Genomic DNA, 72,089 nt, shown 5'->3' with positions numbered 1-72,089 from the left:
AATATTTGGAATCTTTGATAGATATGTTGAGTTCATACTAGTGGTATTCATGAAAAAAGAATTGGAACGAAATATTACAAATTACGTTTTTTATTACCTTGAACGTGATGGAATCTTTTCATGCACTAACGTGACAACTCTGTCAGTTACTTAACAAGGCACAAGGGTTAACATGGGGATACGTGGCTGTGTTTGCAGGCCTAAAGCTATATTATATATTATAGCTATGGATCTAATAATATAGTCGATTGTCATTGAGTTTCTTCCGGTCAAGATGCAAAAAATAGATAATTTTTCCATCCATACATTTCCGTTTTATACCGTCGTGAATATGAGTGTAGTTTCAGGGTGGTCTGGTGTCATTTCCAAAATGCTTCGTAATGGCCGGCAACGTGTATTCTAGTAAACGCGTTATCGTTTCTTCCCTGGACTAGCTACTGTTTTCAAATAAAATTTAGATGATCAGTATTATGTTTCATCATGGATGCATGAAGGGGGGGGGGCCCTCCGTGCTTTGATCGCAACCAACGGAACACGCCACAGACACACACACGCCCCGATCAGCATGAAGGAATTTTTGGATCAACGCAATATTGATACCATATAGTCCTTACCTTGACCAGGATCTGTCCCGAAAAGAATATTCCAATTATCTGATCGCCATTCCAAGTACTGATGTCGATCAAGGTGCCAACGTAATCCAGCATTGAACATGAACTCGACCCTCGTCGATGCATGCGTTATAAGTGTTTGGCTTGACAGAGTAGTTAGACCCCGCCCGCAGGCCGCAGCTCGGCCCAGACACCAAGCCACATCGTTTCAAATGGAGTGCAATAGCGGCCGCAAGGCGTTAGGTGGCGGTATTGGACTTTTGAGATCTCAGACCCATCCCCAGTGATAACACAGGCTGCCGGCATGTCTTTATGATTGGACATATCGAATAAAAGAAACAACGATGAAAACCCGACTATACTCCGGTTTTCGGGGGTCCCATGGCGTTCAACGTTCGGCGAGTTAACCCTAGATCTTAGATCCTAATATGAAAAACGATGTGATTTAATGTTCTATGTCTTACCTTGACTTTGTCTATTTTGCTGCTATCTATTTTATGCTTTATGTCTGCACTTTATGCATTGCTCTTGATCTGCCAATGTTGTGCTCATTTTATCGTCTTTTTTTACTGCTGTGAAGCACTTTGAGCTGCAATTCTTGTATGAAAGGTGCTATACAAATACAGTGTATTATTATTATTATTATTATTATTATTATTATTATTATTATTATTATTATTATTATTATTATTATTATTATTATTATTATTATTATTAATATTAATTATTATTATTATTGTTTGCTTCATTAATTAAAGGGTGTGAATGTAAGTGTTCTCTAGTGCCTTTTGTCCGCTTTAAGGTGGTGGTATAAGTTAAAGGTTGTGGTGTCGAAGTAAAAAAATTCCGGGAACCTATCTGGGCTAAGCCCCGGATCTCCTACAATCCTAAATCCGCCCCTGCCACCAGCCCTGATTCCAAACTCTAACCTTAACCAACTTCGAAAGAGGGCCTAAGCATAACCAGTTCGAAACAAGGCGGACATTAATAATTAAATAATAAAAATGTATAAAATGTTCAATCAATCAATCAATCAATCGGGGAACATAGGACCCGGGGAACATAGGACCCGGGGAACATAGGGATGACCCCGTGAGGAGCAGCCGAGCAGAAGGCCCGGTCGCCCATGGTGCGGAGCTTGGTCCTGCGGGACGGAGGTGATTGGTGTTGGCAGAGCGAAGGTTACGAGTGGAGGGTTCTGGGGTGAGGAGATCTTTGAGGTAGGGGGGAATGCACTGATGGACTGACATTTTACCTTGGGCTATATATATACTATGAGTAAGAGTAAAAGTAAAAGTCCATGCAGGTTTGGTGGTTAAGAGTCAGACACTCTTAGTGGTCAGACATTCCTAATAACTTTCTTGACCCCAGGCCACAGAGAAAATGTACTCATAACAAAGCATAGCACTGCCAACTGTCCCTACAGAACAGATGGCCTGGGGGAAGAAGCTGAGCCGAAGTCTCTCTGTCCTAGTTGCTGGTGTTCGCAGGCGTTTGCCTGACCGCATGCAGCTTGAACAGGCTGTTGTTTGGGTGGTGAGGGTCTTTCATTATTCTGCAAGCTCTGGATTTGCACCTCTTGTTATATAAGACCTGCAGGGGTGGTAGTGCAATACCCGTAGTACGCTCAGCTGAGCGCACCACTCTCTGTAGGGCCTCTGCCATGCTCCATAGAGAGGCAGCAGACTCACCAATGGGCATTGAGAGCTGTCTGTCTATAAAAGTGTCTCTGTCTGGTTAACCTTCTCTCTGGGGTGGGGGCCGTCACAATATATATATATATATGTAACGGATGGTACCGGCGAAGCGCAGTCATGATGGACTCCCGATGTTGTCTGAAGTGACTGGGGTGAGTAGCGGTGCTATAGGGGTCCCCACACGGCGAGCGATTTTAGCGATTTTTTTAGCGAGCCGACCGGCAGAATTGTATCGCCTCCATTGTTATGAATGAGAGAACCCACACGGCAGGAGATTTTGAAGCGACAGTCGCGCAGATATTTCTGTCGCCTCGCTAAATATCGCCTCGATCCTATTTTTGGAGGCGACGGCACAAGGACAATGAGGAAATAACATGACTTCTACAGTAGAAGTACTGCAGAAGTTCTACTGGTGTATCATTTGTACACCTTTAATGTATCAATACATTCATTGATCAATCTACGTATTATTACCATGCTACATAAGGTTATGTTCATTATTATTAACGGGAACAATTTAAATAAATAACGTTAGTTTGAGAAGCTATAGTGGCCGGCGGCCGCTTGTCATTACTAATAAATGAACAATGCCCCACGATGCACCTACTAGTGTTTTAATACTCGGGTAAAAAAATAAGTTGTGGATGTTGACAGAGTTTAATGTCCAGGCTGCAGCTGATGTAGTTTGTAAGGTTTATTGTCCAAAGAAAATTATGGTTGAGAATAAAACAGTTTGCGTCTTCTGTGAAAAAAAAACACTTTCAGCAGCTGCATAACAATACTTGTCCAATCGGTGGTAGTGAACGTATCGTAGCGATCAGGCATGCAGTAATGTCAGGAAGAAGGAGGAGAGGTTGTAATCGTATATGGTGGTTTAATTCCAGCTCAATATGGGTTTTACAGGTTAATACTCTCTCGTAACGCACAACACAGCTACCTGCTAATTATATATACGCTCGCTTCACGACAAACTAACGTCCGGTCCCGGCCGGCGGTCCGTCCTCCTATATCTCCCTCCCGGGGGGAAACACCCCCAGCTAAACAGAGCGACACATAGCTTATGCATCTCATTATACCTGAGAACGGTCGCCTCTGGTGTGGGGGGCTAAGCGATTGTCATTGAGCGTCGCCCGCCGTGTGCAGACCACTTATGAGTTAAACTCACTCTCATCCTCAAAACACATAGACACGTTACAAAGAAGTGAATTCACCTCTTGGTATAGCGGCCTGTGCTGTTGTCCGCGGCGTGGGAGACCCGGGTTCGAAACTCCCTCGGGCATAGAAATTTAAGGTGACGATGTTACAACCGTTACCGTTATATATGTGTGTGTATATGTCTGAATATACCTGCATATAACCCCATCTATAGACTTCTATATACACTTGCATATAACCCACAGCTCTGTGTGATAGCCTGTACGATAATGCTGTGTATATATATATATATATATATATATATATATATATATATATATATATATATATATATATATATATATATATATATATATATATATATATATATATATATATATATATATATATATATATATATTAGAGGTGGGCATAGATTAATTTTTTTTTATCTAGATTAATCTATCTGCAATCCTGGATTTAATCTAGATTAATCTAGATTAAAATGGCTAAAAAAAAATAAAAAAAACCTGCCGAAGGCATTCAAAATATGTGTGTTCTACCCAAATAATGACCAGAAGTAAGTCCTTACTTTTTCTTTCCTCCTTATGTTTCTCAGGCCAGGTGGCCCATTACACCATGAGCCCATCTCCCGTTTCCAAAATGCATTACAGACTGTTTGAAAAAGCTGTTTTGCTATGATAATTGATAATGAAATATCAAAATAATGTTCAATAAGATGTACTTGTGTTTAATAAGTTGTTTTATTCAGAAGTTAACACAAATACATAATATTACCAGTACAGTACAGTATCTAGCACACTCTCAGGAGCAAAACAGAAAGAATAATTTCAAACTTGAACTATGTGACATGGCTTGAATCAACTGCTCCAGTGGAGTTGCTCAGTGGCCAATGGTGTCAACTGTGGTTGTACTGGGCAGCTCCCAGGTGTGAATGGAAAAGAACATCTGTGCTCAGCGAACCTACCCTGGGTAAATAAAGGTAGAAAAAAAAATGTAAAAAAAAAAAAAAAAAAAAAATTAGATTAATGCGTTAATTATATTATCGCGCGATACTAGTATAGCGTTAACGCAGCACGTTAACGCCGTTAACGGCCCAGCTCTAATATATATATATATATATATATATATTTATTTAATCCCCTGTATGTTGTATATTGCTGTTGCACTTTACTGCTACATTTGCACTCTGGTTGGATGCCAAACTTATTTTCGTTGTACTGTACTTGTGCTATATGATGACAATACATTTGTATCTAATCTAAATAGCCCAATGTCTGGCATGCATATGGACATGTATTTAAAATGGATGGAAGACGTGGATTAGGGATTATGGGCCCATCCTTACCAGACACTGGCTCAGCTGTGTGTGGGAGAGGGAGAGAGAGAGAGAGAGAGAGTGTGTTTTCAAGTATTTGTTGAATTTCCCCCCTTTCCTTACGCCACATAGCATCAAAGCAGTCCAGTAAGGGTGCATCATACATGTGTGAATGTTGCCTACTGCTGAGGGAAGTGTAGTATGTGACGATGCTGGCCACTTGTAGTCCAACACAGACATCGTGTTCCAATTGTTCCAAAAAAGAGTAATTCTCACCGCATTCAGTATCAAATGGTTAGGAATATTCTTGCTAATTTGTTTTCACAGATATAATAATTGCCACATTGAGCAGCCTGGGGATAGAAGCTCCTTTTGAGTCTCTCTGTGAGGCTCCCGTAGCGCTTCCCTGACCGCAGCATAAGAGGCAGTTGTTTGGGTGGCTAGAGTCGTTGCAGATGCAGAGCCAAGGCTAAGAGAATAGAGACTCACTGTAACATTAGCTCATCCATTCCACATTCACTGCACACAACACCCTCATGCACACACTCACTTTAAACATTCACCTTAGGGTGGCCGGGTAGCGCAGCGGACTAAGCGTCTGTCTACCACCACAGAGACAGTGGGATCGAATCCAGCTGTGGTGCTTCCGAGTTGGCCGACCGTCCATACTAACACAATTGGCAGTGTTAGCGGGTGAGAAACCCGGCGAGGGTGGGTCCTGGTCGTTGTAAACAGTGACTCCTACAGTTCGGTCGGGGCGCCTGCACAGCAAGGGAAGGATCTAGGAGAGGTAGTGTGACCTTCCACACGTTACACTCTCCCAGTGAGAGTCCGCGCTGCCAGGTGAAAAGAAGCGGTGGGCTGGTACACATGTGTCGGAGCAGGAGGAAGCATTGTGATAGTCTCACTCTCCGCCCTCCCGGACCGACGGTAGGGGGTAGAGTGCGCAACGACCAGGAAGGGGATTGAGAATTGCCATAATGACTAACATTGGGATGGGAGAAAAATGGAAAAAAGGAGGAAAAAGATAAGAAAAAAAAGAAGGGAAAAAAACATTCACCTTAAACACCACACTTTTTAAACATTACAACATATTTGTATCTATTTATTCCTACTAAGGCTGTCAATCGATAAAAATATTTAATCTGATTAATCGCATGATTGTCCATAGTTAACTCCTGATTAAGCGCAAATTAATCGCATATTTGTATCTGTTTTAAATTTAAATTTTGCTTTTTTGGTCTTTGCTCTTTTACTTTTTAACTTTACTGTATGAAGCACAAGGAGGCTCATACAGAACCAAGCAGTTCATTATAGTGTATGTGTACCTTATATATGTGACAAATAAAACTTGAAACTTGAAACTTTAGTTCATGTTACTCGTAGCCCACTGGTGGTGATGAACATCACAGCTTGGTGTTACTCCCACCTAGTGGTCACTATGTGTCAAAACAACCATAGCTGGGCTATGTTTGTTAGGTCTCCATTACACCTCAAGGAATCACTCAAATAGACACCATAAAATCAGCATCATAAAATCATAAAACAGCTTGTAATCACATATGTGATGAATTCATATCAAGACAACATTGCTTTTTCGAATTAGCCATCTATTCTGTATGTTATATAAGCACAATAAAGATAATAAACATCTTGCAGTGAGATTACATTTGTGTCTGGACGGAAATATATCTGTGTTCATAGTGTACATCTTTTGACATTAGACATCATTTAGCAACTGACTTACTTGACTTAAAGGTCCTGTGTCTTATAAATTGCCTTTTCCAGTGTTTAGCATTGTTTTCTAGCAATGTGGGGTTGTATCAATGGGGTCTGTGTCTATGGTTGTAGAACTAACGCCCCCTCTAAGGTTGTAGCGCACACTCAACCATTATTTATTGCAGTACACAAGCAAATGCGTGGAATTGAAGTTTAACAGTTAGTTAGCATTGGGTTAGCATTTAAAAACGTTATGAGCGTAAGAGGCAAGATATGTTGTGCTGTTCCTGACTGCCAAGCAGCGAATACGTCCTTGCATTCATTTCCTGATGATGTCGTGATACGCCAGCAATGGGCCAAGTCCCAAGTTTGTTTTGTTTTTGGAGACCTGCCGAAAGAGTACCGCACATCTTTGCAAGGATATATAAATAATGAGAGGGGTTAGTTGGACAATTGATTGATTTAATTGATTGAAAAGTTTATTAACAGATTGCAGAATGGGTACAGTACAATACAGCTCAATACATACAATTGTTAAGGGGATGCAGACCAGAGAAAGACTTTCGTCTTGTTTACATCAGGGTCCCCCATTTTCAATTCATCATATGACACACACGACATACAGATAGACAGTACTGCTACATCTATACATTTATGACATACCAGATTTGCAAATACAGTACTGTTTGTGATACTAAAAAAATCCAGAAAAAGAGTGTATATACATTTGACATAGAAACTGTACATTGGAGGAGGTTGGGTAGGTGGAGTGGGGTTGGGTGGCGCTGTACATTGGAGGTGGGGGGGGGGGGGTTGGGTAGGGGGGGACACTGTACATTGGAATACTGACATACATTTGACATAGAAACTGTACATTGGAGGAGGTTGGGTAGGTGGGGTGGGGTTGGGTGGGGCTGTACATTGGAGGTGTGGGGGGGGGGTTGGGTAGGGGGGGGGCACTGTACATTGGAATACTGACAAGGCCATACTTGGTCTTTACTGTACAACTGGGTTAGGACATTTGTAGGGGCCAGTTTCGAATTGCAGTCTCCCGTAGGTGTTCTTTGAGAGTGTTTTTTAAAGTGGGTAGTGATTCACATTCCTTTACAGCTTTGGGTAGGGCGTTCCACATTGATGTGGCATAATTGCGAAACGTGTTTAGTCCCTTGTTTGAGCCGAATCTGGGTTTTACATGATTTGTGGAGCTCCCTCTGGTGTTGTGATCGTGGTATTCACTGACCTTTGGGAAGTATTTTGACATGTACATGGGTACCTTGGTCGTGTAGTGTATCTTGTAGACCAGGCCCATTGCAAGTTGCTGTACTCTGTCGTCTACTCTAAGCCATCCTAGGTTGGCAAAGTGGGCAGGGGTGAGGTGGGTTCTAGGAGTCAGGTCAAGCAGTAGTCTGACTAGTTTGTTTTGAGATGTTTGTAATTTGGTTTTTAGTGCCTTTGAGGTGCTTTGGTACTGTAATGGGAAATATTAAAGGACTAAACGATGAGCCGTTTACAAATCATTCTGAGTCATTATTAATAATAATAGGAACGTTTATTTCACCGTGGCCACAATGAAAGGACAGTTTATAGTCAGAGACAACATGTTAACACATTAGCGTCTGGCCATAGACTGACCAAGAGTTCTGTTCAGACATATGTTAAATACACAGTTGTCAGACGTAACATAATATCAGATATGATGATGAAGGTAAACAAAAATGGTTCTCAGTCACTGGAAGCAACAACAATTGTGTTATGGCTGGGGAGATGTTGGAGTCTTCTTAAAGAGACATATTACACACATTAACCAGTCAAGCTGGTCACACTGAAAGTCACGCTGTATAACATGATATCTCACCACAGATCTATAAGGACATGATAATATATTCCACGACAACTCCCCCGTCTGATAATTAATCACAATCATTATCACTTCATAAAGACAACAAAAAATATTATCATCCTTAAACCAAAAATAACACAAATTATAATAACTCAGCAAAAACTATTTTTATTATCTAAAAACAAAAGGTCCTCTGGATTGTCCCTGTGTCCTGTGCAGAAGAGAAGTTGCCATAACAGCCAACCATCATTAGTGTCTCTTTGCAAATGTCCAGACGGTGGTCGAAGGACTCAAGGGTACAGTGTCCAGTCTCTGGTTTTGTCAAGGCCGGAGCAGCTGCACCATATTCCTCTAACCACCAAGCTGGAAAATAGAATCACAAAAAAAACAGGAGAGTATCTCGCCAAAAAGAGCATTTCCCATACAAACTTTTTCAAAACAAACAATTCCCATAAAACTCTTTCAGTAGCGAAGAACAGATAACAGCAAGAAACAAAACAAAAACTTGCAGACTCTTCACAAAGAATGAAATATAGCCTCAGGGAAATCACACATAACCCAAGTTTACCATTGCAATGTACAGCACATTCAAAAACATCTTCATTCTGAACCAAGTTCAGTACCTAATATTTCTGAGAGGAATACTGTAATATCTGTATGTGTTTGGTTCAAACTTGCCTCATGTATCATTTGTGAAGAATCCCGGAGCGGTCTCTCCTCCTTCCTCTGCCCGCAGTCCAAACACCCCCCTCTGCAGTCCATGGCTCTGATGCAAGGAGCGGCCCGGTGAATGGCCTAGACCGGCTGGCTTAGATCTTTGTCATCAGCTGATGCTCAATGAGTCTGGTCGAAAGCCTGATGGAAGCTGTCTCTTAGATCTCTATCTCTGGACCAATGATACTATCAGGCTAGGGTCAGCTGTCGGATGATGTTCTTGGCGTCCCATCAGCTGGGTGTATGTGGCGACCAGCTGATAGGCCCTCTGCCTCCTAGTTCTGGAGCAGACTGGGACAGCTTACTTTTTTCAGTAGTCAGCTGTAGTTGGTTCCCCCCCCCCAGGTCCTTGGTTGTTCCCCTGATGGAACAGGCCTGCTGGAAACCGTCTCATAGATCTTTGTCTCCGGCTGATGGTCAAAGAGAACTGTCTCAGCGTCTTAGCCGTAACTTCAGAGTGGAACCCCGGTTCAGTAGATTAGCTGGGCAGCTGATAGGCCCTCTGCCTCCTAGATTGGAGAAACTGTAGCGGAGCAGTAGATCCAGCACCTGCCGTTTCAGCTTCTCCTCTTCTTCAGCAGCGGCGGGCATTTGGACCGGCACAGGAGACTGAAGAGAGACACGCCCAGCGAGAACTCACAAAAGAAAAAGAGAGAGAGAAATAAAAATTAAAAGCTGTCCGGTAACATTTTACACACTAAAATAGTAGAAAGGTGTCCACTCAGGTTTGAAGTTAGGACATTCTATACTATACCCTCAACTCAGCTCCAATGAGCAGGGCAGTTTCCTAAGTCATGACAACAAAAACAAATGTCCCTAACAGTCTCGTTGGCAAAAACAAACTATATATATATATATATATATATATATATATATATATATATATAATATTGAAGCCCACACCCCACCCCTCTCATACATCTGGGACGTACCAATATTGAGAAAACTACAGAAAAACCACCAAAAACAACATCTTAATATACCCAAAACAAATAGCTCCCTGTAAGCCATGCTAGAGAATTTATGCCAGTAAGCTGGTTTATCATAAAATGGAGTAACGGAATATTACACTAGAAATGTAATGGTAGGCATGTCTAAGAACATATCTTCCCATATTATGTAATATAACTGTTTGATTATGACACACTCTCAGTGACTCGATGTGGGCTGACAGTGGGTAATGTACAAGTTAACATCTTTTGCTGTTAACATCTTCTGCTTTGAAGTCAAATAACAATTCCACAACGCAATGGCTCCTATACAAATAATCCCCCGATTCTTGAAAACATCACCTCTTCTTTTTTAGATCTGTTATTTCTATCAATTGACCTTGCAACCCTTCTTGGAATCCTTTACCAATCTTGATCATCTTGATAGTAAATGATGTCCACTCGTTGAGTGCATTTAAAGAGTTTCATTGTCTCTTGCAAAGTGGAAAAAGCAAAGTAATACATAGACTCTGTGTTTAACTGTAACCTAAACAAAAGGACAAGTGCTACAAAGTAAACCTGAAAAGTGTTCGAGCTTAGACGTCCAATCTGAAATTCAACAGGTTTTAAATAGTCAGCCATACTATTGTTGGAATACGTAATGTACATTTCATAATTAAACCTTTTTAATTAACTGCACCTCATCTCTCTGTGCAATTCTTATTTAACCCATTCAAATAACTGCACCTCCTCTCTCTGTGCTACAGTGGATTCTCTAACTTGAATCACTCCCCCAGTCCGCCACTAGATGGTAGTCCAGACCTATCTTCAAAAAATGTGCCTGCATTATCCCACTGTCCCCCCTAGATGGTGGCAAACTCAGTCTAGAGTATTTTAGCTGACGTCACTCTCTGACTCTTATCTGTTGTTATCTCCTTGTCGCTCACAGCCATCTTGTCTCATCCTCCTCGTGGAGCTCACGGCCATCTTGTCTTGGTGCAAATGGCTACTCTCTCAAATCAAACGGCCGCTGCCCTTCCTTCCAAGGCCTAAAAACACTGCTGTTTTCCTCTCTTTCCTATCCATATCAGGGGACGCTTCTCCCGGACTAAACTCTTGCTTATCGGACATAATACACACTTTAAGGTGAACACCCGATCGACTTTCCTTGTCTTGTCATAACAATCCCGCCATAACAATTTTTCAGTCTGGTTCAGCATTTCCCCCCACTCCTCATCTCGCATTTACACTCCCAAAACCAAAACCATGCAGCCTGCCTCGTTTGTTTTTCACCCTGTAGATAAAAACCCTCGATTTTCAAGACACCATGGCTCTCTGCTCATATTATTACAACTGGCTTCTCTGTCGCTACTTATTTACTGTGTCTCATCTCGCCATACTGTAGCAACGACAGGCCACTTCTGGTTGTCATGTGCTTCTGCCATGACAACAGCCTTAACCTTTACCCACATTAAAACGCAGTTTCTACTGTCCAACCCCTCTCCGCGCTGCTGTCTCTGCCTAGCTTATCTCTTGTTGATGTGCTGTGGAATTCAAAACATTCTGCTCTACTAACGCGGCCTGCCTCTGAAAACACTGGTTCCACCACCGTCTAACCCGTGATGATACATTGAAAAAAAAAACAATATCTCTCATTGGCAAATGACCTGTCTATCACTCTTTTAATAACGACCAAAAGGGCCGTGATTATAGTCTGATTACTCAGAAGCAAGCTCCCGCAGGGTTTTTGCTACTCGTGTCCATGTTTGTATCACGACTAATGCTGGCCCTTATTGAAGTTATTTTGTTATTGAAGAATAATGCTAGTTCTTCACATTTTGATGCAGATGACTGTATGACAGTCTTCTGGGTGCAGTTCCCCTTCTCACAATGAAAAAGAATTGGGGCCTCATGGACAAAGTTACATGACTAAATCGTTATCACGGCATGCTTTTATGGTCAATGTAATGTATTTAGCATATGCTTGAAATAACATCTAATGCCTGAAGCTGCTCTCCCATATTCTCCCCCCTCTGCTGGTTAGGGTTATAGCTATTAGACCACTATTCTTCCACCGCTCAAATGGTCATTTCCCCCCCTATATATATATATATATACCTTATCTTTCTACCTTATATATTCATATATAAATCATCAATAAGGTTTTCAACCTATCTCTTCTTTCTGTAAATTATTATCAGGATTATTATCAAAGGGCCAATACAGGAAATAGAGTAGTCACCTTCCATGACAGTTTTGTAACGCTCAGTTGATATAACGCAAGCAAATTGTCCTGTAATTTGTTACTGAAGAATAATGCTGTTCTTCATATTTTGTCTCTATGTGGCTTCTTGTTTTCATTCCTGTGTCTGATAAGATAGGCTCCCTCACTTAAACAAATGAAAAATAGAATTAACCCTTAAAACACTGCCTTTCTTCACCGGCCGACAAACTGCCTCTCTTTGTCAGTGTTCCCTCTCGCCTTTTTAAAAGAGGTTTTTGATTTTAAGTCAGTTGGCTCTCTTATTCTTGTTTTGGTGCATGCTTGTTTAAGTTTCAGGAATTTTTCCAACTTCTTTTAAACACGCTATAGTACAGCCGCTAATTCTGGTGATAGTTACCTCATATTAATTCTGGTGATAGTTACCTCATATTAATTCTGGGGATAACTATCACCATAATGATGCTGGTACTGGTAATCATACTGCTTAGTATAAGTACATGGGGTTCCTGTTAAATATACTGCGTAGTATAAGTACATGGGGTTACTATTAAATATACGGCAAACTGTATTTTAGGATCCTGTGTTTCTTCAGACTTCCATTCTGACTGAACCCTTTACCACAAACTGAACAACTAGATGTTCTCTCCCCTGTATGAGTTCTTGTGTGTGCCTTCAGATTTCTTTTATGACTGAACCCTTTCCCACAAACTGAACAACTAAATTGTTTCTCTCCTGTATGAGTTATCATGTGTGTCTTCAGATCTCCACGTATGATTCATCTTTCACATCTCTAAGGATACCAACTGAAATTAGCTTCTGAGAACCAGGGGTGCGTTACCATACTTAAGTACTGTTTTGGGGGATTGTACTTTGTACTTGTACAAAGGTCATACTTTTTACTCCTTACATTTAAAATGCAGACCTACAAAGTACAAAGTACAAATCTCACAGGTCCAACCATTTTAATTAGTATATCCTAATTGTTTATCTGGCCGAACTAACATTAACGTTCTTACCCCTGTGACCGCAGGTAAACAGCCAATCAAATCCCCATCAATGGAAAATGAACCCCCCCATACCCATACTGTCCTTGTGCAACACTAGAAAATGGGGATCTTTGATTAAACACCTGCTATCAGAAGAATGGACAGTCAGATCCTCATTATGCTGTGGTTAATATTGTGATATTATTCAGGGTAATCTAGTATTCTGCCTTTAATATTGTGATAGACACTGCCCAAAACACCAGCTGATGACTAATCGGCTCACCTCCTCAACTAACACACCTGGTGCAATGTATAGCCAAAATGAACCCTTGGCCCATGATGGAATGAGTTTGAGACCCCTGGTCTATCCCTTTAGTTTTCCCTTCTGTCTAGATATTAGAGGGTGCATTACTAATATTTTGAGTACTTGCTGATACAGAGTGTCACTATGAGTTTGAGACCCCTGGTCCATCTCTTTAAAAAAACAACAATGTACTTTTACTTTTCAGTACTTAAGTACACTTAAAAGTAGGACTTTTTTACTTTTACTCACAAGTGTTTTTTTTTGTCAGCTAGCTTGTACCCACTTATACACCTGCATACCACTGTATGATAGCACGCACAATAACGTCTGTACACACCCGCACATAATTCTCCCTTACATATCTGTAGATACTATATCTATACCTGTACATATCCTTTACCTACTCTTACTAGTTATGCTATACTGGCCAGTATGACGTACTGCCATAGTGTCTTTATACCTGTATCACTGTACATGTTAATACTATACGCTGTACATACATCTGACCAGCACCATTACTAATAGAAGTATGGTCGGATGCTGAAGGATGAATCACTATAGCAAAAATGGAATACACTAACAGGAAAATTGCTCTTATAGCTGCATACGCCCCTAATGTGTATGATGCAACATTTTATACTGCACTCACTACAGAGATGCTGAAGCTACCTGAGTACTCATTCATAGTGGGTGCTGACTTCAATGCCATGTGGGATCCATTGGTTGATAAGTCCGGAGGTGCAGCCAACCACGATCAAAAGCAGGCTTCTGCGGCCCTACGTGGCTGGTCTAAAGACACCGGGGTTATGGATATGTGGCGGGTACTCAACCCAAGCTCGCGAGACTACTCTTTCTTCTCCGCGAGACATAAGACTTTCTCCAGAATTTATTATGTCTTCTCCTCCCCTAGACTATTCGAGAGATTGACGTTGAATTGAAGCCAATTGCACTGTCAGACCACAAATACATCCTCCTTAAGGGTTCACTCAGCAAATTGACGTCTCGTGCCCCTAGATGGCGCTTTAACTCAACTCTGCTGAAGAACGATGAATTTAATCTACAATTTAGAGAGAAACTCATTGAATTCATGCAGTTTAATGCTGGTTCGGTGCAAGACCCCAGAACTCTGTGGAATGCGGTAAAGGGGTTTATCAGGAGTAATACCACTCTATTTGCTTCCAATCTCCGCAAGGGGCGTCTCTCCAAGCTGGTGGAATTGGAAGAGCAGCATAAAACATTGATGTCATCTATGCAGCGCAAATATTCTAACCATCTGGAAATCCAAATTAAAGTGGTGAAAAAGGAGATAAATTCCATTTTGAGACAACAGTCTGAATTTCAAATGCACAGAACACTACTACTTTCATGGCTCTAGACCAGGGGTGTCAAACTCATTTTCACAGATGGCCACATCAGCCTTATGGTTGCCCTCAAAGGGCCAAAGACCGTATAAATGTTAATGTAATGTAAAATAAATGTAGCTACTCATTTACATATTGTTAAACATGTTGTTTCTGTATTCAAGTTATACATATTGCATATGCATTTGCATAGATGTAAAAATATATGTTAGCTTATGTTATTTTAAGAAATAATTTTAGTTTATCAGAACCCCATATTACTCCATTAATCAATGATCAAACCATTCAAGTAAATAACAAAGAAGAAGATCATCAAATACAAGCTATGACATTAAGTTTGTTCAAAACCCTTTTGTCACAGTCAGGGCAGAACTAACAACTGAGCTGCAAAGAACACGTGGGACAGATGTAGCAGATGTTACAAAAACAAATGGCTGCACACAACCTTGCAGAGGCCATACATCCAACTAATGGAAGATAGTTTAATTAACTTTAATTAACAGATTGCAGAATGGGTACAGTACAGTACAGCTCAATACACACAATTGTTAGGGGGATGCAGACCAGAGAAAGACTTTCGACTTTTTTACATCAGGGTCCACCATTTTCAATTCGTAATGAAATTGCTATTATGTGTCTGCATAAACACACAACTGTAACTGTACTCAAAAATAACTAAATAAGGGTTGTCTCAGTTCACAACTATATTGGTCAAGTTTTGGGTGGGACTTGTTTGCGTCCCTACAGCTTCTTATTCAATTGAGCGAGATGCTCGTTATGTCACACAGCCAGTTTGCATCTGACAGTTCAGAAAATATTTCTTCAACCCTTTGTTACCTATTCCGCCTGGATCTTTTTTGTATTTTGGGCTGTAAAATTGTCAAAGAATGTCTGAGGAGCAAGTGCTTTTGGCTTTTTTCCTTTGTTACTTCATCAATACCTCAGATGTTCAACATACATGTATGTGTAAGAGTGTGTAATAACTAAGGCTGTCAAAGTTAAAGCTTTATTAACGCATTAACCCACAATTATTTTAACGCCGCTATTTTTAACCCAAGATTAATGTTTAGATATTTTTTTATTTATTTATTTTTTACCAGAGCTCTTGGGGGCCACATCAAATGACGTGGCGGGCCACATTTGGCCCGCGGGCCATGAGTTTGACACCTGTGCTCTAGACCTAGTCACTTACTGGCTATGAAAATACGGGCCAGCGATCAATTTGCGGATATCCCTGCCATTAAGAACCAACAGGGGGAGATAACCACCGACCCCATGAAAATCAATGACACATTTCGCTCATTTTATTCCAACCTATACGAGTCAGAAGTGGTCCTTGATCACGCCAAGCTGGAGGACTATCTTAATCAGATTAACCTACGACAAGTCTCAGAGGAGGACGCAAAGCGGTTAGCTGAACCTATCACACTGGAGGAACTCAGGGAAGCAATTGCGGACATGCAGCGGGGCAAGGCTCCAGGTTGGGACGAATGGGACGGCATCCCACCGGAGCTCTACACTGCGTTTTGGGATATACTTGGTCCCTTACTACTCTCAATGATTTTACACTCAGTCGAAGAGGGCAATTTTTCCAGGGATGTCAATATGGCACTCATATCTGTTCTACTCAAGAAAGATAAGGACCCCACTGAATGTGGCAGCTATAGACCCTTAAGTCTCCTCGGAGCCGATCTCAAGCTATACGCTAAGGTGCTAGCCATCAGACTTCAGAAGCATATGACATTTCTGGTTAACCCCGATCAGACCGGCTTTATAAGAGGCCGGCTGGTCACGGATAATATCAGACGTTTACTGCACGTGATTGATGCCAGTAAGGATGTCGCCACCCCTACGGCTGTCATGTCCTTAGACGCGATGAAGGCCTTTGACAGATTGGAGTGGTCATATCTATGGGCACTTGGGCAGTACTTAGAAGGATGGGATTGGGTGAGGGTTTCATTCACATGATCAAAGTCCTCTACACAGGTCCCTCTGCCATGATCTTGACAGGGAAGCTCTGCTCACCACTCTTCGCGGTATCGCGCTCTTCTAGACAGGGGTGTCCTCTTAGCCCAGGACTCTTTGCTTTATCGCTCAAACCTTTAGCTCACTACATAAGACAATCCCGGGTTATATCCCCTGTGTCGATTAAGGGCACACATCACCATATCAGTTTATACGCGGATTGATGTACTCCTATTTATGCAGAACCCAGCCGTATCTCTGCCCTACCTCCTCCAAGTAATAGATGACTTCGGCAGCCTATCTGGATTTAAGATCAACTGGCCAAAATCAGCCTTTCTTCCACTCAACGAGGCTGCGAAGGCAACCCTCCTTCCAGCAAATATTCTCATGGTAGAGCACTTTAAATGCCTGGGGATTGAAATATTCCCAACTGTCACCCAGACAGTAAAGTATAACTACTCCAGCTTGGGTGACAGGATTATGAAGGATTTTGACAGGTGGTCCAAATTAAAGAACTCATTACAGGCCCGCGCCTCGATAATTAAGATGAATGTCTTACCTAGAATTAATTTTATCAGCTCCATGCTACCGTTATCTCCCCCTGTTGGTTACTGGCAAAAACTGCACTCTGCTGCATATAAATTCGTCTGGAATAACAAACGCCCACGCTTAAAGAGATCCACTGCACAGAGGAGTAAGCTCGACGGGGGTTTAGCATTTCCAGACTTTAAGTATTATTTCCAAGCTTACTCTCTAAGACCCCTTTTTGGTTTGACGCTCAAGCGGCTGTGTCCTGGCGCCCATTGGAGGAGGAGATGGTGTCCCCACACATACTTCAAGATATAGTGTATACCAACATCTCAATTAAGCAATGCAAATTACGATTTGGACCTCTGATCACACGTGATCCAGATTTGGCGTGACACCCAGAAAGCACGCACTAACCGTCATAAGTGGCACACGTACTCCCCACTATTCAATAACAATTTGCTCCTTATTGGACAACGACCCATTAGATTCCCCAGATGGGAGGGGAAAGGTATCCATTTATTGAGGGATATGTTCAATGACTCTGGTATCCGGTCCTTTCAGGACCTATCCAACGAATTTGATCTCCCTGGTAACACCTTTTTCTTTTATTTACAAATGAGGGCAGCACTAAAGGCTCACGGAGTTCCATGGGATGCTCCACTAGAACAAATTCTTCTATGACAGAGAGACATCGAGAGGCTTCGTCTCTGACTTTTATCCGCACCTACTCAATTCCTCATACAAAGACCTACCCTTAGATACGATTTGGAGAAAGGATATCCCTGAGTTGGATATAGACTTTGACTGGGATGCGGTATGGGAAAATATTAGGCTATCATCACGCAACCCAGATCACCAACAGATTCATCTAAATTTTGTTCATAGGACTTATTTGACCCCCAGACGATTGAACCTGATGGGTCTCAGGCCTGACTCTCGATGTACCTTGTGTCCAGCCGGTGCCATTGGTACATACATGCATATGTATTTGGAATGCTCACCTGTTGAGAGCTTTTGGGAAAATGTCACCACTCAGCTGTCAGAGATTTTCTCTATAACTATACCGGCCTTGCCTTCAGTTGTGTTGCTAAATGATGTTTCTCAACTGCCGACCTATGCACAAGTAAAGAGACTCATTTTGGCTGGTCTGACGGCTGCCAAAAAGCTGATTGCCTCACGCTGGATACATAAAAATAGGGAAACAATGTCCAGGCACGCACTCCAGGTTTTTCCAAATTTATTGGCAGCCTGTAATCATGACGTGTCGGTGTGAACACACCTTCTTCAGAATGGCTTGCATGAAGCATGAAGGGTAAGTGACCCTAGTATATGTAGAAGGGTGGATTATCCCTGCTTATGGGAGTAGTAGTACACAGCCACCTGGTAGCAGGATACTATAGAGTTGGATCTATATGTACCCCCGTCTTTGGCCCGGAACGTCGTTCTGGAGGGCGTGCAGCAGGAGTGGATGGGGCCCAGGATTTACTAACCTGGGGAATGGTACTCTGGTCTCCCTCGCCTTCCAAGGCGGTCAGCAGTAGCTCCCCACACACTCTCACTTCCCCCAGTACCTCCGACAGCCCTCCCACACCCGGTGACTGTCAGTTCAATAGTGTTATTGGGCTTCCCTTTAAGCAGTACCCTTCCTTGACCACCTGTATAGACCCTTTAATTAATATGCTGTGAATGGGGTGGAAGGGTTAAATAATTATACCAGTCACAAGTATTTACCCAGGGGTTAGGTTAGCATATATAGAAGAAACAGACACACACACAGTGCTCCCAATTACATCTACTTTATGTAAAGCCTGGTCAGTTTATCAGTTACAAGTTGTACTTCAGATTATTCATAAAACGGCACCAGGTGCTCTCACTGGTAATGTAGGGGAACACTATTCCCATCATAGGCACCGCATGCTCAATACATTAGTAATAACCCCGCTTGGATTAGGGGAGACCCAGGCACAAAATAGGTAGTTCATTGGGAATTCAAATAACAATACAATAATACAAAAATACAAAAGAAACCAGTTAAATGTGGGCCCACGTTACCAAATAAAACCTACACTAAAGCCGGCTTATATTGTTTGGGGTACCCCTTAGACACTGGTCGTTAGCGTTCGCTTGAATGGACATTGCTGTGGGCACACGAGGTACCGTTCGTACTTAGACAAGATGGTGTCGGGCGATCCCGCGAGCACAGCCAACGGGCTGGGGTGAACAGCATGGGCAGTGGTGAACTGGAGGAGCGTGCTGTGGTGGCGACCACTGCTGGTGGGAAGAGGCGTCCTCTGTGGCGTCGGGGAGACGTCCACTGCTGGCTGCTGTTTGATGCTGGCGCGCAAGCTAATACTGTTTGGCTACCCTAAACACAGCTAAACTGCGGGTCTGAGTGCACTCTCCTGCTATCGGTTGTACTACTAATGCAACGTGGCTGACTGTACCACCGGTCTTCAGCGCTGCGCGCCCGGTAGTCTACTGGAGTCAAATGGAGCCGTTAGCAGCATGCTAATACACTGCACACTTACTACTATAACCCGTTAACTATGGACGTTAGTCCTTCTTTCCGTTTCTTACTCACACACTATCGCTGGTACTTCTAGGATAACACGTCAACTAGCAAGTACTTCTTATCACCCGTCGCTCTCCAACGGGGCTCTTCAACATCACTCCTTCAACAGGGCTCTTCCTGAGCACACGCCCGCTGCGACTGTTCATGGTCGAGTTCACTGCCGAAGAGGGCTTCCTGGTGCTCCGGCTCCCAGGTAATCATCTCTTCCTCGTTGCTTCCCTCTCTCCTCCGCTCCACCTGCCACCACTGCCCCCTGCTGGCAACCGCAACTGATCCCACTATAGGACCACTCCAGAAAGGGAGAAGGTTATGTTATGTTATGTCAATGTTATGTTAGTGATCCATGATGAAGCCGGAGAAGAGTAGCACCTCACCTCGTTATTAGACCGGACGAGATATCAAAAGGAACACTGTTTATCACACTTTATACACACACAGGGAAAGTAACGGTTAGTCAGCACTTCTGAATACTTAGCAGAATATTCAGGATGCTACATATATATAAGTCAAACAGGAAGTGACAACATAGGAAGTGACAACACATTCCCACAAGAGATCTGCAAAAAAGTACAAAATACCACTTACAAGCCTTGCCTTCAGTTGTGTTGCTAAATGATGTTTCTCAACTGCCGACCTCTGCACAAGTAAAGAGACTCATTTTGGCTGGTCTGACGGCTGCCAAAAAGCTGATTGCCTCACGCTGGATACAACCAGATAAATTATGTCCGAAGGTATGGATTCTCACCTATCTTGATGTCATTTATTTGGAGATTTCCACTGCACGTATCTTAGGTGTTAATGAGGCCAATATCGCGGTCTGGTGGGCAGTGGTGAAAAAACTAAAAGAACGCATATGATTCTGGAAGATGAGTACTGAATAAGGTGTTATATTGTTGTCTCACGTCGGGGGCCTGGGGCGAGAGGGGGGGGGGGTGGGGGGGAGAAGGGTTGAGGCGCTAAAGAGGCTTGGTGCTTTGGCTCGCGGGGGGGTCGGGCGGTGGGTCCTCCGGGGTGGTGGCTTGCGGTAGCCGGTCCTGGAGACGGAGGGGGCTCGGTAAGTAAGTAAGTAAGTAAGTAAGTAAGTATTTATAAAGCACCTTTCATACATGTCATGTAGCTCAAAGTGCTGTACACAAATATAGGCATATATAACGATAAAAGCAATAAAGTCACAGTGATCAGTTAAGATCAATGTTTAAAAAAAATAATAATAATAATAATAATAACGTAAAAATGAAAATAACGTAAAAATGAAAACAGTCATTTGCTTACCAGTTTGGGAGAACAGGTCCGCACAAACATGTCCGCTCAGTAGCAACCGGAAGTGCACTAAACCAATGCACTTGTACGGTAGGTAGCAATGTTTAGCTCTTATAACGCTAGTGTAGTTACGTTTTTATCAGTGGTCAGAGTTGGGTCCACAGGACTTTTCCAAGTCCCATGGATCCATCAGTGGCCGTGTATTGTGTGCGTATGTACCCGTTCCCTCATGTGGTCAGTGGCCAGAGTTGGGTCCACAGGACTTATCCAAGCCCCATGGAACCATCAGTGGCCGCGTATTGTGTGCGTATGTACCCGTTCCCTCATCTAGAGAGTTGGGTCCACAAGACTTTTCCAAGCCTTACGGATCCATCAGTGGTCGTATATTGTGTGCGTATGTACCCGTTCCTTCATCTAAAAAATTGGGTCCACAAGGCTTATCCTAGCCTCATGGATCCATCAGGTTTTTCCAAGCCATAACTATTTGTAAGCTAGACTGTATAGGTACGTTTTTAATTTTCCTTTAAAAATGTGTATGGAGCTGGCGTTTCTGATGTGTGTTGGTAGTGTGTTCCATAGTTTTGGGGCATAGTTGGCAAATGCCATACTTCCTATCCTCTTTTGGTTTCTGGGCGTGTCTAGTAAACCTGTAGTGGATGACCGTAGCGTTCTTGAGGGCAGAATTTGCTATGTATTTTGGGCCTTGCTCATTAAGAGCTTTATATGTTAGGAAAAGGACCTTAAAATCAATTCTATGAGTTATTGGAAGCCAGTGCAGAGTGGCTAGGACTGGAGTGATATGTTCTCTTCTCCTTGTATGAGTTAGTAATCGAGCTGCAGAGTTTTGGATAAGCTGAAGCTTCCCAATGGTTGCTTTGGGAAGACCAGTGAACAGTGCATTACAATAGTCAAGCCGACTTGATACAAAAGCATGAATAAGTGTCTCTGCATCCTTTTTATTTACGAAAGGTCTTACTTTCGCTATGTTTCTTAGGTGGAAGAATGACGTTTTCATGGCCTTATTTATATGAGACTTAAAGGTCAGGTCTGAGTCCAAGATGACACCTAGGCTTGTAACCTCAGTCTTTACATAGGATGACAGACTCCCCAGGTTTTCACACAGCACTTCCCTTTTCGCTTTTGGGCCGATCAATAGGATTTCGGTCTTGCTTTCGTTTAATTTTAGGAAGTTATTGTTCATCCACTTGTTTATTGCTAACAGACAATTTGTAATGGACTGTATGGCTGTAGTGTTATTTGGTTCTGCGGAGATATATAGTTGTGTATCATCAGCATAACTATGGAAGCATACATTGTGGTCTCGAATGATGTCCCCGAGGGGCAGCATATATAGTGAGAAGAGTAATGGACCAAGGCAGCTTCCTTGCGCAACTCCAAAGCTGCTGTCATGTTCCTCGGATACATTGTCTCCAAGCTTAACATAGAACCTTCTCCCCTTAATGTATGTTATGAGCCAATTTAGTACATGATCGGAAAAGCCAACCAGTCTTTCAAGACGACTGATCAAGATATTATGGTCAATCGTATCGAACGCTGCACTAAGGTCCAATAGGACAAGAATTGAGACTTTGCCAGCATCGGAGTTTAGCCTGAGGTCGCTAACTATTTTAGTAAGGGCAGTTTCAGTGCTGTGATTTGTTCTGAAACCTGATTGTAATTCCTCCATGATGTTATTATCTTTGAGAAAGGAGTTTATTTGTACTGAGACTATCTTTTCTAATATCTTGCTGATAAATGGAAGGTTCGATATTGGCCTATAGCTTTTTAGTTCGTTTACATCTAAGTTTGTTTTCTTTAGTAGTGGTTTTACTACAGCCGTTTTAAATGCATCTGGAAAAGTGCCTGTTTGAAGCGACATATTTATGATTTCAAGGACATGATTTGAGACACTATCGAACACCCGCTTGAGAAATGCTGTTGGTATAGGATCGAGGCAGGAGGTGGCGGAATTACACTCAGAGACAATCTTACAGAGGTCAGGTAATGTAATACATGTGAATTCCCCCATAGTTATCTCAGGTGGGTTTTCACTCACAGCCAGATCTATATCAGCGGTAATGCTTGCTCTAATCAATGATATTTTTTCATTAAAGAAAACTGCGAACTCTTCACATTTTGTGGCTGATTGCTGCGGTATATGGGGGGGTGGTATGTTAATCAGCCGGTCGATGGTGGAAAAAAGTACCCTGGAGTTACCCATATTTTCTGAGATCATTTTGGAAAAATATTCCTTTCTCGCAAGTTGTATTGCCTTATTGTATGCGCCCATGGCGTCTTTGTATAAATTAAAGTGAGCTGTGAGTTTGAATTTCCTCCATTTTCGCTCGGCTATCCTACATTTTCTCTTGTTATCTTTAACATTGGTTTTATTTAACCATGGAGAGATTCTATCAGTTTACCTTTTTAACCTTCAGAGGGGCAACAGTATCTAACACTGTTGACAAGGTGCTGTGGAAGTTTTGCACTTTCTGATTTAAGGAGGATTCACTGCATTGGTCATATGATTTCATCATACTAGAGAATTTTGCTTCAGCTCTAGCGTCCAGAAGCCTTCTGTGAACTAGGAATTCGCTTCTGGTCTTATGTAATATTAGGCTTGTACCATAGAACACACAATAATGGTCAGAATGGTAAGCACTTTTTATAGTATATATTTTATTTTATTACCCTTTTACTTTGTGTTTAACTACTTGACTGGTTGTGTATGTAAATATATAATAGGTCTAATTTATTGTCTAATCATTGTTGTGTTAGTTTGTGTTCTTGGATGTCTGTATGTATTATTGTCATTATTGTGCTGTGTTGTTGCTTGTTTGAAAAAATGAAAATAAAAAAAAGATTTGGTCAAAAAAAAAATTATGGACATTGTGTATATATGGAGACGGTTGTTTAGGAGGACAACCAGGGGACCATTGTGATTGCTAGGAACCCAATGTGTCAATATAGATGTAAACATGTCATTATAAATAATATCATCTCATCAGGTATGTCATCAGATAAGAACGAATGACACCGGTTTACTGTCCAATGGACGACAGAGTAGTAGATACTATGAGGGAACCTGTTTCAAATTAAAATTGAAGGGATTTGCAAGGGTCATGTTTAATGTGAAGATATTAACTGTCATACCCTATTGATGTTTTTGGAATTATATTATTTCCTTTGTAAAATGTTTTTCCAAGATGTCAGCCAGTGTGCTAATACAAACCTAAGTGGGAGTGTTGAGATCAGAGGTTCTGTGTAGGATTGTTAGTACCTGTCTAACTGTACATATGGCTGTTTACACTAGTAACTGCTTACCTGCATAATTATATAACTGTCTCCACCAGTGACTGTTTAGTTGCATATATATCTGTTCCCACTAGAGGGCGCTCTAGGCGGAGCCACCCAGGTACACCACCTTGTGGCGAGTATAAAAGCAAATGTATCCTCCCACTTCGTTCTCTCCCCCTATATGTCTCTCAGTGAGAGAAGACCTGTATGTTACTGCTGTTATTTCCATGTGAATAAAAGAAACCACGCCAGTTCAGGCTCAAGATAGAAACCATGCCTCTTGACCACATTATTGTCGCCCTGTAGCCGAATTCTGTTAACAACTGCCATTACCCCTGTGTGTAGCCTTGTCGCCAGTGTTGGACAGCCCTGTGTGGCTCTCTGTCTGCTGGTCAGTGGAATATCAGTGGTTGGAATCTGACATAGTGGTGTAGTTTTACCGTAGGAAGCCAGTTGGTTCTTCTGACCCTGCTGGGAGGATTGCTCATTGACACGCTGCACTGACCACGCTGTACTTTCAAAACCACAATCACACTGGTGTTTTTGTTTTTCAGTCTGCCTCCCCCCACAGTCTCATAAACCTATAATTTCCTATTCAATTAAACGTAACGGCACTTACCAATTTTATTGTAGTATAGGCCTACTATGCTGTTCAAGTTCAAGTTTTGTTTTATTTGTCACATATAAGGTGCATGTACATGTGTACAGTGAAATGCTTGGTTCTGTATGAGCCTCCTGAGATTGTGCTTCATACAGTAAAAAAAAGTAAAAAATAATAAAGAACAAACAATATACAATATACAAACTAAAGTACGAAATTAAGTACAAAATGCAAACAATGTAGTACAAAACGCAAACCTTTTAAATGAGAAATGTTGTGTATCTGTTTCATAAATTGTGTTTAGGAATTGAACATGAAGTTTAGCATAAATTGTCTCAAATAATAGTCTATTTCTCCAGAGACTGAGGCTACTGCAATTTCCACTGTTGTTTACCTTGGTGTAGGGCGGGCTACTACTAGGGTCATGGGTATAGACTTCGGTGGCAGAATACTTCAGAATCCCAGGCCAGCACCCCACCCCCTCTCCTCTTAACGCACTCAGTGAGACAGACATAGGAAGGACATTGATTTTAACACAGCCGAATGTTAAGAGAAGAGAATCGTCACAGAATGCTTCATTGATTCACTGTCATCTGTTATTTCGCACCCAAACAACCATCGGCAGACGACTGAAGAAACTTTGAATCAGCCCTCCGCATTCTGCGCTTAAGTTGGGGATACAACTTCCCTTGTTGTTGCAAAACATCAGCAATTCGGTTCACTGGGCGGAGGAAGGATCATTATTGACACTTTTACTGCCTTGTTCATTCGTATCTAATCGGTAAGTTTATCTAGCCTAATTATCTTAACGTGTTTGTCTTTTTAGGTAGGCAGAAAACGCGTGCGCCTGCACCGTTATTATGGTTAAAGGTTTGATTGATTGATTGATTGATTGATTGATTGAAAACTTTATTAACAGATTGCAGAATGGGTACAAATACAGTACAGCTCAATACACACAATTGTTAAGGGGATGCAGACCAGAGAAAGACTTTCGTCTTGTTTACATCAGGGTCCCCCATTTTCAATTCATCATAACATAATGACATACAGATAGACTGCTATATCTATACATCATGTATCATGTATGAGATACCAGGCAATGAGTACCCTCTGTTAAAATCAGTAGTAGGCTACCGGTGTTTCCAGAATTAAAGAGTTTTAACAGCTAAAATAAAAGGTCCAGTCGGTGCACCTATTACAGAACTCTGTTGCTTGCAAATGTCCATTTCAGGTCAAACCATTTTTGCCCCCCCCCCCCCCCCCCCCCCCATGAGCACGTGACCACGTGATCACACTGATTGGTCAGTGATGTGGTTTTCCAATTGAATGTGGGCCTAAATAATCTTTTAACTCGTGTCATGCTATATGGCCATGTGAGTGACATTTTGAGAAGCCTTTAAGTTATTAGCATGTGCCTTCTATTTATTTCATTTAGGCTCCTGTTATGTTTGAAGCCCCTCTTCCCCGTTATATACTCTTGCAGCAGTCAGTAGGCTCACAAACAAGATTATTGGACTTGGTTCTTGTTGGGATAAAAAAAAAATTGTTTGATTAAAGCTGATTGGCAGGCCTTTGTTGTTAATCCTGTTCTCAAGAGTTGGAGTGCTAAAGTCTCTCCCAACACACGTGCATTCACCCCTGAGCAGAGCCCTCTGGGCCCTGGCTGCTAAAATGAGCTTTGATATTTGCAATGCAAATCATTATATTCTGTGGATTCTGTGATTTATGTGTCACTGCCACCAATGCTAAAGCTGTGTGCACCTGTGCACGAGATTAAGGTAATTTGCACCATAATGTATTTGTACAACACAGATATTTTACAAAAAGCCCAACCAATTTGTTGTCTTTGAGGTTGCAGCTGCCTTGAGTTTTCACCACTACGTTCATAAGTGGGAGTCAGGCTATGGATGGCCGTAACACAATCTCTCAAGAATGTACTATGTAGAGAGAAAGCTGTGTGTGAGGGGGGGCGGGCAGCCCCCACGGTCACGTAGCATACACTGGGACCGGCGACCCAGACCTGCTTCCGACTACAATAGATGGTCCAGCAAGCAGATGACCGAATTAAATATGTCTGCAACCTACTGACCAAATATCAAATGCAACTCAACACTCGGTCTTGCTTCGGAGCCTTCTTACTGCCAAGCGGCATGTTTAGATGTACCAAGCCTGAAATAGCCCCCTCTTGCCTTACCCAGAGTCAGGCCATTATATAAACGGATCCTGTATATCCTATGATCTGTCTGGTTAAGTCTGGTTGATCCGCTGACCCCTCCGTCCAACTTACAAAATGTACAACCACAACAAACAAAAAAACTATTCCGACATGAAAAAGATTTCATGAAGAGTGGTCACATTGTTGAACTCCCACCCAAAACTTTATGTAGACTGGCTGACTAGTAGATATATATCTAATCTAATCTAGGTTTGGAGCACTGAGTTGCTGGGTCTTGATTCTGAAAACAGCAGTTGCTGTGTCTTTGCATGGGTATGGCTGGAGGCAGCCAGTTCCATCTGTAAACCACACAACAGAGACCCACTTTACTCGGTTGAGCCCAGTAGATATCGTCAGCGAGGGGCAACTTATGTGTACCAAAATATAATATCATTTGTATTTATTTATTTTTAATCAACAGGCAGAATGGAACTATCTGTGTTGGTGGCTCTCTGCTGCTGGGTAGCCCCTGCACTGGGTGAGTGTCATCTACTTACTGCCAAACTAATGATTCCACACTCATGGTTTCACTGTCTATGTATATTTGTAATTTTGTATGTGTATATATTGATATGTGTGACTTCGGACCCCAGGAAGTCTAGCTGGTCAGCTAAGATCAGCTAATGGGGATCCTTTTTAATAAACAATAAACATGATTTCACTGGTACTGCCCACTAGACACCGATAGAGCTGTAGAAACTAGTGTGCGTCTACAGGATAACGCATGTCCTTAAAAAGAACAGGCCAACATTATGGGAACTGCGCAGAGTGAGACAAAAAGATACCAATGTCCTCTCTGTGCGTTCATTAGAAAGCCATCTGGCTAGGCGGTTAGGTGGCCGAGCGGAGATTGCGTTCGTCACCAACCCCGGAGCTGTGAGCTGGATTCGCCTGTTCGAATCCAGCTCGAATCCAGCTCACAGCTCCGGGGTTGTCACCTGGCCGTCTGGCTGTATTAGAGGGTGGGAGAAGCTGGCGGGGTGGGTCCGGGTCGTTGTAAACAGCGACTCCTACAGTTCGGTCGGGGCGCCTGCTAAGCGCGGATAGGACTCGAGGGGGATAGTGTGGTCCTCCCACACGCTACGCCCTCTCGATAAGAATCCGCGCTGCCAGGTGAAAAGAAGCGGTGATTGGCTGGACGTGTGTCGGAGGAAGCACGTGGTAGCCTCCACTCTCCCAGATGATCTGACTGTGGGGGGTAAGTGCGCAGCGACCAGGAAGGGACTGGGATTTGGCATACGACTAATATTGGGATGGGAGAAAATCGGAGGAAAATGGAGGGGGAAAAAAGAACAAAAAAAAAAAAAAAAAACATCTGGCTGCAAACTAGCCTAGCATACAGGGGAGGAAACTAACTTTTTGGCTTACCAGCCAACTGGCGAGTATCTGATTTTTTTTACCAGCCAAACAGATTTTTTACCAGACAAAAAAAATCGCTAATTGTGATAATTACTTCTTTGTATGTCAAGCCGCGTCAATGTTGTGTATGCATCTGGGTAGGCACACTGTGCCTTTAAGACAGCACGGTGGTCTTACGACAGTGCTGTGAAGTACCGTCAAGTGTTGTGGTAACGTCAGTTGGGTTGGTGTGCTGTTGTGCACAGTGCACTGGTTGAGCTAGCCCCTTTCGTGACTGCGATGTGCAAGCCAGGGGCTTTTGAGCATGAAATAAAATGTCTAACCTTACGTCGTAGTCCGGTGCTTTTTTGGAAACATTATAGTCATAACAGATACACCTAGCTGGCTGCTTTGAGCACACGGGGCTAACGTTAGCTAGCAAGCAGCTATAGCTAAAAAGCTAACTAGAAGCTAACCACTGTATACAGTTCCAGTAGACTAACATTACACCTCTGTGATTTAAATGTGTCCTTAGTAACTTATACTCGAGGGTTGGATGCAGTTCCCCGTTGGTCAGTCGGTCTGTTTTCCATCTTCTGCTGTGTTTAACGTTATCTGTTTGCGAGTGCTCCTGATGGCTAGCCTAGTACCGCGGGACTTTTATTATTATTATATGTCCGCGGGTTGGCCAGTACTGCGCAAACGTTTATTAAACATTATATATGTCCGCAGGTGGTCTTGTGCAGTGCTCTCGTGGCACTGTAAACTAAAGCGAACACTCAGAAGACGCGCACCGTTTGCCAGTGCAGTGATTGCAGAATGTTTTATTTTTTTGTATACTCGCCAGCAGGGGAGGAAACTAACTTTTTGGCTTACCAGCCAACTGGCGGGTATCTGATTTTTTTTACCAGCCAAACGTAAAAAATACTAGCATTTGGCCAGTAAAGTGGCCTAATTTCCTCCCCTGCTAGCATAGCACAAATGAATGAAAGCGGATATGGACCAGCTAGCCTAGCTGTTGGCCAAAAACCTATCTTCGCTATAGGCTAGTGGTCTGTATAGGCTAGTGGTCCGTATCCGCTTCCATTCGTTTGTGCTAAGCTAGGCTAGCTTGCAGCCGGATAGCTTTCTACTGAACGCACAGAGAGGAAATTGGTATCCATCTTCTTGTCTGACTCTGGAGAAGACGGTAGGCGCATTTCCCATAATGTTGGTGTGTTCCTTTAACAAATCCCCAGCCTTGTGCTTTAACGAACGTAGCCTTCATTCTTGGTTTTGTTTCCGAGGTTCTTTAATGAGCTGGTCTATCCATATAACAGGGTCAGCCTTTGGCAGGGAAATGCAAGGTAAGTGGTGTGCATCAGTGTGGTCACTGTAATGCATGGAATTTTTTTTTTATGTTTTGGCTGCTCAGCTGTTTGGTGTGGCTACTCCAGTTTTTGTAAGTTGTCTATGAAGTACTCCTCATCTGTGTTAGTGTATCGATTAGGATTTTGGTGTTTTCAAGATTGCCCATATTTAAAGCCACTCACGATTAACTTACTGCTGTGAGAAAGCCATTCCTCGTGCCTCATGAGTGATCACTTTGTTGCCAAGTTCCTCATGTTTATTGTTTACCACATTTTTTGCGTGTCATTGGTTGAAGTTGATTCGGAGCAGATTGCCTTACATAATTACACCCTACATACAACATAAATACCGTTTGTGGTGTTCTTCCTGATAAAAAGGCAAGTCGTGGTTTGATGTGCCGCTTAAACAGGAGATATGGTTGAAATGCTTGGTAGCTACTGTGTCTAGGGGTTTAAAGAACCAGTACAATGATGTTAATTCGGTGAGCAAAAGATTATTGTGGAATGTTAATGCCAGGAGTGTCATTCTTTTCAGCTTCAGATGCATAATAATAATAATAATCAACCTGATTTATATTGTACTTTACATTTGGCATCTCAAAGTGCTGCAGGTTAAAAACATTTAATGCAACAAAAAGAAGCATATCAGGGTAAAAAATCTAAAAGGGTGGGCTTTTAAGCCACGGTTAAAAGCATCCACAGTCTGTGGTGTCCTCAGATGGCTGGGGAGAGCATTCCACAGACTGAGCAACCAAGCAGAAGGCCCGATCTCCCATGGTACGGAGCTTTGGTCCTGGGGGGGGGGGGTTTGAGAGAGAGTTGGCAGTTCCAGAGCAGAGGTTACGCGTGGTGGTTTGTGGAGTGAGGAGTTCCTTGTGGTAGGGAGGAGCGTATGCTGTGGATGCACTGGTAGGTGAGGAGGGAGACCATGTACTCCATCCTGAATGAGACGGGAAGCCAGGGGAGTGATTAGAGGATGGGGGTGATGTGGTCGCATTTACGCACCCTCATCAGGATCCTAGCAGCGCAGGTTTGGATGTACTGAAGCTTCTGGGTGTTCTTGCTAGGAATCCCGATGAGGAGTGCATTGCAATAGTCTAGCATGGAGGAGACAAAGTCGTGGACAAGCTGCATCAGTTGATTTGTTATCTCCACCAGGCGGTACACCTGGAGGAGATTATGCGTTTGGTCGTGTGTGTGTGTGTGTGCCTGTTTGTGTGACTGTCCGCAGCTACTTGCGCAAACTACATGGCCGATTTGGATGAAATGTCGCACATAGGCTGACAGCAGGCCAAGGACCTCGATCCTTGAATATTTCTCAAAACTGTCAACAACAAACATTTTATTTGAAATTATTTCCATCATCGTTCATTGACCTATAATTCAGTATAAAGTATTGGTACACAGAAGCCACGGTTCGGTACGTACCTCAGTTTTGGGGTCACGGTTCAGTACGGGTTTGCTTACAACAGAAAAAAAAGCAACCCAAATCCATGAGGCTAGGTTTCTTTTAATTTATTTTTAACAGACTGTAGTGCAAGTTATACTTAGTTCCAACTAGTGTCATATAGTCCCCCCTGAGATAGTTGGTACAGCCTGGCCCTGTAGTATATCAAGCTGTAAACGCAACAGTGAACATACTAGGGATGCCCCGATCGATCTGCCAGCGATCGGTATCGGCCAATATTCAGTATAAATATGAGATTGTGGAATTCCGATAATGCTTTCTAGTCGCCGATTGCGAAAACCGATTGATGACGCACACGAAAAACATGATTCAATTATCAGCGGAGTTGGAATGAGAGCATGAGAGAGCGAGTGTGTGTGTGTGTGTGTGTGTGTGTGTGTGTGTGTGTGTGTGTGTGTGTGTGTGTGTGTGTGTGTGTGTGTGTGTGTGTGTGTGTGTGTGTGTGTGTGTGTGTGTGTGTGTGTGTGTGTGTGTGTGTGTGTGTGTGTGTGTGTGTGTGTGTGTGTGTGTGTGTGTGTGTGTGTGTGTGCGAGCATGAGAGTAAGTTACTTACTAAGTGTAGTAGACTCGAGAGGACGAAGCCCCGCTACACCATAGATATATATATATATATAAACATATGCGCTACACTGCCCCAGGTTGCTGAGAGACAACCAAGCTGCCGTGAAGACCCGCCCTACTCTGCCTCTGATTCGCAGACTGTGGGTGGGGGAATGTGATTGCTGATTGGTCCACAGAGTTACACACAGACCCGAACGGTACCGTTTTCAAAGTTGCTTCTTACAAGTTATCAAAACAAAACTTTGTGTCTTACCTAATGTAATGTAATGGTGCTACCTAACCGTGATGCATATTCTATCCAATTTCTTGCCAAGAAAGAAATAAAAATGGTAACAATAAAAATAATATATTCTTCTTGCTGATTGAAAAAGCATGGCTATTCCACTCGCTATTTCATGTCCGTATGTCACAGATGACATAATGCTAATGATTCCAAAATTATGCATGACGCGAACAAAAAACATGCTTACTGCTGCTTACTACAAATAATGATGTCTGTCCGCCGCTTTATATGACGCTGTAAAATGTGTTTAGGAGTAGGGTTGGGCATAGTTTGGATTTTAACTATTACAATTCTGCTTTTCAATTCCAGTTCTTTGCGGGGCAGGGTCAACACATTTCAAAATGTTTATTTAATTTTTTTTATATATATAAACCTTTACACAAGTCCTATTCACAATTGACTTCATACAGTTGAACCTGTAAATTAATGCATACAGTTGAATTTTGTTTCTGTTATTAATTCTGATTCAATAATAAATGCATTATTTTTTTAATTTACTGTAAGTTACTATAACTGCAACACACATAACATATAACGTTACTGTTAGTGTAGGTCACGGTGGTGGGTAGCTAGCTAGCTAGCTTAGCTTTATTGTTATGTTTTCTTACCTAAATGTTGGTGCTTCAACATCTAAGTGATGCAGCCTTTTCACCACATACTGTAAACTGACACCTTCGCTTCTTTCCCTTTGCCTCTAAGGTGAATGGAGTATCACATCGTTGAGTCACTAGCTTAGCAGGACGTTACTAGCAATCTGTGGACGTTCATCTACAAAATAATACGTTACAGTATTTGCATTCGACGGACAGTTTTTAGCAATTCGGTTAAGTATAATGTGTTTGCTCGCTGTTGAGAATAAGACGAGCGTTATTTAATTTTCACTTAACCAGCGCAACACGTCAAACGCGGTAATGTACACGCGTTGATGTGTACACCATGCAGGCGAAGGTTAGTGGTGGATCCTCATTCGCACAAAATATGTTTGGCACAGGTGTTGCACCAATTTGGAACTGATTTTCCGTGCCCAACCCTATCTAGGAGCATGTTAAGTTGTATAGAAGTGGTGGCCTTGCAAAGTGTAAACAATAGCCCTGCTGTAATGACAATGTGATGAGAACTGTAGTGGGACGTTAACACCTTTCTTGGCAAGGATGGATGGATTTAATATATTATGCATCACTGGCAGCTCCGTGGGAAAAGGCGGGAAGAAAGGAAGAATTATCAGGTAAGATATGGAGTTAGTGTTGCGTTGTACTGATCTATGCACTGAATCTCTTAGTTACGACAACATCGTGTTGCTAAGCAGGGTTGTGACCGTAGGTGTAGTATTTCCACAGTTCACTAGTGCAGTGCCCGTTCGGGGCATGGCCGTTAGGAGCATGTGCCCTTTCCCATGTGCCCACCCAACAGTAGAGTGGGTGCGAAGTCAAATGAACGAATGCTTCTCGAGATACGCGGTCGTGCGCTATTGTGCCACCGTCTGGCCAAATGGCACCAAATCCAACACTGGGCCCTCAACAGTACAGTCGTTCAGATGAACGTTTATCAGAATCAGAATCGGAAAGGTCTTTGTTGCCAAGTAGTTTACACATACAAGGAATTTCATTTGGTCGTTCATTTTGGTGCAATATTAACTGACAGACTTATTATGGTAGAGTAAAATTAAAAGGTAGAATAAAATAAAACAGAATATCAACTAAATTAGAATAGAAGCACAATAGAATATAATTATAAAATAAAATAGGCCAGGGCTGTACAATTGTGCACAATGTGGTCAGTATACACTAATTAGAATAAAAATAACAATACAGTGGGATGGAATATTTAGCAGTGCTGTGCAATTGAGCAGTAATGTGCAAAAAGTATGAACAGGTATGAAGAGTTCTGACTACAATATATACTTAAAACTGCTTTTAACTGTATAAAATGGTTCAGAAAGAAGTAGGTTAGAAGCTCAACCTGAAGCTCATGTGCATGGAAGTTTGGTTTCATTTCCTGCTTGTTTTCCTGTTTGTTTTCAGTGCCAGTGATACACAACAATACAAGCAACTTTTGCATGCAACCAGGGTACCTGGAACCCGGGTACCTGCAACTGAGTTGCCTCTGAGCTGCATGATGTCACCCCATGCATCAAACAAGAAACTAATGTCTGTAACTTGAAAATGACCTGCAACCGGCAATGACACGTGTAGTGTCTCTGAGTAAAGGGCTCATATTGAGATCTAATCAGACAATGCAGAACCATGTTGCAGATCGGTGCATTGGTGTGGACTGGCCATTCGTGTGACATCATGCTGTGAACTTTTAGCCCCCCACCCCCCAATTCCTCATCTTCCTCTGTGATCGATTGGCCAGACATTTCAACGTTCTCATGGCTCCGTTTTCTTATTTATTTCGGGCAACCCCATGTGGTAACAACTGCCAGAGCCGAACCCTGTTCAAAAGCAGGGGAAACTTGTCTGATTAGATGTGAATGAATCCTAACGCTGGGAAGGAAAGAACATCTAAGGCAACTTTAGCATGTGTCACCAATTGTGTCCTCCTTATCGCCTCATCTGTGATAAGTATGAACATGTCTATAATAGACACTATAATAATCACTTAAAGGAAATGTCAAGTTAGTATGATAATATATGATGTAAATACATTCATGGGACCAGTGTGATCAGTTCCTATGGGAGATTAATGTCACAGGTCGAACCTGGGCGGTTGTAGTATAGGTTCACTGGGGCTAGTCAGTCTACCGCCAATTGTTAGAAGGGCTCCCCTAAACCGCCTGGCCAACGGGGGGGGGGGGGCTTGGGTAGTCCAACCAACACTAACTCCGTGAGACAAGGGAGCACACACTACTAAGCTAATATACTACCTGGGAATCGTTTATACTACATAAAAACAAGAAAGGTAATGGGGATGGAAAGTCACAAACAGTGGATGAGACAACTAAAGGGGAATGTAAACAAGCTGACCCCAGGTCAGCTCAAATAGTCTGAAGGCGAGAACAGCCACGTGGATGCATCCAGAACCACTCTTCCTTCAGTTGAAGTAAGGGATATAGGTCAACCTGTCAAAGGAGAGATACATTCATTCACAGTTCGCCATCCAACACCAAACATGTGAGCAGAGAAGAATGTTACATAGCTTGGGGAGGTGCAGTAGAATTACTTCCCAAGCCGAGGTGTAACGCTGGTTGCTGCTCTGTAGTGGTTGGCTTGAAGAACCGTCGCAGATGATGTGCAGAGGGGACATTCCATATTTCCTTCCTGGTTAGGCCCATGATGTCATCATCTTCCTATAGGAATGCTCAGAGAGACAGCTGGAGGAGAGAGGCAGGCACAAAAAAATATATAAACCAATCCCACACAGAAAATACAGCCTGTGACCTCTCCCCAATTAGTCCAATCACACAGTCTGATTGCCTCTGATCATCGCAATCAAAGTCAATGTTAATGTGAGGCCTTCACACAACCTTGGGCAAACGGCCGTTCAAACAGTCTTCAGTCAAAAACAATAAAAACACCTGTGACATTAACATGGGCTAATCTGTGCTAGCAGGTGATAGTGATAAGATAAGATATTCCTTTATTGATCCCCTTGGCGGAATTCAGGCATCATAGCAGCATGGGGGATGGTGGGGGGGTACAGGTAGTAAAAACAACACAAGCAGTGTAAACAAACAAGTCAATATAATTTACTATTTAACTAACTGAAATATACAGTATTCACAGTAGCACATAAGGTGCAGTAGGCATAAGGTAGTGTTATAATTTACTATCTAACTGAAATATACAGTAGCACAGTATTCACATAAGGTGCAGTATGCATAAGGTAGTGTTATTGTCCTTTTTAGGTTCCTATTAGTTCTAGTTGGATGTCTGGCAGCAGTCCCTGCCCACTGTTGTGGAGCCTGATGGCCGCTGGTATGAAGGACTGTCCGAGGCGGTTAGTTGAGTGTCGGGGGGGGGTATGAGTCTGTGGATGAACGTGCTTCTCATCTTGACTAGCTCGTCGTAGAGGGGGTGGGTGGGATTCTCCAGGATAGCAGCCAGCTTCCTTCTCATCCCCCTCTCTGCCATCACCTCTAGTCTGACCAGCTCGACTCCCACCACAGAGCTAGCCTTCCTCACCAGCTTGATGAGTTTGTTGGTGTCCCTCGAGTTGGTGTAGCCCCCCCCAGCATGCCACAGCATAGAAGAGGACGCTGGCCACTACAGACTGGTAAAATGACTGCAGCAGTCTATTGCAAACATTGAAGGACCTGAGTCTCCTCAGGAAGAACAGCCTGCTCTGGCCCTTCCTGTAGAGGGCCTCTGTGTTGTCCGACCAGTCCAGTTTATTGTTCAGGTGTACCCCAAGGAACTTATATGACTCCTCCACCTCCTCCCCTCGGATGGTGATGGGAATCGGGGGGGGGGGGCTCTTCTTGCCCCTCCGGAAGTCTACCACCAGCTCCTTGGTCTTACTGATGTTGAGTTGGAGGTGGTTGCTGTCGCTCCACCCCACAAAGCTCTCCACCAGGGCTCTATATTCCTCCTCATCATTGTCGGTGATGTAGCTTACGATGGAGGAGTCGTCAGAGAACTTCTGCAGGTGGCACCCGCTTGAGTTGCGGCAGAAGTCTGAGGTATAGAGGGTGAAGAATCACTATGAATTGAAAATGGGGGACCCTGATGTAAACAAGACAAACGTCTTTCTCTGGTCTGCATTCCCTTAACAATTGTGTGTATTGAGCCGTACTGTATTGTACCCATTCTGCAATCTGTTAAAAAAAAGTTTTCATTCATTCATTAATTCAAGAGGAAGGGTGACAGCACAGTTCCTTGGGGGGCGCCGTTGTTGCTCACCAGTACGTCAGACTGACTGTCCTTTAGTCTGACGTACTGCGGTCTCTCAGTGAGGTAGTCCTTGATCCAGGCCACCAAGCCGTGCTCCAGCTGCATCACAGAGAGCTTCTCCGCTAGCAGTGACGGCTTGATGGTGTTGAAGGCACTGGAGAAGTCGAAGAACATAATCCTCACTGAGCTGCGCTGCTTCTCCAGGTGCGTGTACGCTCTGTGGAGCATATAGATGATGGCGTCCTCCACCCCGATGTTTGCCTGGTATGCAAACTGCAGGGGGTCGAGGGAGTCACACACCAGGGGCTTGAGATGTTGCAGGACCAGTCAAACGTCTTCATGACGTGTGACGTCAGAGCAACTGGCCTGTAGTCGTTGAGGGTGCTGGGTCGTCCCTTCTTGGGCACCGGGACAATGCAGGAGGTCTTCCAGAGCTGGGGCACCCTCTCCAGCCTCAGGGAGAGGTTGAAGAGATGTTGGAGCGGTGCTGCCAGCTGCTCCGCACATGCTTTGAGCACCCTGGGATTGGTGTTGTCCGGTCCTCTGGCCTTATTCACACTAATCTTGGAGAGCTGCCTCCTGACCTGGCTGTTAGTGATGGTCAGAGTTGGGGCTGATGTCTCCGTAGGTAGTGTGCTGTTGGCTGGGGTGGTGGGGTTGGTGTTTGTGGGTGATGGGCAGTCTGCTTCTGCTGCTGTTGGGGGTGGGGTGCTGATGGGTGTGGGTGGGTGGGGGGGGGGGGGTGATTGATAGGTTACATACATTGTCATGGTTGCTGTGAATGTTTTTGAACCACTAAGATTAACAAAATTGTAGCAAACTAGTTTCATTACTTGTTTGTCGACTAGCTAGATTCTTTACAACTCCTGACAAGTGACTGACTGATGGGTCAATCAGGGTAACAGCTTAGATGTTGCAATCTTTTACAGGAACTAGATTGGCTATCTGAAAGTGTTTGACAGCCAGGACGACAGTTTCTCAAGGGGATTGAGTCATATTTTCATACTCGCAGCTGTAACTTTACCATGCCTTCTGTTAAACAATGCAAAGAGGTTTAAAACACAATTCTAATTGCACTGGTTCTTTAAGCTGACTTCCATAGAAGTATTCATAGTCATAGTTATTCATTCATATAGTTAGTCATATTTGCACAGGATGTCATTTAGCTTCTTAACACATTGACTGCCAGCCATTGTACTCATCAAAGTACCCAGTCTGCCACCATTGAAAGCCTATGGACTGGATCACCTTCTTTGCAGGGCTATAACTTTTTTAATTGTATTGCTATATTGACATTACTATGGCCCATTCAACATCGATTATCTATCGTTCAGGATGTGGGAACGTTATACTTTTTCATTCATACATTCATACAAAAATACCGTCTAGAATATAAGTATGTTTTTATCATTTTCTGCAGTAATTCCTAGAACGTGAGTTATAGGCCTAAACGCATATATAGATTATCGATTGCCGTTTCTTCCCTAGACACGCTATATTAAAAAAATCAAATGTACATGATCGGTATAGTTATGCTTCATCATGCGTGAAGGAAAGGGGGGGGGGGGGTTGTTTATAATTCCTTGATCGTCACTAACTGTTTTATGTAGTATGGGTTGATTTATTGATTAGATGGTTTGTAAATAAAGAAATGTACAATTGGGCTGAAAATAACGTTAGTGTCCTCTTACCGTGCTTCAAAGAGACTGGCGGTGAAAGATCCCAAGTATAGGACGTCGATCGCCTAGGTCCATTTTTCCGGTTTGTATGTCGCAATAAACGGCGAAATCATATCGATTATTACGTTTAGAAAGCGATCCATTATGTACATTGTGTCTGTCGGGAGCCTTGCAACGATATCTGACGGCCGGATGAATTTAATCGACGCACAGCCCCCATATCCTGTTTGCCAGTGTAACTTGCCCGACCATCCACCAGGCGGCGGTATTGAGCCGTCGTTGCCTTCACCTTTAGGGTCCAGCTGGAGCGTTGCAGGTGTATATATGAATTATGAATGCCAGGGCAAAAAAATTAAATGTTGATCTCAATAACGCTGTACAGCGAGGTCTGGCGGTCAAAGCATGGCGGGAAATAACGCTTTAAAGCGTTTCCGGCGGTGGATATGTTAATGAAAGAGGGTTACATGAAAACCAAACCCCTTAGAATCAACAGTAGTTAAGATTCATTATATAGGGGTGGCTGGGTGGCGCAGCGGACATTGCGCTCGTCACCAACGCAAGAGACACCGGGTTCGACTCCGGCTGTCGGCGTTGCCTCCGGCGTGGGCTGGCCGTCATACTAACTCAATTGGCAAAGTTGGCGAGTGGAAGTCGATGGGTGGTAATCTGGACGTTGTGGACAGCGACTCCTACAGGTCGGTTGGGGACGCCTGCACAGCAGAGACAGGAAATGGCGGGGGTAGTGTGAGCCTCCCACACGTTACACCTCGCCAATGAGAGTCCGCGCTGGCAGGTGAAAATATGTGACAGGCTGCCTCCTCGTGTACCGGAGGGTTTGATTGATTGATTGATTGAAAACTTTATTAACAGATTGCAGAATGGGTGCAATACAGTACAGAAAAAGGGTCCCCCATTTTCAATTCATCAGGAACACATGGGGGGGGGACACATGATGCAAGGCTTCTATCCTCCCTACAACCGGCCAGTGGGGGGCATATGCGAGCAACGTTCAAGACAGGGGAGAGGAGATTTGGCACAGCAAAAAAATAAATAAAAAATAGAAAAAAGAGGAGAAAGTGGATTAAAAAAAAAGTTAGGTGATTTAAGGCTGAGATATGCTTCCACGTCAGCTATTGCCGAAATGTTGCATGTGGGATCTAGACCAGGTATTAAGGAGCTCCCATCCTTATACGGAGCTCCTGATAAATTTGATCCCGTAGATGGACCTGGCTGACGAGCAGTTATATTTGTTTTGATCTGATACCAAACCGTCCATGTTCCAATGATACAATGCAGGCAGCTCTTCTTGGAAAATTATATTTATTTGCTTCACCGTGGAAACAGCGTATCTTGGGTTTTGCTCCTTAAACTGATCAAATAATAATTAATACAATAACTAATTGCCTACAAACATAACCTGCAGTCAAAAACCATTGCCCTTTCCGGGTCAAACTCCTAACTTCACCCAGTGTACCTGGCGCTTTTAAACAGAAGCGCCACCCCATGGTCACATAAATTCATTACACATTAAATCCATTTTGGCCCTTACATCAGGGGTTCTCAAACTTTTTCATACCGTGACCCCTTTTTTTTTATGAATTATTTTGGGGAGCCCACACTCATTGGCCGCCAAAAACGAGAATACTTGTGTTTCGTCGCCAACTGCTGAGCGCCAATAGCGAGTTATTGATCTTTTTCCTTTGATCTTTTTCCTTTGATCCCTATTCTTTTTTGATCCACTTTTTCTCCTCCTGTTTTTCTGTATTTTCCTCCCATCCCAATTTAGTCGTTATGCCAATTCCCCCCTTCCTGGTCGTTGTGCGCATGTGCCCCCCACTGGTCGATCTAGGGAGCCCTGAAGTCTATCACATGCTTCCTCCGATACATAGGAGACAGCCAGCAGCCTCTTTTCACCTGACAGCGCGGACTCTCATTGGTGAAGTGTAACGCGTGGGAGGTCACACTACCTTCACCATTTCCCTCCCTCACTGTGCAGGCGCCCTGACCGACCTGTAGGAGTCGCTGTTTACAACGACCAGATTACCACCCACTGGCTTCCCTCCCACTGACATCGCCAATTGTGTCAGTATGACGGCCAGCCTAGCCGGAGGCACCGCTGACAGCCGGATTCGATACCAGTGTCTCTGCGGTGGTAGACGGGTGCTTAGTCCGCTGTGCTACCCGGTCACCCTCTTTGATCCCTATTCTAAACACTCGTGCTGACCTCCCTGTGTCTCCCTGGTACCGCTGCCCAGGCATGCGTTGTTCATGGGACGGGGTAGCACGGTGTGCAAGCTCACTCGCTATTTGCATATCAATAGCGCCGGTCGTCAGGTGTGTTAAATACGTTCTCAGACACATTCACACCTAACTTGTTGTGAAGACGTGTTACATTCCATTCGTAGAGGCAATTAGGCACTGTCTTTAGTCTGTGCCCAAGCGAGGGGACATTAAATGCGCATTCGCGGGAGCGCGCGCACGCGCCGGGAGCGCGCGTGCACGTGGTGCGTGTCACCCCAGATGATTTCAATAACGCACCACTGCCGCTGCCTACGTTAAAATTGCAATGACGATCGAATCCCGCCAGGTGGCAGTGTCGCCTACCTTTTGAACTGGGTATCTGGTCTCTGGATCTTTCTCTCTCTGTGAACCTGGCTGCAGGAACTCCTCCCCCTCAGAGGGAATCAGGACACCGCAATCGGTTGGAGATTTGATCACCTCAAACCTATTGTTTACCGTATGATAGCCATGCCCAATATACACGAGTAATTGCGATCGCGATGGGATTATTCATTTTGGAGTACCTTCTGACTAAGGTAAGGTCTATTCTATATCCATTTTACCAAACCTAAAACATGCTTTTGTATCGATCACAGCGTCGTCTTTTACCGAACCTAAAACATGCTTTTGGTAACGATGCAGCTTCGTAAAACGACCCCCCCCCCCCCCCCTTGATGATTTTGTGAAGAAACATCTATATGGTATATAGCTTTGATTTGGAAATAATATAGGTTTCAGGCGGCAACCCGAACGATTTGGGCATATGCATATAACACGTCATATCTCGTGATCTAGAAAAAAATACTGGATTATTTTGGAAAGGGGCGATGTTTAGCGTGGAATAGCGCACAAACTAAAGTATGTAGAAATGAACTGGTTTGTCAATGTTGGACTATAAACAATGCCTGTCAAATGAGCCATACTATTGTCTCCATAGCTACAATACAGAACACACGATGGGTCCGCAAACATCGCGAAAATGGTCAATAACGCTGGCGCCATTGAGTAAAGATGGGAAAACAGCGTGGCAGTCAATGAGTTAATGTATCGCATAATTTCAATGTGGAATTAAGGAATATAAAAATAAAAGCACACGTTGTTGAACTTGATCATGCATATTTATTAGAAAATGTAATTACAGCACTATGTTATCAATACACATTTATAAAACGAGGCATATTTAGCCAAAATATGTTGCCAGAACATACATATTTTTTTATTATAATTTTTTTTTTGTATGCGCGACCCCACTGTCAATTTGGGTCACGAGTGCGACCCGTAGTTTGAGAACCACTAGACTAACCACGTCAGTTCAACGCGTATGTTGCAGTACACCGCCAAACCACTAGGTGGCTGTGCTGTGCTCTGTTGTACAAATGGCTATTTTCTGACTTCCTCTGCCAGTCTTTCTTCAATTTGGTCCATGTTTGTAATGTAGTTAATCACGATCGAAAATGGAATGCTCTGACCAAGCTCCGGAGATGATAAATATGTAAATATGGAAGTACGTCAGGCCCAGCTCAGGGCAGGGGCCAATCACAGCTCTGCGCTGTCCACGTCAGCTTGCGTCGATTTAATGCACAGTTAAATTTTTGGCCAGCTGCATGTAGGCGTCGCCGGTAGGCTTGCGGGAGCTCGGCAGTCTCGCCGCAACCACTTTGGCGCATAAATTAGGCATTAGTGTTGTAACTCTGAGTCAGGCACAAATAAACACACGCATGCATGCAAACACACACAGACCACTTCATGAGGACTGGGCCTTTCCTGATGCGATAGCAGGGGGTGTTTGAGTTTTGTATAGTGATGTGCTTGTGATTCAATCTTTGAATTTAAGGCATGCTTTTACAACTAAACAAGCTGGCTATTCTAGGACTGAGTAATACTAATAAGTGCACTCAGTCCAAACCTATAAATCCTACCAGACTCGTAATGACCTACTGGGAGGACCGAGTATCCCAAGTCAACAAAAGTATGCGGTCCTTCTAGGTCAACAAATCACAGTTCAAATATGGACATAGAGTGTGAAGGTTCTACTGCATGACAAACACATATCTGGTAAGCAATGCTATAGTTAAAGAGGTTCTACTGCATGATAAACACATCTCTGGTTAGCAGCACTATAGTTAAAGCGGTTATACTGCATGATAAACACATCACTGGTAAGCAGTGCTATAGTTAAAGAGGTTCTTATGCATGGTTGCAAGTGGGAAATAAAATTTTACAGATTTGTTGATTAAATCAATGAATCATTAGTCTACTAATTCTATGACTTTCAAGTCAACTAAGAATTGATTTAGTCAAGGACAGCTCTGAGTCAGTTACACGTAAAACGTGTAAAACACACAAGCATGCATTCACTCACACAGACCACACACTTATTTTTTTTTACCTACTTTTCTCCTCCTTTTTCTGCGATTTTTCTCACATACCAATTTTCCTCTCGTGCCAATTCTCCCTTCCCTGTCCTGATCGTTGCTCGCATGTGCCCCCCACTGGCCGGTCATAGGGAGGATAGAAGCCCATCACATGTCCCCTCCGATACATATGGAGGCAGCCAGTCACTTCTTTTCACCTGCCAGCGCGGACTCTCATTGGCGAGGTGTAATGTGTGGGAGGCTCACACTGCCCCCGCCATTTCCTGTCTTTGCTGTGCAGGCGCCCTGACCGACCTGTAGGAGTCGCTGTTTTACAACGACCAGATTACCACCCATCAACTCCCCTCCCGCTGACTCTGCCAATTGAGTCAGTATGACGGCCGGACCAAGCCGGAGGCAGCGCTGACAGCCGGATTCGATACCGGTTTCTCTTGCGTTGGTGACGAGCACAACGTCCGCTGCGCCACCCACCGCCAGACCACACACTTATTAAACATTGAGCTTAGGAATGGCCATCATTGTCATAGTCTCCCAAATAATGTCCCAAGCCCTTATATTTGCTCCTCACTGTTTCGTTTTCTAAAAATGGCCATCATCATTTTATTTCTCTACAAATTGCCCTTCAATAATAGGCATGTGTTACTGACACATTGTCTCTGTCACGTATGGCAGTCTGTGTGACAAAACCACTGCGATACAGGTGTTGTGGAACGCCATATTTGAACTTAATAATGTGGATTTAATTTAATGTGTGTGTACGCACGCAAGCACACAACCACCTCTCACAGTAACCTCCACCACCTTAAATGTTGTCTGCATTGACGTAGTTTCACCTTAAACACCATCAGTCTGGATGCCTTGTAAATACTAATGGTCTTCTCTCTCTATGTCTCTCTCTCTCTCTCTCTCCCCCTCCTCCCAGCTTCAACGATGGATAAAGGTAATTTGGTTTAATTGACACTGACTTTGTTCTAATTTGATTGGCAACTTATAAACTTGAGAGCAGTCATCTATACAGTATTATATTTGCCTGAAACGGCTGAATGGCTCTTGTCTGCAATATGCTGCGTAGCTGAATATGAACTGTCAGTGGATAAATCTGCTTCTCTTTTGTTTCCCCACTTCCTTGTTTGTTTCCCCACTTCCTGCTCTTTCCTCCCAGCTTATGATGACAGTCCTTTTAATTATGGTGAGTGTTGAGCGGAGCGACGAGGGCTTTTGACGTCTGACCTGCCCCCTCTTCCCACAGGAAACAGCTGGGAGGTCAAGATGGGTTTGCATTTTCCCTCCATTTTACCACGAGTGATGGAAAACATTCACCCCGAGGCCAAGCTTCTGTAGTTCCACTGCCAAATGTTTCTTATCCGTCCCCACTACGCTGTAGTCGTTTCGGAATCCATCCCAACCTCCAGACTGCACAGATTGATTGAACGCGTTCACTTTATATTATGCAAATAACCATCGTTAACGGTACATCCTTTAATTGTTTTCATTCAATCAGAAGTTGAGTCGAACTGTAGCGCCAGACCTCTCTATAGTCCTGAATCTACCACTTTTTGCTGACCAAATTAAAGTATACGTGCTTTGTTTTGAGTACTCACCGATATGAGTACAATATGAGTACAATATGAGTACTTTGCTTCACATTGAATTGCTGACAACATTTTTGACAATTGCTTTATTTTGTAGAAAATTGTTGGGGGAAACATTCTAAATACAGACATTTCAAAGTTGTATTCTAGTGAAATGTCAATCCCCTATGGAATTGTCATATAAATATAATTTCATTATCATCAGATAATCTTAGCCTAGTACCGGGCCAGTACCAGTATCTGTGTACCTCTGGTCACAACATTTAGGGATCTTGGAGATTAAATCTTACTAAGTGAAGTCTACAGATATTCACATATCGTACACCTTTTCAAGGATTATAAACGGATCTGGATCTGTTTTCCATTCCAGATTATGAATCGTTGAGAATTGGTGGGCTGGTGTTCGCAGTGGTCCTCTTCGTCATGGGCATCGCCCTTATTGTTAGTAAGTATTTCACTGCTTGTAGCACCAGAACACTGTAGACATGTTATACTTGTAACACCCGAACACTGTAGACATGTTATACTTGTAACACCAGAACACTGTAGACATGTTATGCTTGTAGCACCAGAACACTGTAGATGTTATACTTGTAGCACCAGAACACTGTAGACATGTTATGCTTGTATTCATTTTCTTTTCTCCCATATAGCAATCAGAAAATATGTTCAGGAAAACTTTTAGCGTTGCCTAGCAACTGACAGACTCCAGCAGACTTGCTGGCTTTCGTTCGTCACTGTTTTCTGCACTTATTTTCGCTACTAAGCTGCTCACCAAATGTCTCCTGACTGAGAAAAAACATCCACAGCTTATAGCAGAGTAGAGCACGGAGATTCTGAGTTATTTTTCACTCGCTGACACCATGTATAATGAAGGAGACGGGACGCCATTGGGTTAGGTGAACGACAACAATTTACTGAGTTACCAGAAAGTCACCTACATTGCATCATGGGTACTCTCTACGGCTACACTTCTATCCTGTTTTATTCTGTTATTGTAATGCACACTGACTGGCCAAAATAAAAAGTCTTGACTTCTTGAGTCAACTGAGGACACAACTAGGACACATTAGACATGATATGTTTGTACCACTAAGACACATTAGACATGATATGTTTGTACCACTAGGACACAGCAGACATAATATGTTTGTACCACTAGGACACATTAGACATGATATGTTTGTACCACTAGGACACAGCAGACATAATATGTTTGTACCACTAGGACACATTAGACATGATATGTTTGTACCACTAAGACACATTAGACATGATATGTTTGTACCACTAAGACACATTAGACATGATATGTTTGTACCACTAGGACACATTAGACATAATATGTTTGTACCACTAGGACACAGCAGACATAATATGTGTGTACCACTAGGACACATTAGACATAATATGTTTGTACCACTAGGACACATTAGACATAATATGTTTGTACCACTAGGACACAGCACACATGATGTGTTTGTACCATCAGAACGGAGTGGACAATGGGTCTCCCCGGAGGACGCTGTAGGCTTTTGTGTATCTTCGGTAAAATATGTAAACATTGCTTTTTTAAAGGGTGTTCGTTCAGTAGGACTTTTTGAGAGATATCACATCTTTAGGACAACGTCTTCAAGGACTAGTCTCGGTTCGTTGTTCCATTGAGTGTCCATGACCATACTACGGTGGAGTACCTGACCCAGAATCCTCCCTCTCGTTACAATTTGTTGTAACTTGCACACCCTCCTCTTCCCCCCCCCCCATTGCGCCATCGCTCTCTCCCTGGAGAGACGGGTGCGCTCCTCGTCTTAGTGGGACGTGTGCGTCTTCGCGCGTGGGAAAGCGGAGACCCCTGCCGTGACCCGGTTGCAGTTCATAACCTTCTTGCACCCGTGGTCTCTCCTTTCATCTTCCCCGGCCGTGCAGGGTTTACAGCACTATGACGTAGGGCCGGGGGGCGATTTGGCCAAAATATCACATCGCAATATTTGTCTTTTTAGTTTTGACGATTTTAACGCTATTTGACTGTATTTGTTTTTCCAGTACAAATGACCGTTTTTGTCATATGGCATCTTTCTTATGTCTGTATCTTGTATTACAGTTGTTGTCGTGGTGCTGTTTCATTCAAATTGGTCTATTTTATTGTAGTTTCTTATTTTAAATCATTTGAAATTGTCTACATCCAACCATGCAAATGTAACAGTAAAGTGTAATACACAATATACAGGTGATTAAACTGGGTATAAAATATATAAATGAGTACTACTGAGTACAGTGTATGTACAGAGCTGTAGTATTAATACAGTATGTACGGTGATACAGGTATATATACAGGTATGGTAGTAGTCATACTGGCCAGCAGTGTAACTAGTAAGAGTAGTAAGGGATATGTACTTATATAGATATAGTATCTACAGATATGTAAAAAGGATTATATGCAGGTATGTACTGTACAAATGTACTGTAGATGGATATATATATACGGTAAGAATAAATACATATATATTAAATATATGAAAGCGGACGTTTTTAGTGTAAAAAAACACCTTATTTATTGCATTCTGGTGATTTCTTTTGCACTTTGATGGATTAAATTAACTGCTATTATAGAGCTCAACGCCACTGAAGGCCACACCAAAGCACACAGCCAACTCTTTAGGGATTCAATGACAACAACCTTGTCTTTAAACATGACACTACCATCATCAAGCGATTCAACACAACAGCATTGCCAAAGCACGGACCAGAACCATAACATCAAGATGATAAAATATCACTCACCAAAGCTGTCACTTGAAGAGAAACGCAGCACTGGCTTTCGATGCTGGCCAATGCGTTAAGTCGTGGCTGTCCCATGGTATTGCGACTGCGAGTAAACGTTTTTATCCTCTTTAACGTGGAAAGGTTCCTCTCTGACTCCGATGTCATCATAGGAGTTGTTTCAGCCAAATGACGGTCTCAGTAAAAGCCTCTTCTACAGTAGGTTGTTCTCATGGATGGATGTTACCTTTGCAAGCTGTTTGCGTTATAACGATATCCAGTGGCTTGATGTGGACCCAGACGTTTGATTTCAATTTTCTCCTCCAAATTTAGTAGGGATGCACCGAATGGGAAATTCTTGGCCGAAACCGATACCGAAAATAGGAAACAGTTGGCCGAAAACCGAATGCCGAAAGGCCGAAAATTATTAATATAAAATATATATATAATGGATTTTTTATTTTTTTTTGTTACCTGATTATGGCAAAATACATGATTATGGCTAAACTTAACTTAAATAATATTAATAATCACTATTATGGGCCCATAAAACATTTATTCAGCACTTTTGAATGCATACATTAATTCCAGACTGACTGCTGAAAGATTGTACAATTTAAACATTTTCTCTTTGCATACAACAAAATGTGCATTAAAGTCAAGTGCATTTTCTTTTCTCTGTAGGATAACTACAACAAAGTGCATTCAGAACAAAGCCAAGGTGCTTTAAAACTGCATAACGATCTGCATAAAGACACACACACAGGACTGTTGTATTTACTACATCTCCCATGACTCTTAGCGGGGGATGACGTAGCTTACGAGAGACGGGTAACCCAAACAACTGCCTCTTTGAACTGCTGCGGTCAGGCAAGTGATACCGGAGTCTCATGGCAAGCACAGAAAGACTCAGAAGAAGCTTCTATCCCCAGGCCATCAGGATGCTCAACGAACAATAACACTATGTAACAACCATCAAATGCACTCACAGCACACACATCGACACGCACACACTCACTTTAAACAAACAACTCACTGCAGCACCCACTTACACACTTTAGAATACCTAAACACAATTTATATTTATTGGTAAAGAATTTGCACTACAACCCATACCTCATTACACCTTACTGTAAATTGTACCAAAATTGTACCTCATCCCATTTCTGCTTTGCACTATATAGTATATTGTATATTAGTATATTGTATAGTATATTGTATGGTAACTCAGTTACTTCTACTCTGCATTGAACATTGTACATATCGCTGCTGTCGGGACAAAACCTCATAACTCCAAAAACCCAACTTTTCAGCAGATGAAAAAAACTAACACAGATTTGAGGGTGAATAGAGTTAGGAGGTTTAGACAGATGATTGGTTTAATGCTTTCCCATTGTTTAAACTTTGTAAAACCCACACACACATATGGAGGATGACGGAGTTGATTTATATAATAAAAACAAAATAAAAAAAATTGAGTTATGAGGTTTTGTCCCGACAGCAGCGATATGTACATACTGAACAATTGTGCCTACGTACGTGACTTCTATTTTATACTTGCTATACTTATTTTATTCTATTTTATTTTATACTTATCTATTTTTGTCTAGCACAGTCTCTGGAGCGTAACAGAAAGAAGCATTTTGTGTAAAAGTATTCTGTACTTCTGTATGACAACTAATAAAGAAACTTGAAACTTGAACGGGTCAAAGAGGAATGGAAGCGTTGTTAGCTAGCTTAACGCTAACGTTAGTTTAAAAGGTTTTAACCGCGACGGGCATATAGTAATGGCAAGGATATAAAGCATGTTAAAGACGCATTTATTGAATGCGTTGCGCGCAGAGTTTACATAAGAAACAGCGCGACTCCCAAGAGGAGTTAGTTATCACAGGCTGCAGAACGCAGGAAGAGCTGCCAAGCTGCTCACGTTACACGTTGCACGTTTTGATTACGTCATCACAACAACACTTTAGCTTACGAACGTTACGTAACCCTGTTCTTTGACATTCGGTGATATATTTTCGGTGCTAAAACCCTTTCGGCCGAAAGAGCCTTTTTAACCATTTTCGGCCGATAATTTTCGGTGGCCGAATTTTCGGTGCATCCCTAAAATGTAGGGTTTCAAACCTGTGCTCGAGTAAATAATCCACCGTGTTCATTTTCACGTAACATCACTAGCTAGGTAGTTCACAGTAGCTGCCGTTAGCAATGGAAAGCTTATTTGCAGACTGTAATCCGACGCCAGGCATCGCCAGCCAGTCAACTTTGAAAAATACGAAATGACGTTTCACGTGGGGCTAGGGGCTCCGAGCCCCACTCGCCATCAAATTGATGCGAATGATAAAACACCCTGAGCATGCGCACTTGTATTGTCCCACGTACCGTACACACTGCATTGATAAGAGAGGGGCTAGCCCCATTCGTGCTATTTGAGACCTAACGATCGGTAGAAGAACGCAATCTGAAACAGCAAGGCAGAGAGATGACATGAACTAAAATACTAATAAAATGTGCAATTTAGTAACATTGATACATAATACATTTGAGCAAATAATAGGCAAATCTTTAAGAATGAATAACATTTGTCTGCTGTTCTTTTTTGGTGACACTAGGTGGGGCTCTGCCCCTAATGACCAGTCACCACTGGGCGTTGTAACGTCAGTAGTACGATTGCAAGCAAAGCCTCTCGCTCTTCCACCCTGCTTAGCCCCAGGAAGGCCGCTGTAGGTTCCCAAACATGTTGATACCATAAACTTCGGACGCTCTCCAACTTTGATTCTCCCGTTCCACATCCACGTACAAGAAAGCCACTGACCACAACGTAAGATTCACTTGTTTAATTCCAATTCAGGGTGTTCATATACACTTTCAAGTTTTCTAGTCTTATAGAGCGAGATAAATAAAGTTAGTCCATGCAGGGAGAGAGGTCTAAGAACTGTCTGGCTCCACTCTCTCATCACTTGGCCTGACTGCCGGTACAATCTGGTGTATCTTCCTTCTAAACCAGAGGTTCTCAAATCTTTTTCATACCGTGACCCCATTTCATTTAGGATTTTCTTTGGGGACCCCACACTTAACCTATTCAGTGCCAACCACGAGTATAGTCGGGTTAACTCGCAATCGCTTGAGTGCCAATCACGAGTATAGTCGGGTTTTAATCGTTATTTCTTTTATTAACGATATCCATTAATTTTTCATCCATCCAGCCAGACGTTATCATTGGGAATGGGTCTGAGCTCGCAAAGGGCAAATACCGCCGCCTATCGTCTCCCAGATGGTATTGCACATCATTGGATTGGATTGGCTGGGACTGTGCATCAAAAGAATAAGTCCGGTCCAGGTTTTATTTCTCGGGCATGCAGCTGGATACTATTGCATTGACTGGGGGGTTTCGCGCCGACCAAAATACGGAGAAGCGATTTTTCAGACCCTGCTTCTCTTTGTGCATGAGGACACATATACTATCGATAATCTAGCGTTTATTTGAAAAACGATTCATAAATCAGCCGAAAAATGACAACGTGTTTTGTGTATTCCACTAAAGGGCTATTATCGTGTCTTTCTCTGGAATTACTAGAAATCTCCAAAACTATACTCGTATTCAAAACGGTATAAAACGGAAATGTACTGATGAAAAAACAATCCGTTTCATACATGTTGACTGCAAGCAAGTCATTGATAAGCGACGGGTGTATTAGACCCATAGCCATAATTTAAGATATAGTTTAAGCGTTCGCAAATATCCCCATCCTCCCATTGATTAAAGCGGTGGCAATCTAGACCTAATTTCCCGGAAGGGGCGTGGCACTCAATGTGTTAATGTATCGTGTCATTTCAACGTGGAATTAAGGAATATCAAAATAAAAGCACACGTTTTTGAACTTGATCATGCATATTTATTAGAAAATGTAATTACAGCACTATGTTATCAATACACATTAAAACGAGGCATATTTAGCCAAAATATATTGCCAGAACATTATAAAAAAAATTATTTTTAAGAAAACGTTTTTTAAGTTTTTTTCTTTTTACTTTCCAATGCGCAGATAATCAAGATATCAATATCAACTTCCACTGTCCTACCTACCCACAACCCCAATTTGGGTCGAGACCCGTAGTTTGATAACCACTGTTCTAAACAATTTTTTTTTGTATCCACTTTTTCTCCTTATTTTTCTATTTTTCCCCATCCCAATTTCGCCTCGCCAATTCTCCCTTCAATTCTCTCCTCCCCTGTCTCGAACGTTGCTAGACTATGCCTCCCACTGGTCGGCTGCAGTGAGGACCAAGCCTTGCATCACGTGTCCCCTCCGGTACACGAGGAGGCAGCTGTCGCATCTTTTCACCTGAACAGCGCGATCTCTCAGTGGCGAGGAGTAACGCGTGGGAGGCTCACGCTGCCCCCGATACTTCCTGATTCTGCTGTACAGGCGCACCAACCGACCTGTAGGAGTCGCTGTCCACAACGTCCAATCCCCACCCACCGGCTTTCCCACCCCTAACACTGCCAATTGTGTTAGTATGAATGACCAGCCAAGCCGGTAGCAACGCCCAGAGCTGGGCTCGAACCCAGCATCTCCTGCGTTAGTGGCGAGCGCCTTGCCCACTGCGCCACTTCTAAACAATTCTGACCACAATACAACATCTGACGGTAAATAAAGTTATCATGTCAAAATAAAAGGCCCTATATCATATCAGCCAAATATCATGTAAAAAATCACTCTTATCAATAAACATGAATTGTCTTCACATTTAATGTCTGTACTGTACTGTAAATACTGTCTATTTATCTATTTATTAATTAATTTTAAACACCATGAACTAAATGTCCAAAATACTTTCTCATGAACTGAAATTATTCTTATTATCAAACTAGGCATTTAGGCACCTACAGCCGCCTTTTATAGCAGGCGGAGGGCAGAGCCCTGACAGGTGATCTGTGCATGTAAAATTGTTTCATCGTGAGCAGTGCGCTTCCCGGAACGGGTTCAATAGGCAGAGCATGTGGCTTTGCCTGCAGTTGTATAACTAGGATTACAATGCATGACCACAGTTATGCTCGTGCCACCCAGAACACAGTTAGACATTTTATGCTCGTATCGTTGTCATCACATTATGATCCCTGCACATCTGAATAATTCAGGATCCTAGACTTTAAATGTCTGATACTGGCTACTGATCCGAACCATTATTCTCTTACTGAAGAGCAAACACTTAACGTCGAAGCTAATGGACAAAACGGATTGCGGTATAATTCATTTTAGAGATCTTTACGTCAGTGTGTAAAAGGTTCCGAAAACAAAGCCACTTTGCTTTCATTTCCGACGTTCCTCGTGACTCTTGGTATCGCATTTTAGTATTGGGGGAATTATCTGATATTGATACCCTGTTTTAGCCTCACATCAGCCCTACATGCGGCACCAGTATACAGGTATTATCCCTGATCCTCAATGTTCCTGATAAACAAGATCAGATTAGATTAGATTCAAATGTTTTGTCATTACACAGCACAAGTACAGGACAACAAAAATAAGTTTCGCATCCAACCAGAGTGCAAATGTAACAGTAAAGTGCAATAGTAATATGCAACGTACAGGTGATTAAACTGGGTATATATAAATTAGTACAACTAAGTATAGTGGTAATCAGGTGTATGTACAGAGTTTTAGTATTAATATGTACAGGTATAAAGACAATATGGTAGTAGTCATACTGGCCAGCAGTGTAATTAGTAAGAGTAGGTAAGGGATATGTACTAATATACTGTATATTAAAAAGGATTGTATGCAGGTATGTACAGATGTGGATATATATATACAGTAAGAATAAATATATATGGTATATACATTATTGTACATGCCATCATACAGAGTTATATGGGTTATATGCGGGTGTAGAAGTAGGTATATAGAAGGATCGTATGCAGGTATATTCAGACGGACATGGACACATCTTGCACAACCTCTGCACTTAGACCCCCCCCCCCCCCCCCTGCTGCATGTGTTACAAGGTGCGCCCCCCGTCCCATGTCCTGCTGCTCCTTTGGTCCAGGCATCCCAGTCTGTAGTGCCAGATGTAGGCTGCCCCTGTAACCCAAACCAATCCATAAATTAATCATGGGGACCCCTCGTCCCTCTCTGGTGCCTCTGCACGCTCACAGAGGGGTCTTCTGACTTCTTATCGACCCCATAGGAAGAGCTTTGTGTGAAGCTTCATTAAGTGTTAATAGCATATCTGCCGCCACCAGGCTATTTGGCTTAAGATAGGTGATTCATAATCTAGCAGTTGGTTAGTGTTTTTTTTGCTTGATTTTTATAATATTTCACATTTCAAACCTTTATTTCAACTCGTAAGACACTGAGCTTACCCTCATTTACAATATTTTTTTTGTTTAATTATTTTTTTGAGCATTTTTACAGCTTTTCTTGGTCACGCAGGACCGACAGAGGAGAGGGCGAACGGGAGGAGAGGTGGGGAGGACATGCGACAAATAGCGTCGGGTGCTGGGATCGAACCCGGGTCGGCCGCGTAGGTGCGCGTGGCACTATGGTACGCGCCACAAGGGCGCCCCTCTCATTTACAATCTTACAAAACAAGACAGTTTATCAGCAATTTCATACATATAGGCACAATAAATAAGAATAAACGATACAAAAATCTGCTAAGACAGTTACTAGTCGACACACAGTAGTCAGAGATCATACTTTGAAATGAAGCAAAAGAAGGAAGAAGCTTCAGAGGAGGGCATTCCAGGTGTTTGAACTATAGGAAAAACTGCTTTTTCCTTTGACGCTTCAGAGTAAACTCCAGGAACCCTAAGAACCAACCAGTCGTTTTGAACATGTAGAATAGGTTCCAAGATTCCATTCCAACAGTGTTGTGATGTAAGAGGGACGTTTACCAATAAGGGCTTAACATTTTTTTTCGATTTTTAACAAACTAAATAATTTTTCTCCTCACTAAAGGTCGAAAATGTACCTGCTCGAGTGACAAGCCAAAGTAAGTTTGGTGAAGGTGATATATATATATATATTACAGATTTACTTTGACATCTAAAAAGATAAAATATAATGTATTGTTCAGGCTCAGAAAATTATTATTGTTGTATCATATGGAAATTATACTATATTTAATCTCTTTTTGTCTTTAATTTGGCTATAACCATTCTTTATCTATTCTCCTCAGGCCCATGGTTCCCGAACTTCCTGATGCAGAAGCAGGTGTTCCTAAGGGTAAAGATCCTTATTTTAATAAACGGTGTAAACAATATAATTAAAGGTGCTGTAAGTGGTATTTATTTGGTTGTTAAAATAAGTGGTCTACATGTTAAAATAATAGCTCTACATTCCGACAGCCATCACTGATATAGATTGTCTTGTCAGTAACATGGGTATTCCAGTCCTTCCGCTCTGCAGTAAACAAAATAAATGTCCTGGTATCCCATTCCCACTTCAATCAGGAGGGAGAACTCCACACTGCAAAAACGGTCTTGGCAAAAATAAGAAATAAAATTTAGCAAATGTGTGCTTGAAACAAGTTAAATAATATACCAGTAAAGTAAGCACATTTGGCTTGGCAAGATTTCTTGAAATACGTTAAATATATATATATATGGGGTTCTCTCTCCTGATTGGATAAAGTGGGAAGGGATACCAGAAAATTTATTTTCTGTTTACTACAGAGCGGAGGGACTGGGAGACCTGTGTTACTGACCAAACACGCTATATCAGTGATGGCTGTTGAGAGTGTAGAGCTATTTTACACTTATTCTAACAAAAGGATACTACAGCACCTTTAACTCTGAATATAAAAATCAGGTAGATGCAGTCTTTTTTGATTCTCCCTGAATAAAATGATGATGTTAAACTCTTCCTCCAGCTGAGTAGATGACCCAGAAGCATCACGCAGTGGATCATTGGTAACTAAGTATTAAGAATTTCGATATATCTGATGCCTGGAGGAGTCTGTAACGAGCAGGAAATCCTAATATAATTCGTTTCTACTCTTCCCTGTAGTGATACCGACTCTTGCCATTCGGTGGCAGCAAAGAACGTGATAACAAGAAAAGGACTGTCTGTCACACTGTCTCCCCTACAGAGCACAGCTTCTTTCAATTCCATCCTGTCAATGTGCTCTCCTGTTTATTTTTGTCTTATGTGTTTATCTAGACTCTAGAGTGACTGTCTTAGTCACAATGTCTTAGTTGGAGATTTTTGTGCGACGCAAGGCAGTTTTATATGGTCGAGATGTGGCTGTAAATTGTATTACTCTGGAACTTTCAAATAAAATAAAATAATAAAATAAAAAGGTTCAGATGTGTCCATTACTGCTATACAGCATAGAGGGGTGGAATGATTCGTTCTTGGCTCCTCTGTGCCTATTATCTGCAGCATGAACACGAAGTAGGACAAACAAGAAAGCAATGCAAATAGTGTAAACATTTTACAATACAATAATCATAATGCCGTTGTACTGTACGTGTGCTGTATAATGACATTACATTTGAATATAATATGATCATAGTGTGGTCGTTTTTGCAAAGTGGCGGTAGAATCAATGATAAAAAGCTCTAGACTTTACCTTAAACCATATGGGTAGCAAACTATAGAAATATCATGTCAATGAATATATATTCGTGATTTGTATTATGTTTCATGTCGTTTATTCTGTTTAATTGGGCTATATTGGTATATTGTTTGAGGGTGTTGCCCCACTCTATTATGTAGGAGGAAGAGCAGCGCTAATGATGCTGCTGCTGCTGCTGCTGCAACCCTTTCTGCTGACGTCGACTCGCTTTGCCTATCGCCACACATATCGATCAAACACTAATACTAATCAAACCGGAATATGTTTTCCTCTTGGGATATTTCAGTTAATTCCTATGGATGGCTTAATTTAACTGACTGTGTTGACCAGAGGAGTTTGGTTTATTAGAATTCACTGAAAGCGCTAAAAACAAAAGCGCAGCTTGTGAACCTCCGACTGGAGAGAGGGGGGGGGGCTGCTTCAAACTCCAACACCAGTGCATCGATCATGGTGGTCACTGTGGTCAGCTGATGCAATTTAAGGGTGCGGGTCCATTTGGAGCGACTGTGTGTTCTTCTAAACTCAAATATCAAGTTAAATGACTTAAACGAACTAATTGAGTAATATTATTATAATAAAACACAAGATACTTGTGCCCTATAATGATAAGGATAAACGTGCAATGAAGAAACCCAATCCCCTTGCTACACATCTACTGTTTATTATTCTGAGTACCAGAAGGAGAAGAGGGAAGAGAGGCTGTGACCCAAAACCTAGGAAGAGTCGGAACTAAGACCACCCTTAAGTCAAGATACTGTAGCCAGACCAGGTTTCACTCCGCCCAAAACCCAATCCCATTATTATGTATGATGAAACACAAGATACTTGGGCCCTAATGATAATGTGTATTGTTGTTATTATTTGTCACTCACTACATAGTACCAGGCGCGTCTGTGGCTGTGTGCCGCATACCGGTGAGACTGATGTGATGTCTGCTGGTGAGCGCATCCCTTCTTCTTGGACTGCTTTTTTTATTTATATATATAGTGCTCCCTTCCTGCTCGTCGCAACAATATGCATGCATAGTACTCCTCCCCATAAAGCACGGGGTGTATCGTGGAATACCATCCGCATTGCCCGGCAGTCTGTCACTGATATCTAAGGGGAATACCTCTGGCTGGGTTTCTGCACTACTCACAGAACCCTACATGCAATGCTTCGCCTTCGCCACCAGAGGAGCCCGCCTTGTTGAGTTTCCACCCGCAGCTGATCGAGTCGCAGTTCTCTTGCAGCAGCCAGCTCCCCCATCGCCCGAGTGTGCTTGTTAATCATTTCTCCATTGTGTGCCTGGAACCCGGCTGGAACCCTGGAACCCTGCGACTGAGAACCCGAGAGAAGACCGAACAACACTGCAGTCATCATGACATCCAGACCTGCGGGAGGTTTGTTTCATTTGTCTTTTTTTTTCCACATTCAGGATTTATTTTATTTTATTGACAACTTATTCAACTTAAAAAATATACAGTAGCCTATATGTTAAACGTGAACGCTGTATGCAGGTGCAGTTCAATTCAAAAGGAATGGTTACATTACAATACTTGTTGTATCATTATATAGAGTTGATTACAAATTGGTGCATTGCTGCCCTGGTGCCAAACAGATTCCCCACTGCTTCACAATCACAGTTCGTTCTTGTTACATTTGTGAATGTCCTTCAATAAACACAATATTGTTGTGAATGATATTTCGCCTACATTTAAAAGCATAATGTAATATAGGCTTCTTTCAGATTGACTAGTCTGTTTCTGCGAGGGGGGGGGGGGGTGTGGCAGCCCTGCATGGCAGAAGAAGAAAGCGCCAACGAAGCCTTTAAGAAAGTGGGGTTTCACCAACATCTATAAGCCGTATTATTGTCAATAATAATAATTTATTGATACTCAATAAAGATGGCAATACCATGTAGACCTTATTAAAACAATAGGCTACCTGTCATATCTTCCTCAAGAGTATCACAGCACAGCAGACAATTACCTAAAGAGTTTGAATGTAGCCTATATTAGTTCGATTAGCTAATAAACATTAATCGATTGGCCCGCCTGTCTGTTCTAATCAATAAGCGCAATTTGTTTTTGCTCGCACTCAAAATGATTGCCCAATATGCCTCATATGCGCTTGTAACCCACTTTCTGTAGCGCATCTCTTTCTGCTGAGCAAGGCTACTGCATTGGCAATGAGCGCTCCTCATGAGCGTGTCTGACGAAAACAGGCAAACTGTCAGCATCAATTTCCAAAAAAGTAATTATAAAGTAAAAATGTGACCATTCCTTTCAAAACGAAAAGCCGTTTGGAGAATGAAATCTGCTGTCCATGGTGCTGAACATAAAAAAATATTTGTATTATATATTTTTTACAGATGATCCACATAATTCCACGAGAAGTCTTTAACTAATGAGTGTCTTTTCCCCTCCAGATGTGATGTATCCAGATCAAAGTGACTTTGATTATGGTAAGATCATAAGCTTACATTTAAAACAATAGATTTCTTGCAACATGTATTAGCCTATATGTTCATTATCCTACGCTCTCTACATTCACAGCCCACACATCTCATTACATTCATTAATACTTCATGTTTAACTCTCCCACAAACGTACCCGGTTCACTGATTGACCCTGTATAATGTGTCATTTCTGTATGATTATTATGGCCCCTGCAGATTATGAGACTTTGCGGACCGTAGGTGTTATCCTTGCTGTAATTATGTTCGTCTCTGGCATATTAATAGCCTTGAGTAAGTTGCACCTTTTCCTCTCTCGCATCACAGTACTCACTCATACGCACAGTAAGCACAGCCACTTTAACCCTTTCCTCACCTCTGTACTGTTTGTCATTCCTTGAACAGGTAAAAAATTCACAAAATGTGTTAAATCCTCCTCAAAGTAAGACTTTGCACAAGGCTTGGTGGATGACCCACTTGTGCATGCGGAATGATTCTTTTCAAAAGGATGCCCAACCAGAGCGCATAAGGAGTCTTTACCCCAATCTCTTATCTATATACTGTATTACTAAGACAAAATGCCCCCCCCCCCCCCCCCCCCCCGACTCCCTACAACCCCCCCTATCTGTCTGAATGTCTTCTCCCTGACCCCTGACCCCTGTACACGTGCCCAAAACACTTCTAACACGTTTGAGAGTGCCATGGAATGCAAAGCAGCCCATTGTCTGCAGTAAAACCTTCGGCAGCCATCTTACCTGGCCCAGTTCTGAATTATCATAATGGGCGTCTAGGGCAGTAAAAAGTCTGCATTTTCACAGGAAGACATACAGTAGCTTACCACTCTTATATCGGAAAGTGTGCCTGAAGCATTGTGCGGTGAGAATTCAGTGTAGAAAATGAATAGTTTGAGATATAATTAAACACAAACAAGTAACGATTTGTAGGCCTAGCAGTAGGTTACTACTAGTAATACCAGTAATATGGTTGAGGTAAGCTAGCAGTAGTGGTAGTACCAAAGTCTGTCTAAAGAGAAGTCGGTTCATTCTGCCGTCATCTTACGGCGACTAACAAGACCTACCTGTTTGAATAGGGAGCCATCTGTATAGTAAGCGAAACAGTGGAAATCAGAACATTTTAATGTATAAATTGTCAATGGCGTTAAAACTGTCAGAGGAGACGGAGGGTGAAATAAGTGCAGCACAGTGCGCTGGCATGACTTGGCATGACTTGTAGATGAATGCAGTTGTCAGGTGTGGGCCAAGTAAGATGGTGACCGTTTTCTGTTTTACCCGCTGTTGGTGATGTAATAGCAATTCCACTGTATTTCAATTCCATGGAGAGTTCATCCAGAACATTACGCAACAGTGAAATATTCAAGATGATCCTACGGCGTTCTCTTTGCCGTCCAAACGGAGCGCCCCTGACAAATCACACTGTACTCCGCTCTGGATGAAGGATAACTCCCCACTGCATCGTGTTCGTAGTGTTTTGGACAGTGTCCCTTTATTCCTAGTCGACGGCATGCCGCTTGTATGGCACCACAGAGACCGCAAGTTGCTGACCCATCAGAACGAGCCCCAAAAGAAATCGGAACTCTCCAGAACTCTGTGGCCTCAACCATCTTTTGTACCTCGATCTAAGCTAACCCAGATAAACGTGTAGCCTGGGGTACAAAAAGGCTATACTTTGACCAAACGCAGTCCTTATGTATGATTGAAGTTGTCGCCACAGTTTTCGAAATGTACTACAACAATGTACTAAGGAATTGTCTTCTTCGCGTATCCCATTTTGCAAACTCAAGCATGGATATTTACCCATTTCTTCCTCTCTATTTCCCATTTGCAGGTCCAACTCAGCTGTCACTCAAATACCAAAGACAGAAAGTAAGCTGAATCCTACCATAAATATGGATATGATCCACATGGATGTTTAACTTGTCTGTAAACCCTCTTGTGTTTTGTTTCTCGTTTTGCAGTTCCACCTCAAACTGTATAGAAGATACAGTATGTGCTCGACGGGGGGGAGAGAGAGGATGTCGTCATGGGAACCACGCCACAGAGTTTTATCTACACACGTACACCCACGCGCACAAATGACCACGCCATCACCGTTATCACCAACACAACCGGTAGTTGTTTATGGGCCGTCGCTGTTTTACGGCTAATACACACAGGTGCCAAACAGAGGTTTTAATAACCTGTTGGCGAACCATGGGGCTTAGAACCGACTCCTATAGGACGACGAGGACATGCCAGTTAAACTATCATTATACTGTTGGATGTCTTTGTCCCACTGTGAGCTGTTTTCTCAGACAAAGATTAATTAAAACCTAGTCCAAGTCTTAACGTTAACCTCCAGTGCGGTGGATCTGCATTGAAATACTGTACATTTCATTCAACTTGTACTGGAATTTCACTGTCGTCGCAATCCGTCTGTCACAGGTGTTTGAAAGAGTGGGAGTGGCTTGCAGAGCCAGGCAATGTCGGAAGCAAAAAAAGAAAAGAAACATACATAGCCCATGGCAAATGATTACATATCTGTGTTTATCTAAATTGACAGGGTACTTTTGATAAACTTGACAACTGTGTTCTCTCTCTCCCTCACATGTGACCCCTGTGCACAAATAAAGATGACTGCATGACAAAATGTACGTAATTGAACTCTATTATGGGCTACTATTCGCCACACTTTAGAAACCACAACTTGTGTAATCTGATAGAGGTATTAGAAATCTTCAGGATTCCACACTGAGCTTCATGCATGAATACGGATAGTAACCACATTTTCTCTCTTGAGTTTATAGTTAATTTATTTCATTTTCTTTGTTTGTTTTAACAGCTTTAAAATAATTAGCATGCCCTTTGTAAGGCAAACTCAGAATGTCACTTCATCATCGTGCCAAACGATCAAAGTTCTTACATGAATAATGAATCGGGCATTACTACTTAATTTAAAGACAAAACTATGCAGTGCATATTGAAAGTGATGTAACTCAAGTGAATGTATGTATGTTATTTGGTTTTGATGTTATTTTCTTTATCACTCTAACTATTTATTTGTTTTATGTATTATAAAGCTGTTTTATTCCATCTAATAAAGCCTGAATCTGAGCCAAAAATGTGACCAAAATCAGGTTCATTATCTGTACAAACAAATGAGACTTAAAATAAATAAATAAAACCCTGTCTACCCAACAAGATTTCCATGTAATTGTATTAAATTGATTTAGATATTCCCTTGTGTGTACAATCAGCAGGGGTTGACTTTGATGATCATTGCAAAGGGACCTGCAAACCGGTGTTACTAATGTGTGTGTAGCATGGACATTTCACAGGATGTTAAACCCCCCCAAAATCCCCCAAATTATTTGTAAGCTATATACCTGAGATATATGGAAGCTAATGAAAGCTATAAACCCTCAACTCTCATAGCATTGTCACAGCAGCAACAGAAACAGCTATTGTTATGTTCAAACACTGCAGTTTATTATGTCTGCGGTAGGTGGAGCCTATCTGAGGACATTATGCATGCGTGTGTGTGTGTGTGTGTGTGTGTGTGTGAATCCGCGCAATCACTCACAAACTATTGGGCTGATAAGCCTGTGCTTTGGCGCAGAACGTTACAGAGGCACTAGGATGAGCGTGTGGGAATATGTTTCACATCTGGCAATGGGAAGTATTTTTGTGGGAATTCATTTCTAGCTTTCTCCATTGACTTTCATGTAGTCCTTTGTGTAGTTGTGGTACACCTTTTTACCGCCAAAGGGCAACGGTGCAATGCTGGAGACAGTTGGCCACTCCCTCCATCCCAGCATGCTTTGTGGTTGCAGCTAAATGTGTGGTTCTAGTTGTTTCTAAGTGTTGCAAATGTTATATGTGTGTGGTCTATTGTCTCTTTCTATGTTATAGTGTGTTTAAATTATTATTTTAGTTTTTTAACCATGCATGTTATTTGAAATAACCACCTCAGCAAACAACTTGTGTATGCAAAAGGAACTTCAATCACAATGAAAACCCCAAACTGCATGAAAGCACTTGTGACTCGCACCCATCTTGAAAAGGCCACAAGAGATGATATAAAACGTATGTGTACATGCCGTACGTCCTTCATTGGGGGAACTGTTTATAACCCACTATAGCATGCTCGAATGAGCACCCATTCTAGTTGTGAATATTATGTATAGGACAATACAACATGACATATAAACCACATTGTAGCCTACATAAACTGATGTAAAATGCAGCTTTTTTTTTACTGTGCTGGAAATGCAAAGTGTGTTACCAGAGTTCGGTTACCTGAACAGCAGAGGGAGGTGCCCGAGATTTTGAGCCACTGCCCCATTTGTTCTCATTGGCCAAAATGTATTATATTATTATATCAACTCTTCATTATATGCCATTATGAGTGTTATCATAACTTCAGTCACCATATACATTAGGACACAAATATACTTACAGTCAAGTCAAAAGAAGTTTAGCAATGATGACCCTTCTGTTACAGCCACAGCCAGGGTCTCCCTCTCCTGTCTGGCAGCAGGTCTCCACATCCACACCCTTATATGGGCTACTTCCTGTTTCCTCTTCCCCACGCTGTCTACCTGGGTCATCCTACACACCTGAAGATCTTCCCATAGTCGAGCGGACCGTACACAGAGCACACTCCCGCGGGCTCAAAGCTGACCCAAAGGGTACTCAAAGCGGACCCAAAGCAGAGTCCAAGTGCGAAGCTCCTATTTTCTGACGCGCGGACGTCCGCTGCGCCCACTTGGTGTCACACAAACTGGCGCAAGGTGTATTGATTGATTGATTGAATTGATTGAAAAGTTTATTAACAGATTGCAGAATGGGTACAGTACAGTACGGCTCAATACATACAATTGTTAAGGGGATGCAGACCAGAGAAAGACTTTCGTCTTGTTTACATCAGGGTCCCCCATTTTCAATTCATCATATGACACACACGACATACAGATAGACAGTACTGCTACATCTATACATTTATGACATCACAGATTTGTAAACTGGCGCGAGACATGTAGGAAATTGGTCCGCGGAGATCCGCTCGACTATGAAAGCTCAAAGAGTCCAGTCCGTGTAAAGTCCGCTCGACTATGGGAGCACCTTGAGACTCATCACATCATCATCGAGCCTGGATATGAGGCCTGCACTCCTGCCACTCCTCGTCCGAGTGTTGCTTCACCTACCGTGGTACTAGGACTCTAACCTGTATACTTCCACTGTCTCTGAACCTGCCGTGTTCTAACCTTGCTCTCTCTGTGTGTAGGATGGCACACCCCCGGCCTACCCCCCACCCATGGACGTCACCAGCATGGACGTAGCTTGGGATCACATGGAGTGACCTTCCTCTGTACATTTCATTTTTTGCCTTATTAAACACCCTAAACCGCCATATTCTCCTGTGCCTTGTGTTCTGCTCTTGGGTTCCAACCTAGACGCCACCCTAACAGAACACTCGGACCAATGATGGACCCAGCACCACAGGACTCGGGAGAAATGGATCGGCTCCAGCGTGCCCTCACCAACAAAGGAGGACTGGTAAACCAACACACACCACTCTGTTAATCTTTTGTCGATTTTACTGCTGCGTTGCGAAAGGTTTTTGACCATCCCCTTGGTGGTACCGATGGGTCTGCTGGACTTTTAGCCATCCGTCAGGGGCACCGCAGTGTTAGCAAATACTCCATTGAATTCCGTATCCTGGCTGCCGACTCCGGGTGGAACGATGAAGCGTTAAAAGGGATATTCCGACATGGACTCAGTGACATCCTCAAGGACGAATGAGCTGCTAGAGAGACGTCGGATTCCTTGGATGAGCTAATTAATCTAGCCAGGAGTCTGGACACTCGTCTCTGCAAGCGCCGCCATGAGAGAGCTAGTTTTAGCCGTCCCACGGTGGCGGAATCACCCCGTTCTTCCCCCTCCGTTCACCCCACCAGATTTGGTCCCGAACATTATTTCCCCTGTGCCGCTCCACGCTCTCCCCCGCCCTCTTCGGCCCCCAAGCCCATGGGTCGGGCTCACCTCTCCCCCGATGAGCGGCACTGAAGACTCCAGTCTGGTGCGTGTATGTACTGCGGCCGGGAGGATCACTTCCGGGATACCTGCCACGTGCGCCCAAAAAACGCTTGGGCTCGTCTATGAATGTGGGAACATTAACGAGCCAGAGTACCTCTTCCATTCCCCGATCTGGTATGCAATTCGATGCCACTTAGTTGGAGTGACCAGTCGCTTCCCTTGTCCGCCCTGGTTGATTCTGGTGCGAAAACTGAATTGGCACCGAATCGCTAGCCGTACCCCTCGGCGCCAATGGCCTGAATGGGAGCCTACTTGCTCGAGTGACTCACCGCTACCAAACCGTTCCGCCTATTACTTTCGGGTAATCACAGCGAAATCATACGGTTCCACGTCATCCTCTCCCCCCATACACCAATAGTCCTCGGCCAGCCCTGGTTAAGACTACACAATCCTGTCATTAACTGGCCAACTTGTTCGGTCACTAGTTGGAGCTCCCACTGTCACGCCGCCTGCCTGCAGTCTGCTCGACCCTCAGTAGAGGTAGCTGATTCTCTCATTGCTAATGAACCCCTTGACATCTCCACTATCCCTCCTGTTTATCATGATTTAGAAGCTGTTTTTAGTAAACAGCATGCCCTCTCCCTGCCACACCATAGTCTGTACGACTGTGCCATTGACAATCGCTCATGTCCAGAGAGAGAGTCCATGGAAAAGTACATCCACGAATCCCTAGCCACAGGCATTATCACGCCCTCCTCCTCTCCTGTCGGTGCTGGTTTCTTTTTCGTATCTAAAAAAGATGGTTCACTTTGCCCCTGTATATTATATATTATACCATGGTCTCAATAATATTACAGTCAAGAACAAATACCCCCTGCCTTTGATCAATTCTGCTTTTGAACCCCTGCAAGGAGCCTCCATCTTCACGAAGCTGGACCTCCTATCATGGCTCCAGACCCTCCATTCTAAATCCCCCACACAAGACTGGTGACAAAGGGAAACCGGGCTTTCGCAGTCGCAGCACCGACCCTCTGGAACAAGCTCCCACTCAACCTGAAATCTGCAAGCACTCTACGGACCTTTAAAGCCATACTCAAAACCCACCTTTTCGCCATAAACAATCCATGAGCTCGTTTTTTTGTATTGTTGTATGCGTAGTGTTGAAGTCAGAGGTTCTGTGTAGGATTGTTAGTAACTGTCTAACTGCATATATAACTGTTTCCACTAGAGGGCGCTCTAGGCGGAGCCACTCAGGAACACCACCAGGTGGCGAGTATAAATATAGATGTCTCCTCCCACTCTTCCTCTTTCCCCCCAGCCTCTCAGTGAGAGGAGAACTCTAGAACTGCTGCTCTGCCATGTGAATAAATAAACCACGCCAGTTAAAGGCTAAAGATGGAAACCATGCCTCTTGACCACATTATTGTCGCCCTATAGCCGGATTCTGTCAACAAGTTATGGGCCCAGATAACGCCGGGGCGAAATAATAAGGGTAGCAAGCTTAGCTAAAGTATAGGCTAGGTTAGGGCCGGGAGCACCGCGTGGCTAGACGCTATGCCAACAAGAGCTAAAGCTACGCCTACCACCAACGAAGAGGATGGAAAACAAGGGAAGGGGCAAATGGCCCTCATTCAATGGAAAAGCAGAGGACTACGAGCTCTGGAAAGAGCGCATGCTATGCTGCATGCACGGTGCGGGACTGAAGTTGACGATCCTGGCAGCCCCCACGGGAGACCTGACGGTGGAAGAGCAAGCCCTGGACAACCAGCGTAACGCAGACGTGTACTTTGATGTTGGGGCCACTGCTCGATGACACCAGCTTGAGGCTGATATTCCGCGACACTAAAGACAAAGGCAGAGAAAGCCTGGAGGTGTTGAGAGAGCATTACATCGGGCGAGAAAGACCCCGAGTCGTGGCCCTCTACATAGCACTAACGGCCCTGAGGATGGGGTACACCGAGACTCTGACCGAATACGTCAACAGAGCGGAGCAGATCACGACGCCATTGAGGAGTGCCGGAGAAGCACCAAGCGATGGGCTAATGATGGCGATGATGATGAGAGGACTACCGGAGCTGTACAAACCGTTCACACTCCTGGTAACACACGGTTCAACGGACATGACGCTGGGACAGTTCAAGGCCAAGTTAAGAAACTTCGAAGCCTCAGAAGATACCCACCCACCCAGCCGCCGCGGAGGCGGGAGAGAGGGTGCTAAAGGCCAGAGCGACGCCAAGTGAGAGGACCAGGACCACGGCGGAACTGGCGTGTTGGCGATGCGGAGAGAAAGGCCATCGGAGAAGCGACTGCACAAAGACTGTCTGGTGTAGCTTCTGCAAATCCACAGGGCACACAGACAGAAACACGACCAGAGCGTGCGATACGCGCATGGACAGGATGACGGCTGTTCTGAAGGGCCAGATTAACACTGAGAATCTACGTTTATTATTTTGTATAACTTGTATATTGTTTATATATATAAGCTATATACCTTTAAGCTTCCGTTTGAATCATAGTATTATTCGCTTGCCCCATTGGGCACCGCCCTTGACATTGGAGGCGCCAGCAGACGCGCCCCTCAGACAAGTTCAAAGACGTGTCCGGGCAAGTTCAGACATGCCCTTAGCAGGCGCATTGATTCCGGACAAGTAATTCGGTTGCGCTCTAGAAATCACTCTGAGTATATATATTGTAGAAGGCGCAAGCAGCCGCAGGTGAAGTGTGAAGTGAAAGCAGAGAAACGAGAAGTAACCTAACCTAACAACAGAACGAGTGAACATGTGAGCAGTGGAAGCCTACCCGCGGTGTATCGTTATGGATAGCTAGTAGCTACTTAGATACGACCCTAATATTGTAGAGCCATTATTGGTGCAGTATAGTGACTTGTGTAAGCGAAATAACGTGGAGAAGCGCATAGTTAAGACCATCGGCGTTTGGATCTAACTACCCCCTGAAGACCGTCATCGGGCTAGCTTCTAGTACAAACGAAGCTAGCTAGCTACCATCACTGCCATCGGGCTTTGGATTAAGAGCTATTAACCCTGCCATCGGGCACTTGGATTACAAGGACTGGATCCGTACGAGACCCCCTTTTCTTCAGTGACCGCAGGAGTATCCGACTATTCTTCAATTCCTCTGGAGCTTACAACTCCGTGGGGGAAATCATTGTCTCCAGCTATCCCCCTCGCTTTGCCCTGTATCGCCTTCTCCCACTCCATGCAGAGCTCCGGTCGAGTATTATTAACCTAGGAATTATTCATTCCCCTTGACTTTGATACTCTGACATTCTACTATCATTCCACTATTAAAGAGCAACGTGATAATTCAGTTGTATATTGATTACTATTAAAATACTGTAAACTTGATATCCTTGTCCCCGTGCCGTCAATTGAGTGTCTGCCATATTTACCTAACTGTACTGTCTGGCAAGTAATAATATTTAGTAGTGGTTTAATCTAAACAATCTTTAATACAGTCCGGGTTTTGTAGCCCCTCAGCTACAACGGCCATGGACGAGACAGCGGCCATGGACGAGACGGCGGCCATGGACGAGACAGCGGCCACGGACAAAATGGCGGCTACAGACAAGATGGCGGCTACGGACAAGATGACGGCTGTGGACAGGATGACGGCAGCGGACACGATGGCGGCGACGGTCGACGTGAGACGGATCGAGACAACGCCCGGTGAATAACGGGACAAGAAGACTGCGCTTTCGGGGCGCGGACAGCGTGCATCGCCGGACCGGCCCAGCTGCAGCGGGCCCAAAGGAGGGGACTGATCGTGGACACAGGTGCGTCGTCCCATGTCATCAACGACAGGAGTCGGTTCAAGAACTTTGACGACACTTTCCACCAGGAGAGGCACAGCATGGAGCTGGCAGACGGGAGACGCACCTACGGATTGGCGCAAGAGAGAGGAGACGCACAGGTATGCCTCAGGGACAGTAGGGGGCGCCGGCGTACGGTGACGTTAAAGAACGCTCTCTACGTACCATCGTTCCCACGAGGACTATTCTCTGTAATAGCTGCTACTGCAAGCGGTGCCAAGGTATTCTTTGATAAAGGTAAACATTTTCTTGTAGAACCTGACGGTACACGGTTTGACATAAAGATGTACCCGAGAATATATTATCTGCAAACGGAGTGTAATGACAACGACAAGTGTAATGATAATAATGATATGTGTAGCGTGACGGCCAGTCACGATATTCAGACATGGCACGAGATTATGGGTCATTGTAATTATGAGGATTTACTGAAACTGCAAGCAGTGACAGAAGGCATGCACATTGAAGGTGAAAAGCGTAGACCTGACAAAAATTGTGCAGTGTGCAAAACGGGGAAGTTTACTCAACCGAAAAACAGAAATCCCACAGAAAAAGGGTAACCACTTGCATTAGTTGACACGGACCTAGCCGGCCCAGTAAGCAACGAGTCCATAGGAGGCTTTAGATATGTACAGTCTTTTACAGATGTGTGCACAGGGGCAGTGTTTGTTTACTTTCTCAAAGCAAAGAGTGACACACTCCAGGCCACGGAGAAATTCCTGGTAGACGTAGCCCCTTATGGTAACGTAGGATGCTTGAGGTCCGACAACGAAACCGAGTTCACAAACAGAGAGTTCCAATCACTGTTGAGAAGGTACAAGATAAGACACGGGACGTCACGTCCATATCCCCCACACCAGAACGGAGTGGCAGAGAGGGAATGGCGCACCATTTTTGAAATGGCTAGGTGTAAGCTAGTAGATAGTAACTTACCTAAGAGCCTATGGCATTATGCGGAGCAAGAAGCCGCTTACACCAGAAACAGGTGTTTTAATAAGCACTCGGGCACCACCCCGTATACAGCACTGACAGGAAAGAAGTGTAATCTAGCCAGAATGCACCGATTTGCATCAGTGTGTTATGCGTACCTGCAGGACAGGGGAAAGCCCGAGTCCAGATGTGTAAAAGGACTTTTTGTAGGACACGACAAGGGAAGCCCCGCTTTCCTAGTTTATCATCCCGGTAAAGGGAGAGTGCAGAAACACATGCTAGTCAAGTTTGTCACAAAGGCAACATGTGAGAGCGAGACACAGACAGAGGAGCCAGAGCTGGACTCCAGAGTAAGGTGTGTAGAAACAGAGACACATCAGCCCAGTGTACTTAGTACGGTCGTGCAGGCAGACAGTCAGCCACCCCCAGAGGGCGATGACGAGGAGCACCCGAGGGTGACGTCAAGTGCCCCAAGCAGTGGGAGGTATTTGGGAAGTAGTCACGATATATTTAGGCATGGAATTCCCCTAGAACTCTCTCTGTCTCTCTGTCTCTCTGTCTCTCTCTCTCTCTCTCTCTCTCTCTCTCTCTCTCTCTCTCTCTCTCTCTCTCTCTCTCTCTCTCTCGAAGGATCATTGGCCAACTCATTGTGATGTTTTTATACAAAAGTAGTTTCCAGCATTTCCATATCTATAGGAAAACAACATAAACATGAAGTCCACGTTGTGACGAACCTGGTAGGGTACAGGCTCGCCACGGTTCAAATACACCCAAATTCGAATGTCCACACAAGAGCAATATCAATCAATACAAGTATTTATTGAATTCAGGGCAGAATCCAGAGGGAAAAAGCAATAGAATGGTCGTGATCCAGTCACAATTCAGGGTAGTCGTCCAGTCCAGGGTCAGGACACAAGGGGGAATCTCAGCCAGTCCAGGGTCCAGTACACAAAGAACACCTATCTCGCCTTTCACTACCTCTCACCGTCGCAACTCTGAATCTCAATCTCTCTCTCTCTCTATACCACAACTCCAACTCCTTACTCTGCTCAACCCAACCCCTCTTCTTCTTCTTCTTTTTGGAGTTTTACGGTGGACGGCCACCATAATTGGGGCATTTACCGCCACCTACCGACCCGGAGATCGGGCCAGTCTTCCATTCTCCCCTCTCTAACCCCTACTCTAACTACCTAACCTACAAAACAACTTCCTACAACCACACTGTTCACCATCCCTGTCAACCTCCATCTACATTATACTACATACCCCACTCTCTGAATCACGTATAATCCAACTTTCTATCTAACTTCCAACTCTCACGGTCATGGTCAGATGAGCTCAATGGTACACTGGTTGAAGAAACATGGCTTGGCTTCAAAACCAAATTTTCAACGATACTAAACAACATGGCCCCCCTAAGAACCACCAGGGTAAAAAAAATCGCGCGGAGCTGTGGATGCACGCTGAAATACTGACCGCTATGAAAACCAGAGACAAAAAATGCTCTGAGTTTCGTAAAAGTCAGTCAAAGCTTACCATAAGCACGAGCAGTGAACTCCAAGCCCACGTGACTGAACTCAAACTGGAAAGAAACAGACTAAGAAATGATGTAAACTCCATGATCAGAACAGCAAAAAAATAATTCATCAATGACAAAACCGAGGAAAACAAAAACAAACCACGTGAACTTTGGAAATGACTCAATAACCAACTAGGCTGCAGTAAAAAACTTAAAACCCGATTCTCAAACATAAACATAAAGACGGACAACACGCTCATCACAGAAAAGCTGGATGTAGCCAATTACTTAAATAGTTTCTTCACAAACATAGCCACAACACTGGTAAACAAACTACCCTCCCACTCAGGGCATTATGGGGTAGAACACATAGTAGCATACTACAAGAACCTAGGGGTCCACAAAGACGACTTCAAACTGGAAATGGTAACAACAGATGAGGTACTCAAAAAACTGAGCGCCCTCCAACCTAACAAGGCCACTGGCCATGACAACATCCCCTCCAAATTCCTCAGAGACTCAGCAGCCGCCATCACCCCAGTCATCACACACATAATAAACCTCTCCATAAAACAGGGACACGTCCCCAAGGACTTCAAAATTGCGAGAGTGACCCCTCTGCACAAAAAAGGCAGTAAATTAGACCCAGGCAACTACCGCCCTGTTTCTATCCTCACCTCCATCTCGAAAGTCATGGAAAACATTTTATACGAACAGGTCGAAAAATACCTCGCGGAAAAAAATCTAATCTACGAATTCCAATCTGGCTTCAGAACATCCCACTCCACTGACACATGCCTTCTCTATTTAAACGACCACATCAAACAAGAGGTGGACGCGGGCAAATACTGCGGCATGGTCATGCTGGACCTACAAAAGGCCTTCGACACTGTCAATCACACCATTCTGATTGACAAGCTAAAAGCAATTGGTTTTG

The 72,089-nt window shown here is 43.3% G+C and overlaps 1 protein-coding gene across 2 annotated transcripts; it reads left to right on the top strand.

Moving 5' to 3' along the window:
• Positions 1-25,549: 25,549 nt before the first annotated feature.
• Positions 25,550-56,112, top strand: LOC311246734 (sodium/potassium-transporting ATPase subunit gamma-like). 2 transcript variants are annotated; one of them, XM_084336957.1, is made up of 10 exons: positions 25,550-25,862; positions 27,721-27,777; positions 29,957-29,983; positions 44,387-44,404; positions 44,627-44,653; positions 45,427-45,501; positions 54,782-54,815; positions 55,002-55,048; positions 55,695-55,734; positions 55,832-56,112. In XM_084336957.1, exons 2-9 carry the CDS (start codon positions 27,726-27,728, stop codon positions 55,700-55,702), a joined length of 288 nt encoding a protein of 95 aa, XP_084193083.1. In that variant the 5' UTR covers positions 25,550-25,862; positions 27,721-27,725; the 3' UTR covers positions 55,703-55,734; positions 55,832-56,112. The 2 variants fall into 2 exon arrangements, with proteins under 2 accessions (XP_084193083.1, XP_084193084.1); XM_084336958.1 differs by lacking the exon at positions 29,957-29,983.
• Positions 56,113-72,089: the final 15,977 nt, after the last annotated feature.

The sequence above is a fragment of the Notolepis coatsorum genome (genome assembly GCF_963971535.1).
Source record: "Notolepis coatsorum genome assembly, chromosome: 19".
NCBI classification, from domain to species: domain Eukaryota; kingdom Metazoa; phylum Chordata; class Actinopteri; order Aulopiformes; family Paralepididae; genus Notolepis; species Notolepis coatsorum.
The sequence above is the reverse complement of the archived record's forward strand: the minus strand, read 5'-3'. Positions and strand labels throughout refer to the sequence as shown.

What these genes read in the sequence shown, in the direction of transcription:
- LOC311246734 (XM_084336957.1), top strand. Translation starts at nt 27,726, where the DNA reads ATGGAACTATCTGTGTTGGTGGCTCTCTGCTGCTGGGTAGCCCCTGCA. An exon ending in CTGGGTAGCCCCTGCACTGG is followed by an intron (nt 27,778 to 29,956) that starts GTGAGTGTCATC and finishes TCCATATAACAG; the next exon opens with GGTCAGCCTTTGGCAGGGAA. An exon ending in GGGCATCGCCCTTATTGTTA is followed by an intron (nt 45,502 to 54,781) that starts GTAAGTATTTCA and finishes TCCTCACTAAAG; the next exon opens with GTCGAAAATGTACCTGCTCG.